Here is a 65,897-nt window from a genome sequence, read left to right as displayed (position 1 = left end):
CTGTGTCCTCCGCTTCAGATTCGACAAAAAAGTTGTCGTCGTAGGGCTTACGTGGAAGTCTTTTAGCCGGTTGTACTTTTATAAGCCGTTTTATGCAATCCAGCAACCGTGGTGCACATTCCTTGCCTGTTGAGGATTTATGCACAAAAATATATACAATTCCCTTTCACAAAAATATATCTATAATATTATTTAATATAAATAAAATTAGTAGATAACCGTCTGATGCATGTAAATTTATTTTTAAAATAAAAAATTAATTTTGAGTCTTAATATTTTAATTAAATCATTTATTTATTTTGATAATTTTAATTCTATTGTTCTATAGAAATGTAATTATTATATAATGATTTTATATGATATATATTAAATTATAAAATTACATATTAAAATAATAGTTAAATTAGAAAGATAATTAATAATATAAAACTAAAAGTAATTCTAATTATTTAATTTAAATATTATTGTTATATTTATTTAGAAAATAAAAATATGTAGAAATAGAACTGCACAAAATTTATTTAAAAGATTAAATATAAATATGTTGTGATTGGATTAAGAAGAAAATATATAAATTAAATATGTAGAGTATTGATTTTTTTCCTTAATAATCTTTTTGAATTATTCATACATATTGTGGTATATAAAATTTATATTAAATCTAAATATTTGATAATAAATAATTTCATGTTAAATTAAAAAAATTAAATATAAATTAATATTAAGACATCAATAAGATAGAAAAAAATAAAAAATATAAAAGAAAATTAATTTGATCTTTGCAATGCGCATAATTAAGCACATTCTGTCTTATTTATTTATTTATTTATTTGTATATTGAGATATTTTTTTTAAATATGATAATAATTAAATTAAAATATCAACAATATAAAAGAAATTCGACAACGACAAAACTAAACACACAATGAAAAATATATGAAAATAATTTTTTCTCAAATAGAGTCCGTATAAAATTAGTTATTATAATTGAAGTTGAATTTGTATAGAATTTTATATGTAAATAGAAAAAGCATGCTGATATAATTTTTTTTTATAAAAAAAGTAAGTTTTTAAAATGTGTCACATAAGAAAAAGAAAAACACTAATTATATATATATATATATATATATATATATGATGTTGTGACTTCTTTAAAGCTTGAAATCTCAATCTATTTTTTTTTTAACTTTAAAAAATATAAAAATATACATATCAATGAACTATTCGTTTGTGATGATACAATATGGTAGTATAGTATCATTGACATTTAAACTTAATATTCACTAATTAAGATATTAAAAGTTTGTGAAACTATTAAGATAGTTAAGATATTCATTAGCAAGGCACATGTGAGTTGTTCCCTAAAACTTTTATTTGTTGTAATGATATATATATATATATATATATATATCTCCAACTAATTCAACAATGTAACAAATCCATAATGCAAATTAAAATTATTTATTAAATAATCATTCCATCACATGATATAACTGTTACACTTTTTTTTTTTTTTTTGATCGGCAAATGCTAGTTATTAGATTAGCACCTATGGGAGAAAATCTCCCCGTCTTTAGCAAAACACTTAAGTGTTTGCACCCCCTTAATTCAACTCCCTAAGGGGAATTGAACCTATGACCTCATTGGGACTAATCCCTAAGGAAGGCATGGTGGCCAACTAGGCTAGGCCTAGTTGGTTATATAATTGTTACGAATATTGCATTAATTTATTGCCACTACAACAAAAAGCAGTTTTACCGACCAAAAATGTAAATTTCGTCGCTGAAAGTAGGACAATTGGCGACTAAAAATCAGTTTAATCGCTGATTATATGGGTTTTAGCGACTAAAACAATTTTAGTAGCCAAAAGTGAAGGTTTTTGGCGACTAAAAGAAATTAGTAGCCAAAAGCATAGGTTTTGGCGACTAAAAAATGGTTTGGTCGCCGATTGTAGGTGTTTTACGGACAAAAAAATTTTTTGTAGCCAAAAGTAAAGGTTTTTGGCTACTAAAAAAAATTTAGTAGCTAAAAGCGGACAATTGGTGACTAAAATTGAGTTTAGTCGGCAAAAGTGGTGGCTTTGGCGACTGAAAATCAGTTTAGTCGCCGAAAGTGGTTATTTTTAGGCGGAAATTAATTTTTTTAGCGACTAAATTATTGGTAGTAGCCAAAACTAAGGTTTTTGGCGACTAAAAAAAAATTTAGTCGCCAAAAGTGACTCCTTTTTTTTAAATAAATAATTTATTTTTTACACAAATTATATTGAATAAAAATAATTATGTTTATATATATATGTTAATATTAATCCGGGCCAATATACTATATAAATAATAGATTTTGCATATATATTCATGTGGTATAGTGGAGAGAGTGTGTTGGTAGAGGTTTAGAAGGTGGAAGGTTGGTGGTTCAAAACTTGGGAAGAGTAGAGGGTAATTTTTTTTTTTTTTCCCCTGAATTAAGCTTTTGGCGACTAAAACGGGTGGTCGCCAAAAGCTTCAGTATTGGCGACGAAAAAAATAGTCGGCAAATATATAAATTTAAAAAAAAAATAATTCACTATTGGCGACCAAATTTTTAGTCGCCAAATGTATAATTTAAAAAATATAAATGAGCTTTGGCGACGAAAATTTTAGTCGCTACAGACTTGGTTTTTGGACGACTAAAAGTTTGTTTGTCGCCAATACCTTTCGCGAAAGTTTTCCAGCAACCAAGCCAGCGACTAAAAAATTTAGTCCGAAAAACTTAAAACCTGACTTTTGGCGACTAAAAATTTAGTCGCCAAATGTGTTTTTTCTTGCATGCATTAATTTATTATTTTCGATACAACTACATAAAATTATTCTCAAACATATTATTAACTTTTAGAAATGGTAAGAGTTGGGCTTCTCTCATGTTTCAATTTGAACTTAAATGTCACGTTAGGATCCCCCGAGTATATCATTTATTAAAAAAAATTAATTCTATCTCATAATTGTAACATTTTTATTTTATTATGTTTGTCCAAAAAAAAGTGCACGATAAATGTGTTTTTTAACACAAAATATTAATTTTTGTCTAAAATAAAATGTCTACAATTATTGAATTAACTTAATTTTTTCACGAATAATATGCACGAGAACTGTATAAACTAAATGGTTAAGATAATCAAAATGGAATCCGTAATTAGTCCCATGAGTCCAAACTATTTTTTGAACAGTAAACTCAAACATAACAATCAAATTCAAATTTGAATTTAAGATAAATAAACCAAAAACCAATTTGTAAACGCATAGAAAGAAAATATACCAATATGGTCTCAAAGACCGAATTCCAAGGCTACAATCCATCACCATGGTTTATTTTGAAAAGTAGGTTAAAAATTAAATTTTTGATTTTTTTTGAATTCTTTAAAAAAAATGTATAAAAAAATAAAAAGATGATATAACTTAAAAGAAAAAAAATCAAAAAGTCAATAAACTACTTTTTAACTGCCAAAATATCATATGAGGCACTCAATGCCAGCGGAGAAGATTGAAAAATCCTCTACACCATTTGTCTTCATTTGGGAAGGCAAAATTGAGGCTTTTTAAGTTATTTTAGCTACAAAAAATAAAATAAACTTTTTAGCTTAATAAGACAAAATATCATATCTAACTCATAATCATTACATTCTTTCTCTTATAAAAAAAATCAAAAAAGTCAAAAATCCTTCCAAAACTAAGTTTTTTTGCCCTAGGCTAAAATAGCTGAAAAAACCAAACAGCCAAAAAGTCAATCTACTTCTCAAACGAAGGTTTAAAAGCTAATAGAGAACTCAAAACGATTAAAGAAAAGTACATCTCTTGGATTGAATGGAATTCGGATTATTTACATGAAGATTTTCTTAATTATTAGTGAATATAATTTTATTTTTTTATTTATAAATTTGTACATTTTGACTTTTCAACTATACAAAAAAATCACTTTTACCATTTACGACTCGTCAACTGTAAAGAAAAATCACTTTCACTTTTTACAAACCCCACGGAAAGGATTAGAGTATATTTATACAAAATAGTTGAAGGAATCAATATAAACAAATTCATAAAAATAGTAAAACAATACTTAGGCCTCGTTTAGTAAGTAGCTATTTTAGTTTAAAAATTAAAAAATTATTAAAAAAATCAAAAAGTCAACAATTTATATTAAAAAGTCAAAGATTCTCTTTTTTCTCTACTTTTTACATACCTTTTCGTAAAAAGTTAATAAGTTATTCCAAATATACTAATTTTTTTAGCTTATATTTTAATCAAAAAAATTAAAAAATTACTAAAATAATTTATTCTGAAACAAGGCCTAAGGTACATTTGTTAGTTTAAGTAACCCAATGAAATTCTATGGTGCCTTGGAAAGAAAATTCTTACCTGCTACAACTGGAATGCGAGTTTTTGGTGGCCACAATTTAGCACACATGGTGTTCGGGAAGTGGATTTTTATGTAAGTTTTTTTAGTTATAGGTTTTTATTAGATAAAAAATTTTTGGTGTTTGGGAAGATCGTTGGGTTTCTATGTGGTTGGATGTGATGTTTGTGAGAGAAAAAGTGAAATAATTATGGAGTTGGATGTGATATTTTGTTTGGATGTGTTTTTTTAATTTTGTAAAAAATTTATTTTTTAGTGAAAAAAAATGAGAAAAAAATCCGGAACCTAGGTTCCCAAACACCACCCAGACATTGGCTTGTAAGTTGTAACTAAAGTTTCGTTGCTCGGTTGTCTTATATACACAGATGTCCTCTGTCTAGATCAATTTATGGGCAACAGTGCTGACCCCAGCACCCCACCTTCACGTGAGAGTCTGTAAGAGCAAGATTAAAAAAAAAATATAATATTTTGAATTAATCAAAAAAACAGTGAAGGTGATAGACGTCATTCCCACTGAGTGTCTAAGTCTTTTTCTATTTATGGACACATGTAATTAGGGGCAACATCCCATGTAAGCATGTGACGTCCGCAACTGTTTTAAATTATTAAAAAAAATTTTAAAATATTATTAACCATGGTAAAAATAAAATAAAAATAATAATTGGATCAAAATTTGACCCATTGTTAAAAGGAAAAAACACACTCTATCAATAACAAATGTTGTTAATTATCAATTTTAGCAACAAATTTAGGAAATTATAACAAAAAGTTTGTTTCAGCGATTATTCTGTTAGGACTAACTTTCAGCAACGAATTGATAGAACTTGATGAAGATTAAGGGATTGTTTGGGGTGTTCTAAATAAGTACATTTTTTTGTCTTTTAGGACTAAAAAATTGAGAAAAAAAATATGGATGTTTGGGTTAACTTTTTGACTTTTTATAAAAAAATGTGTATTAAAAAATTGTATAAATTAGTGTGTAAGGAAAAATTAGGATTAGAAATTGTGCAGCCGTAATTTTTGACTTTTGGTGAATAATGATAACTTTTTAACTTTTTGAGTAACTTTTTGACAACTTACCAAACTTAACCTAAGTCTAATTATTAAAATCTATTGATAATCTATTCATTTTTATAAAAATAACCCTAATTATCACAAGATCAATTGTGGAAACATATATTCATAGTTGACTTATAATACTTAACAACATTCTCTTTTATATCTTTTCTAATAATTAATTAATTATTTTTTTATATATAATTAAATTTAGAAAGCACATCTAAAAAAATAATTTTAAAACACCCGTTTCTCAATGTGAAAAATCAACCCATCAACTTGAAAGTCCAGTTATTTCGTTCAACCACCAAGTTTTGTCGCCTATTGTTAAAAGCCAAGTCCTTTCACTCAGCTACCAAAGTTCGGAAAAGGTAAATGCTATTTCAAGTTATTTCGTTCAACCACCAAAATTTTGTCGCCTATTGTTAAAAGCCAAGTCCTTTCACTCAACCACCAAAGGTTGGCAGAGGGTAATGCTAAACAATTAAGGCGTTGTTTTGAATGTTTTAAAATGAGTGTATTTTTTGATTTTTTAAATTAAAAAATAGAAGAAAAAAGATAGTGATTTGAGATAATTTTTTAATTTTTTATGAAAAAAGTGTATTAAAATATTGTATAAAATTACAAAATTAAGAAATTACCCTCGCTGACACAAGCAGTTATTTCGTTCAACCACCAAGTTTTTGAATTTTTTTTTTATCTTTTATTTTATTGGAATGTGTGGCTACAAGTGTGCCACGTTTTCTTTTCGAATTACGAAGTTGTGACTGCACGATTTTGTGCAGCACTGTTTTTTTTTTTTTTTTTTAATTGACAGATTTTCCACAAAAAAAGAGGTAAATAGTATGGACTTTTTTATTTTTTTAATGACTTTTTGACCTTTTAAATTATTTAGGTTATGCCAAACCAGCCCTAAATATCCGTCCTTTTGTGACGGTTTCAAACATCACAAAAAGTTTACTTGCCGTTGCAAATTATTATTATTATTTTATTTTTTTTTTATAATAGAGTAGCAACGAAAAATGAGGGGTACTGGAAGGGGGCTGTAGCTGGTTTTTTGTACTTTTCAGAGGGGTTTAGTCTTCTCGGATTCGATCGCCTTATAGTTCGGACTCTCGTGGTTTTGAATATAGTTTTACAAATGCAATCTGAAGTAGAAAAATACAAACGAGAGTCAAAATCCAATAAATCTTAGAAAATTGATTAATCATCAGAGATGCCAAAAATGGATTGCATTGCCAGATTTTAGAGTTGCCACCTAAATATTTTCAGAAATTTAAGAAACTCACGACTCTTGCCAAAGGCTACTTGTCTGTCATAACCAAAGTGTCTTGGCTCGGGGACTTAGATATAAGAGCAGAAGGTCATGAATTGAACACCCCACTCATCCGATCAAAAATCGGCCTCTACTAATCATGATGTGATTTTTATGTACATTATGTACTCATGTTCTGATTATTATACTAACATTACTATGTGAGGCACACAAGTATAGACCACGTCACTTACTTTGGAATGCTTTGATTTCATGTTTGTTTGAAAAGAGTTTTGAATATATGCTACTTGAATGAACAATAAGCTCATATGTACATTAATCAAAATCATTCCAATCTAAACGAAATAGCCTTCATCCACAGGTATTCAAAGAGAAATTTCAAATAAACACTTAGCCGTAGTATGCTTGATAAGACAACACAAACACACATGTAATATGCTAAAACAAAAATGCTCACCTAGTACTCAACCGAGGCAAGCCAAAGAAAATAAAATAATTAGAAAAATGTATGGTTCTAAATATGCAAGGTAACTAATGCAACACATACAAAATGTAACTACTAAGTTCGGATTTTTTAACATGTCATATGGATCAACTCAAAGCATGCGCAACGCACGTATTCAAGCAAGTAGGAAATGATAATAATATTAGAATGATGAACCAAACTTAATGCATGCAAAAATGGATACAACGCATGGCAATGATATGAAACAAAAACATGATACTACCACGGCAAACATTTAAGTGAAAGGTAGAAAGAAATGGGAGTTATAAGACATACAAATATTACAAATTTGCCCTCAAGAGGGTCCGAATGAATGTCCTAATTAACTAATTATTACAACACAATTGAATAAACTAAATTAATTAATTATTACAATTCCAAACGAAAGCAAAGCAACTAATTAAATTACAACATACGAATTTAAAAGTTATTAATCTAATGGATTCAAATGGGAGGCAAGGAACCGCATGCATACAACCAAGAACATCCTCCGGAAACCTCTCTGTTTGCTGCCAGAATATGCTCTATTTGCAATCAGAAAATTATTCTATTTTGGCCTCAAATTCTACTCTGTTTTGTTATAAAAATGTCATTGTATGTACAAAATAGGTGGCCGGCCGGCCTAAGAGAGTGATCGGTTGTACATAATGATGGCCGATCGGCCACTACTTCTGGGGAATACCTTGCTACAACAAAGTTGAAACAGAACAAAAACAAAGTGTTTTCAAGAATGTTTGTCCTCTCTGCCCTTCCCTATCATGAAGATGATCAAGAGAGGAATAGATTCGATTATCAAATCATCAATTATCGCAAATTTTTTGCGTGATGATCTTAGAAATGATAGGACAAGAGCTCAATAAAATGGAACCAAAGATAGAGAATACCTCCTCCCTATCATGGAGTTACCTCAAGGGAGGAGGTAGACTTGCTTCATGAATCATTAAACATCATTGAAATAGTATGCGATGATTCAAGATGCAATAGGTTTAGTATAACGTCCGACTAAACCTAACCAAATTTTATTATCTTTTACCTCTTTTACTTCAATTTTTTAAGATTTTTTACTTTACCTTTCCATTTTTCTTATATTTTCTTCCTTTTTGTCCAAAGGTGATGATTATTTCCACTAAGTCCAAAGCAATAAAGAATAACAAGCATGACTTGACCCGAGAAATGAGCTTTTCTAGCCCTTTTCTATGGGGGAAACTACAAAGGAGGAATCAAACTTATTTACAAGCGATAATGAATTTGGAGTCAATCCCGAAACTGGCGATAAGGATTCCAAATCCAAGCCCAATAATGAGCTATAATGACTGTCACGACCCAAACCCGGCCCTATGGGTTTAGCACCGTAACCGGCCAGTAATCCGAGATTACCGAAGGCCTGCTGAACAGTAATACAGTGAAACAGAGTACAGGGCCTGGCGGAAGCCAATACAGTAAATAAATAGTGTCCATTGAGCTGTGACAGTCTGTATGCAAAAAGGCTTTTCATACATTATACAAAAACAGTACAGAACAGTATACACAATATTCACATCCACTTAACTAGGGACTCAACCCCACATAACAGTACAGAAAACATTCCGTCTGTACAACACAGTATACAAAATTAACAGTCACACAGTACAGGGACCTAATCCCTGTATAACAGTACAGTAAACAGTCAGTCTATACAAAACAGTGAAACAGTACAAAAAAGGGGGAAATTCTAAAACACCCCTAAGCCTTAACAGTAGGCTCGGAACCTCGCAGTGAGGCACAAAGGCTGGCTTGACAAAACTGGAGTAACCCTGACGCCTCTAGCTGCGGTCTGGTGCCTGTACACCTACATATATATATGAGCAGTGAGCTAAAGCCCAGTGAATAACATAAAGCGTAAAGGGGTTTAGAATGAATGTCCTTACAGTAATGAAAACAGTTCATTTCAATCAGTAATTCAGTTGCTCAGTACAGTAAACAGTCATATGTGGTACATCCATTAGCATAACAGTAACAGTAGGTCTTAAAAGACCGAACAGTAATGATGGCCATCAGTCAGTAAACAGTAGTGGTTCCACAAGGAAACCGACAGAGATCTCTGTGACAGTAACAGTAACAGTAAACCGTAGATACTAAGGATGCCACAGTACAGTTCAGAAATAAAGGACATACATTCATTCAGTAAATAATACCAGTTCAGTAAACAGTTCAGTTCAGTATTCAGAAGATAATCAGTTGAACATATCTTTACACAATTGTTACTCACAGAGTTCTGGGCTACAGTATGCTAGAGCGTGTCTCCCCAGTTGCCAACCCTACACAGTTCACAGGTTGAACACACTAAGCTACACAGTTGGGAAATCTCATAACTTAATCCCTAATTTGCCTTGGTGTGTTCTACAATGATATCCTCATCAAGGTGCCTTAAACTAGGCCTAAGAATGCCTAGGATGGGATGAGGATGCAAAAATACACTTAGAAAACATTTCGCAAAGTTTGCTGAAAATAGGAGCCTCGCTCGAGCGAGACTTTCTACGCTCGAGCGTAAGTCCAAAATCAAAGGCTTCGCTCGAGCGAGGAATCCTTCGCTCGAGCGGTCTGCAAAACAGTAAAAGTACTGGATGCTGAAATTTTACGCGCGATGGTCGCTCGATGGTCGCTCGAGCGGAGCCCTGGACAAAGGTGCTCGCTCGAGCGGGGAATCCTTCGCTCGAGCGAGGAAGCCAAATCTGGAATTTCCAAATTTGCCTCCCAAGCTCAAACCAAGCATTCAACCACTCCAAACTCGACCTCTTGGGCCCAAATTCTGGAAAACATCATTAAATTCAATGTATAACAAGTTTCAAAGCTCCATTTATGAATTCAAGCCCCAAAGGTGAGTCAATTAGAACCATATTCAAACCCATTTTCAAGAATATGAAGAACATGCAAACATGCAAGGATTTAAACCAAATCAAAGCTTCAAAGCTTGTTCAAATGAGCTCATTCTTTTCAAAACAAGATGAAAACATGGTCTACTCTTACAACATGGACATGCATGTAACCATTTACCATGAATTCAACTCAAAACTCATTAATTCAACCATGCATGCAAGAAATGAGCTTCAATTCACCATTAATGACCCAAATCATGACTTAGTTCTACAATGAAGCATGAACCATGCAAGAACTAGTTCAATAGCATCAATAAGAAGATAAGATCCTTACCTAGAGCTTGAATTAGAAGACTAGGAGCTCAAATATGCAATCTATACTTCAATTCCTTCAATTCTCCAAGCAAAACCCAAGGTAGAATTCAATTCCTCTCACTCTCTCTCCTCTCTTCCCTCTTGGTCGGCAATGAGAAGGAAAATGGCTGAGGAAATGTTGTTCTTGGCTCAAGTATGTGTGTGAGATAGTGGCCCACTCAATGGCAAAACGGTAATTAAGTCCAACTCTTCAATTGGCTTATTTTAATCTAATTTAATCATACCTAATCAATTTTCAGATACTTATACCATAAAATCACATTAAATATGAGGGTCACGTAACATCAATCGGTTTCTAGTTCGGCTGCCGATAAGGCCTTCAAATAGCAGTTTAAACATATAAACATGAACAGATAATCAGACAATCAAACAGATAGAATGCAATTAACTAACATATACTCAGTCAATTCAGTTTCAACTTCAGTCAGTCGGTTCAGTATTTCATTCAGTTCGATTATCAGTTAGTTATCAGTCATTATCAGCTTCGTTTAACAGTAATCGGTGATTAACGGTAATCAATCGGTCATAAATCAGTAAACAGTACGAGGGTTGTTACAGTCTCCCCTCCTTATAAAGAGTTTAGTCCTCTAAACTCGAGTTACCTTCATTCTGGAAGAAAACAGGATTCAGTGGAAACAGTTCAGGATATCGTTTAGCCATGTCATCTTCCCTTTCCCAAGTGGCATACACGCCACCATGGTTCTGCCAGTCAACTTTCACTAACAGGATCTCTTTGTTCCTCAGTTTCTTGATCCGTCGGTTTACAATCTGTATAGGCCGTTCCTCGTAAGTGTAGTCATCACTCAACACTACGTGGGTAGGCTCTATTACATGGAAGGGATCCCGGAGATAGTCTCTCAACATAGAAATGTGGAAGACGTTATGCATGTGTTCCATTTCAGGAGGGAGCGCAACTTGATACGCCACCGGATTAATTTTCTCAATAATCTCATAAGGTCCGACGTATCTCGGTGCTAACTTGCCTTTGACTCCAAAACGAGTCTGGCCTTTCATTGGTGTCACTTTCACAAAAACGTGATCACCCACTTCATACTCTCTGTCCCGTCTTCTGACATCTGCATAACTTTTCTGTCTACTCTGTGCAGTTTTCAATCTTTGCTGTATCAGTTTCACTTTTTCAGTTGTTTCATATACAATCTCGGGCCCAAGCAAAGGCCCATCTCCAACTTCTGCCCAGCAAATTGGAGATCTACATTTTCTGCCATACAATGCCTCAAAAGGCGCCATACCAATACTCGAATGGTAGCTGTTGTTGTAGGCGAATTCAGCTAAGGGCAAATGGCTTTCCCAGTCTCCCTGAAAATCAAGGACACACATTCTCAGTAGATCCTCCAGAGTTTGGATGGTCCTTTCAGACTGGCCATCTGTCTGAGGATGATAGGCACTACTCAGCCTCAATTCAGTACCCAATGCAGTCTGTAGGCTTTGCCAAAACCTCGATGTAAACTTCGAATCCCTGTCAGAAACAATAGACACAGGCACTCCATGCAGTCTAACGATTTCATCAATATAGATAACAGCCAATTTGTCAGCATTATAAATCGTCTTGACAGGTAAGAAGTGAGCAGATTTGGTTAGTCTATCAACAATAACCCAAATTGAATCCATACCTTTTCTGGAGCGAGGTAACCCAACGATAAAATCCATCGTGATATGCTCCCATTTCCATTCTGGTATGGGTAGGGGTTGCAATAATCCGGCAGGTCGTTGATGTTCAGCTTTGACCTGTTGGCAATGAAGGCATTTGGACACAAAATCGGCAATTTCTTTCTTCATTCCCGGCCACCAGAAATTCTGTTTCAGATCTTGGTACATTTTCGTATTCCCCGGATGGATAGACAATTTCGAATTGTGGCCTTCTTGCAGAACTCTTCTTTTCAGTTCAGTATCATTCGGTACACACAGTCTTTCTTGAAATTTCAGTACATTATTCTCAAATTTGAATCCCGGTCTCGGTTTAGATTCTCTTTCCTCGATGATCTTCTTCAAGAAATCGTCCAGTTGCTGTTTCTCTTTAATTTCCTCAATCAGTGCCGGTTGAGCAGAAATAGCAGCTAAGGTTCCACCTTGTTCCCGTAAAACAATTTCAATTTCAGATTTTTCAAGGTCACAAAGCAACTCTTTCTGTCCTGTAAGCAAACATGCTAAGTTTCCAATCGATTTCCGGCTCAATGCATCGGCAACGGTATTGGCTTTTCCTGGGTGGTACAAGATCTGTAGGTCGTAATCCTTTATCAGTTCTAGCCATCTCCGCTGTCTCATATTCAGTTCTTTCTGTGTGAAGAAATACTTCAAGCTCTTGTGGTCGGTATATACTTCACATGTTACCCCGTACAGGTAGTGACGCCAAATTTTCAGTGCAAATACTACTGCAGCAAGTTCCAGATCATGGGTCGGGTAATTCTTTTCATGTGGTCTCAGTTGTCGGGAAGCATAAGCTATAACCTTCCCATTCTGCATTAAAACACATCCCAAACCCTTATTAGAAGCATCACTAAATACAGTATAGCCATCCGTACCTGAGGGTAAAGTCAAAACTGGTGCAGTCACAAGTCGAGTTTTCAACTCCTGGAAAGCAGATTCTCTTTGGTCGGTCCAGTCAAATGATGTCCCCTTTTGAGTTAACTGAGTCAATGGTAGGGCAATTTTGGAGAAATCTTTGACAAATCTTCTGTAATATCCAGCCAATCCCAAAAAGCTTCGGACTTCAGTCACATTTGTTGGTCTAGGCCAGTTCACCACAGCTTCAATTTTCTGCGGATCAACAGAAATTCCATCTTTGCTAACAACATGCCCCAAAAACATAACATGGTCAAGCCAAAATTCACATTTAGACAGTTTAGCATACAGTTTCTGTTCCCTTAAGGTTTGTAGGGCAAGTCTCAGATGATGTTCATGCTGTTCTATACTTTTGGAGTAAATCAATATGTCATCGATAAATACAACAATAAAGTCATCAAGGTACGGTTTAAAAACTCTGTTCATGAGGTCCATAAAAGCAGCTGGTGCGTTCGTGACTCCAAAAGGCATAACTAGAAATTCATAATGTCCATACCTTGTTCTAAAAGCAGTTTTATCAATGTCTTCCGGTTTAACCTTCAGTTGATGATACCCCGATCTGAGATCAATCTTAGAAAACACTTGTGCACCCTGTAACTGATCAAATAAATCATCAATGCGTGGCAAAGGGTATTTGTTCTTTACAGTTACCTTATTCAGTTCACGGTAGTCAATGCACAGTCTCAGTGAGCCATCTTTCTTCTTGACAAACAAAACAGGAGCACCCCATGGCGAAGTGCTAGGTCTGATGAACTTTTTATCTAACAGTTCTTGCAATTGCACTTTCAGTTCCTTCAGTTCAGTTGGAGCCATTCTGTAAGGAGCTTTAGAAACTGGTTGTGTTCCGGGAACCACATCAACGGTAAATTCAATCTCCCTATCAGTCAAATCTCCTGGAAGATTATCTGGAAAAACATCTGGAAATTCCCTGACTATAGGAATACAATTCACATCAGTTTTAACACTATCATCAGTAGACACAGTCAGTACAGAACACAGATATCCTTTACACCCCTTTCTAATTAATTTAACAGCTTTCACTGACGAAATCAAATACGGAGGAGGTACTACTCCACTCCCATTAAACACAAATTCAGGCAAACCAGGTGGACGGAAAACAACTTGCTTGGTCATACAGTCAATAGTGGCATGATATTTTTGTAACCAATCCATCCCCAATATTACGTCAAAATGATCAATGTTCAATGGCAGTAAATCAATAAACAGATGCATATCCCCAACAATAATTTCACATGCGGGGTACATATAAGCACATGTCATGGATCCCCCTACGGGTGATGATACGGCTAGCAGATAGTTCATGGGTTCTAAGGGTCTATCCAATTTCCGTGAAAAAGCATATGATACATAAGAATGCGTAGACCCCGAATCAATCAGTACATATGCATTTTGAGTACAGATAGAGAGAATACCTGACACAACGGTCTCGGTATTCTGCACATCTCCCGGTACTAGTGCGAACACTCGGCCTTGCCTCATAGGCTCTTTCCCGGTAGCTTTAGGGTTAGGCTTTGGTGGAGCATTTGATACTGCTGCGCTTGGTGCAGCTTTACCACTGGCTTGTGGAGCAGAGGGGCAGTCTTTAACCATGTGGCCCACCTTGCCACACCTGTAACAGGCTCCAGATATTCTGTAGCAAACCCCTTTGTGCTTCTTGCCACATTCAGAACAGGGTGGTATGAAACCACTCCCTTGGCTGGGGCTAGTTGTCAACCCCGTATTCTGTTTCTTGTTGGCTGGGTTGTGCTTGCCTTTCTTAAATTTGAAACTCTGCCTTTTTCCATGCCATTCAGTCGTTGGTGTTTCAGATTGTTTCACTGCTGCAATGTTCGACTCGGCCATCAATGCCCGGTCGAGAACACCCACAAAAGTCGGTAATTTCAAAACATTTATCCGGTCAAGTATTGCCACATTAAGGCCACCTTCAAATTTTCTGGCCTTCTTATATTCAGTATCCACCATGTGCGGTGCATAACGGGCAAGTTCAGTAAATTTGGTTTCATATTCTGCAACGGACATTGTGCCCTGCTTCAGCTGTTCAAATTCGGTCACTTTTCTATCCCTGACACACTGAGGGAAGTACTTTTCAAAGAAGGACTCCTTGAACTGAGCCCAAGTCATAACAGTGTTTGTTTCACGGATTAACATCCACCACCTTCTAGCTTCTTCTTGTAAGGTGAAGGTAGCTAACAGTACTTTATTCGCTTCAGAGCACGGGAACACCTCAAATAATTTCTCTGTCTCAAGCACCCACGCTTCAGCTTTTAACGGTTCAAGGCCTCCCTGGAAGGATGGCGGTTTCATCTTACTGAATTTATGGGTGAGAGCAATAATATCCCCATCATCCGCATTCGCATTAGGTTCCGGCTGTACCGGAGGAGGAGGAGGAGGAGGGGGCTGTTGGTCCTGTTGTTGTTCCAGTCTAGCAGTTATCAGTTCTATCATTCTTTCCATTCTTTCCATTCTTGCCTCAGTAGATGAGGACTCAGGTTCATTTGCATTGTCCATTTCACTATAAGCAGTTATAACAGTTTTAAACATAAGCAATCATTTGTTTCATAGTTTAACACATTAACAGATATTCAGTCATAACATAGCCACACACTTTTCAAGTTCATGAGATGTCCTAATTACTTTTTCTAGGACCCCCTATAGCTCATTTGGACACGTGTGTGCGGTATAACTCGTGATAAGTATCGCTCTGATACCACTCTGTCACGACCCAAACCCGGCCCTATGGGTTTAGCACCGTAACCGGCCAGTAATCCGAGATTACCGAAGGCCTGCTGAACAGTAATACAGTGAAACAGAGTACAGGGCCTGGCGGAAGCCAATACAGTAAATAAATAGTGTCCATTGAGCTGTGACAGTCTGTATGCAAAAAGGCTTTTCATACATTATACAAAAACAGTACAGAATAGTATACACAATATTCACATCCACTTAACTAGGGACTCAACCCCACATAACAGTACAGAAAACATTCCGTCTGTACAACACAGTATACAAAATTAACAGTCACACAGTACAGGGACCTAATCCCTGTATAACAGTACAGTAAACAGTCAGTCTATACAAAACAGTGAAACAGTACAAAAAAGGGGGAAATTCTAAAACACCCCTAAGCCTTAACAGTAGGCTCGGAACCTCGCAGTGAGGCACAAAGGCTGGCTTGACAAAACTGGAGTAACCCTGACGCCTCTAGCTGCGGTCTGGTGCCTGTACACCTACATATATATATGAGCAGTGAGCTAAAGCCCAGTGAATAACATAAAGCGTAAAGGGGTTTAGAATGAATGTCCTTACAGTAATGAAAACAGTTCATTTCAATCAGTAATTCAGTTGCTCAGTACAGTAAACAGTCATATGTGGTACATCCATTAGCATAACAGTAACAGTAGGTCTTAAAAGACCGAACAGTAATGATGGCCATCAGTCAGTAAACAGTAGTGGTTCCACAAGGAAACCGACAGAGATCTCTGTGACAGTAACAGTAACAGTAAACCGTAGATACTAAGGATGCCACAGTACAGTTCAGAAATAAAGGACATACATTCATTCAGTAAATAATACCAGTTCAGTAAACAGTTCAGTTCAGTATTCAGAAGATAATCAGTTGAACATATCTTTACACAATTGTTACTCACAGAGTTCTGGGCTACAGTATGCTAGAGCGTGTCTCCCCAGTTGCCAACCCTACACAGTTCACAGGTTGAACACACTAAGCTACACAGTTGGGAAATCTCATAACTTAATCCCTAATTTGCCTTGGTGTGTTCTACAATGATATCCTCATCAAGGTGCCTTAAACTAGGCCTAAGAATGCCTAGGATGGGATGAGGATGCAAAAATACACTTAGAAAACATTTCGCAAAGTTTGCTGAAAATAGGAGCCTCGCTCGAGCGAGACTTTCTACGCTCGAGCGTAAGTCCAAAATCAAAGGCTTCGCTCGAGCGAGGAATCCTTCGCTCGAGCGGTCTGCAAAACAGTAAAAGTACTGGATGCTGAAATTTTACGCGCGATGGTCGCTCGATGGTCGCTCGAGCGGAGCCCTGGACAAAGGTGCTCGCTCGAGCGGGGAATCCTTCGCTCGAGCGAGGAAGCCAAATCTGGAATTTCCAGATTTGCCTCCCAAGCTCAAACCAAGCATTCAACCACTCCAAACTCGACCTCTTGGGCCCAAATTCTGGAAAACATCATTAAATTCAATGTATAACAAGTTTCAAAGCTCCATTTATGAATTCAAGCCCCAAAGGTGAGTCAATTAGAACCATATTCAAACCCATTTTCAAGAATATGAAGAACATGCAAACATGCAAGGATTTAAACCAAATCAAAGCTTCAAAGCTTGTTCAAATGAGCTCATTCTTTTCAAAACAAGATGAAAACATGGTCTACTCTTACAACATGGACATGCATGTAACCATTTACCATGAATTCAACTCAAAACTCATTAATTCAACCATGCATGCAAGAAATGAGCTTCAATTCACCATTAATGACCCAAATCATGACTTAGTTCTACAATGAAGCATGAACCATGCAAGAAATAGTTCAATAGCATCAATAAGAAGATAAGATCCTTACCTAGAGCTTGAATTAGAAGACTAGGAGCTCAAATATGCAATCTATACTTCAATTCCTTCAATTCTCCAAGCAAAACCCAAGGTAGAATTCAATTCCTCTCACTCTCTCTCATCTCTTCCCTCTTGGTCGGCAATGAGAAGGAAAATGGCTGAGGAAATGTTGTTCTTGGCTCAAGTATGTGTGTGAGATAGTGGCCCACTCAATGGCAAAACGGTAATTAAGTCCAACTCTTCAATTGGCTTATTTTAATCTAATTTAATCATACCTAATCAATTTTCAGATACTTATACCATAAAATCACATTAAATATGAGGGTCACGTAACATCAATCGGTTTCTAGTTCGGCCGCCGATAAGGCTTTCAAATAGCAGTTTAAACATATAAACATGAACAGATAATCAGACAATCAAACAGATAGAATGCAATTAACTAACATATACTCAGTCAATTCAGTTTCAACTTCAGTCAGTCGGTTCAGTATTTCATTCAGTTCGATTATCAGTTAGTTATCAGTCATTATCAGCTTCGTTTAACAGTAATCGGTGATTAACGGTAATCAATCGGTCATAAATCAGTAAACAGTACGAGGGTTGTTACAATGACTCTTTCCTTTGTGATTTCCAAGGGTCTAACTAGAAAATTAGTCCCTTAGAAGTAATGCATCGGCAATTAAGGGAGGTGTCAAACAAGAGATCATGCATAGCATAAGAGATATGTAATGCCCTGGTAATGAACCTCCGAAGAGATTAAACTATTTACCATGAGGGGTCTCTTTCTTATGCCTTGAGTGGCAATCTTTTGTTTGACACAACTTTTAATCAAAAGAAACAAAGAAATGAGGAAGGTTGCAGAGTGCTAATGAAAATGTGGATGATTACAATGGTGTGAATATATACATGAAAGCTATATAAAAAGAAAGAAAGAAAAGACTATCAACTCAAATGGATTGGAAGCTATGGCCTATACACCAAATCCATGAGGACTTACAACAACAAAAGTATAATATTCAAAGCATAATTTAACACATTAAAAAGCATTGAAACAACACAAAAATAGTGTAGAAAATCAAGTTTCAGAGGTGGAAAAAGTGAGCAAAAGTGGAACAAAACCAAGGGGTTTCAACCAACCAACAAGCCTAAGGAATGGTGGCTAACCCCTCCTCTTTTTTGTGACTTTAAATCACATATTTAAGGTCTCAAAGAACTTTGAAAACATCAGGTAAACACAAGGAAAAGAGAGAGAAAAAATGGTGCAAAAGCTCAAAGATTACAACAGTGATTGCCAGCGTCCTCACATGTTTTTTCAAAATAGAACCTTCCCATGACAACTTCCTTGCAGATGTTGTTGAAGAGATCTGAGACGTCTTGGCTGGTATCCAAATGGTTATGTAGGATTTTAGCCTTTTCAAGCAATTCAACATTGTCAGCAGAGTTGATGAATGTATGCATAAAGAAGGGATACGAAGAGATGTGACGTGGAACATTAGGGCAACATTGCTCGAAAGCAATGAGGTTTCGTAATAATGGCTCAGTGTCGTCGTAAATTGACAAAGTAGGTATTTCAAAATGAGCTCTACGACAACACCCTAAAAGGCCTGGAGGTTTAACGAAATCAACGTCGAATAGGTCTTCTCCAGCACGTTTCAAGAATTGTACTCCTGCCAAGTCAAGGTCTGATGCAGACGGGAATCTGGATCTGGTTTTCTCTTTTTCCTCTTCGGGTGAAGCATAAACAGGAAGGTAGCACTTGTGTAAAACATTGAGGATATGATAATCATGGGGTTCACCCTTCTTTTCAAGTGTATCATCTCCGTGTCTCAAAATATTGCCAAAGAATGAAAGCACATACCGAATAAGATAACGTTTGTTTAAAGAAGGATTTGGGATACCTGGCATAACAAACTTGAACAATTCTTCAAGAACAAAGAAGGGAATTTGGTTCTTTAGCAGTAGCAAGTCATGTCGGACGGCACAAAACCTCACAGGGTTGCCGAAAATTGGGTCACCATTGTTTTTCTTTTTTTTTTTTTCTCTTTTTTTTTTCTTTTGCATATTTTTTTTTGGCAAAGTAGGACCTGAATAGAAGTTCAATTATGAAGCAACCATCATCAAACATCATCTGAGCTAGGTTTTTTGGAGAAGAATCATTCTGCTGGTTTTCTTTTATTGTGAGTTCAATTTTGTTTACATAGCAATTTTTTACTCTGGCTTCAAATTCAAGTTGTTCCGTGGAAGTCAAACAACTTTGCTTTTGTGTTTCGGACATGTACTTGGAACAAAATGAATCTTTTTAACTCAATTTGATCTGCTCCATTGCATCAAGACGTTTGTCATTGTTGTGAATTGGTCCGATAGAAACAACACGCGGTTTGTACGCACTCTCTTTTAGTGTACGAAGCTCATCAGGGACCTTATAAATACAAGTTATCGCTTGCTCAGAAGACGCTTGGTCACGACCTGTGTGAATGGTTTGTTATTATCCAAAGCATGTTATATACCGCTTAATTTTCTTTACTACCGTTTTATATCACTATATATCATGAGTAAAAATTCAAAGCAATAGTGATACCGATAATATAATATCATCAATAAATAAACAATAAACTATATATAGAAGGGATGAATCCCTGCTTTTTAGCTAAAACTAACTTGTCACATATGCAAGGAAGGTAAATGATGAAAAATTATTGGATGGTGATACCAATAACGTGGTATCACCGTTGTATTGAATTTATTTTTATTTTATTTTATTTTTTTTCGTGCATCACATTATTTTATTTGTGCTTGTTAAACAAGCAATTTAAAGTGGGTGTTTGGGTTTTATTATAAGGGTTTTTAGTTTAAAGTTGATAATAATAAGATTATATAAGATAAATGACATGTAATATTTTCATAATGATATCGTATTAATGAATAAGATTAGAGAATGAGTTAACACTAAGTTGGAGACTTGGAGAAAGACACTTAAATGTAAAAGGATTTAGGATAAGCAAAACTAAGACATATTATATGGAGTGTAATTTTAATAACAGTTACAATGGGAACAGAGGATAAGTGAAGATTGAGAACCAAAAATTACTTAAGAGTGAACATTTTCGTTACTTAAGAGTAAACATTCTCACAACGACTGGAGAGATTAGAGTGGATGTGGTCCATAGAATTAAGGCGGGGTGACTTAGGTGGAGGAGTGCATCTAAAGTATTGTACGATAAACGAGTACCTACTAGACTAAAAAATAAAGTTCTATAGAATGGCTATTAGACCAACGATGTTGTATGGGACAGAATGTTAGGCAACTAAGAAATAACATGTAGATAAGATGAGTATTGCTGAGATGTTAATGCTAAGGTGGATGTATGACAAGACTAGAAAAGACAGAGTTATGAATGAGTATATTCGAGAATGAGTAGGAGTAGTATCGATAAAAGATAAGTTGAGAGAGAATATATTGAGATGGTTTGGTCATGTATAACGGAGACCAACTGAGATAGTAGTGAAGAGATACGATACAATAATGTAGATGGTAGTGCTAGGGGAAGGGGTAGGCCTAAATTGACGTGGACTAGTATAATAAATAGAGATATAAATCTTCTTAATTTGACTAACGAAATAGCCTTAAATAGAGTCGAGTGGAGAAAAATGATTTATGCAACTGATCCCATTTGATGAGACTTAAGGTTTAGTTTGGTTTAATTGGTGTCCCTCAACATTTTCATAGAAAAATTTGAAATTTTTTCTTTAACAAATCAAAATTTCTCTAGTAATATTATTGAGTGATCTTAATTAATAAGAAAATATATATTGAACTTCTCCTACTATCAAAAGTTGAAGAGAGATGTTTAATTAAGTTTTCCTTTTTTAGTTGGTTTTTTTTTTTTTTAAGGTGCTTATTTTCATTTTTAATAAAGTTTTATTTTTTAATTTTTCAAAAAAATTTAGACTTTTACATAAAAATCGATGAGACAAATCAAAAAAAATTAAAACTTAAACTCTTGATGTCACAGTAGGAATGGCAACGGGCCGGGGCGGGGCCGGGGACTACACTCCTGTCCCCGATCCCCGAAGATTAAAAAATCCCCACCCTCGCCCTCGATTCCCAGCGGGGGAACCCATCACTCTTCCGTCCACATTCCCTAACGGGGATTGGGTTTTCCCGACCTCGAAATATCCCCGAGCTTTTTTTTGTTTGTTTGTTTTTTTTTGAATTTTGTTCAACAAATCACTGATTAATCAATATATATCACAAATCAACAAATCAATTTTGTTCAATATATAACAGATCTAACAGATCAATATATAACAGATCTAATTAACACAGATTAAATATAATTAACACATTAAAAAAAATTAATCTGAACAATACAGATCAATATATAACACATCTAACAGATCAATTTTGTTCAATATATAACAGATCAATATATAATTAACACAAATTAAAAAAAATTATTCTGAACAATACAGATAAACAACAATACAGATCTGAGTACAGATCAACAACATCAGATCAGAGAGAGAGAGAGAGAGAGATAACAGATCTGAGTACACCTCCATCGTCTGGCACAAATCTGAGCGACGCCAATGACCAGGCTCTATGGCGAGATCGACGGTGGCTGTGGCGGTGGGTTCGGTGATGGTGAGAGAGAGACGGACCTTTTGCTCAAGAATAAAGAGAGACAAAGTGGAGAGAGAGAAAAAGAGAAACCAAGACGAGTAGAAGAGAGAGAGAGAGAAGGGGGTCGGGGCCAGCGGTGGTGGTGGTGATGTTGCCGTGTCGGTGACTGTGAGAGAGTTGAGAGAGAGAGAGAGTGAGAGAGTGAAGAGAGTGAGAGAGTTGAGAGAGAGCAGATAAGAGTTAGAGAGTGAGAGAGTTGAGAGTCAGTGAGAGAGTTGAGAGAGAGAAGATAAGATCAAAGAGTGAAAGAGATATTTATATAATACAACTAAGAGGTATAGAGGCGCGGGATGCATCGGGAAAATTTCGGGGTGGGGCCGGGGTCGAAGAGTCTATCCCTATTCCCGGCCCGAAAATCATCAGAGATATATTTTTCAATGTCAGTCCCGGCCCTAAAAGAAATAATTTTTGAGAAAATTTCTATTTATCGGGATGAAGCAATCCGAGTTTCTATTGAGCCGAGTTCATATTGTGATCCCTATATCACAGTCATATGCATGAACACTCTAACAATAGAATAGCCCTCCTACACAGTTTAGAATGACCATTAAAAAGAAATAAAAAATAAAAACTTTAAATTATTAGTCTTACCCAAATCGGTGTTGTTTCTGGCATCAACACTGATGTCCTCCGCTTCAGATTCGACAAAAAAAAGTTGTCGTCGTTAGGCTTATGTGGAACCAGTTGTCCTTTTACAAGCCGTTTTATGCAATCCAGCAACTGTGGTGCACATGCCTCGTCTGTTGGGGATTTATGCACAAAAATATATACAATTCCCTTTCACAAAAATATATCTATACTATTATTTAATATAAGTAAAATGAGTAGATAACTCATGTACATGTATGAAAATTTTCGTTGAGCAGATAACTAATATAAGCAATATAAGTAAATAAGTAGATAACTAATATAAGTAATATAAGTAAATTTTCATTTTCGTTGAGTAAATGAGTAGATAACTAATATAAGTAAAATAAATTTTCATACATGCATGAAAATTTATTTTTAAAATAAAAAATTAATTTTGAGTCTTAATATTTTAGTTAAATTATTTGTTTATTTTGATAGTTTTAATTTTATTGTGCTATAAAAGTGTAATTATTATATAATAATTTTATATGATATATATTAAATTATAAAATCATAAAATAAACACTTATTTTGATATTAAAAATAATAGTTAAATTAGAAGGAGAATTAGTAAATAAAACTAAAAGTAATTTTAATTATTTAATTTAATTTTTATTTTTATTTTTATATTTATTTGAAAGATAAAAATATGTAGAAATAGAACTGCACAAAATTTATTTAAAAGATTAAATATAAATATGTTGTGATTAGATTAAGAAGAAAATATATAAATTAAGTATTAATTTTTTTCTTTAATATTCTTTTTGAATTACTTATACATATTGTATATAGGTATATAAAATTTAAATTAAATATAAATGTTTTGTAATAAATAATTTCATGTTAAATAAAAAAATTAAATATAAATTAATATTAAGACATCAATAAGACAGAAAAAATAAAAAAATATAAAAGAAAATTAATTTGATCTTTGCAATGCACATAATTAAGTATATTCTGTCTTATTTATTTATTTGTATATCGAGATAATTTTTTTTTTCAAATATCATAATAATTAAATTAAAATATCAACTATATAAAAGAAATTTGACAACGACAAAACTAAATACACAATGAAAAATATATGAAAATAAGTATTTCTCAAATAGAGTCCGTATAAAATTAGTTATTATAATTGGAATTGAATTTGTATAGAACTTTATATGTAAATAAAAAAAGCATGTTGATATAATTTTTTTTATTTAAAAAGTAAGTTTTTAGAATGTGCCACGTAACAAAGAGGAAATCACTAATTATATATATGATGTTGTGACTTCTTTAAAGCTTGAAATCTCAATCTATTTTTGTTTTTAATTTTAAAAAATATTAAATTACACATATCAATGAACTATTCGTTTGTGATGATACAATATGGTAGTATGGTAGCATGGTAGAATCATTGACATTTAAACTTAATATTCACTAATTAAAGATATTAAAAGCTTGTGAAACTATTAAGATAGTTAAGATATTCATTAACAAAACACATACCATTGTTCCCTAAAACTTTTATATGTTGTAATGATATATATATCCTACTAATTCAACAATGTAACAATCCATAATGCAAATTAAAATTATTTATTAAATAATCATTCCATCACATGATATAACTGTTACACTTTTTTTTTTTTAGATCAGCGAAGAAAAAATTCATTAATAACATGAAATTAAAAGTACATAAAGTTGGCGTGCATCGAGAGAGATTTGGAAAACTGTTACACTTAATATTCACTAATTAAGATATTAAATTTTTAGTCAAGTCTTTTAAGGAATGGAATGGTTTTAATTTAAGGATTAGTTTCATTGAAACTTTGTGCTTTGTTTTCCTTTTGCTTTGGGCTTGTTGACTGGTCCTTTAGATTTTTTTTTTTCCATGTAATGTTATATTGTTATTAATAAAATATCATTTTAAAATTAATAATGAAAGCTATAAAAATAAATAAATAAAAACAATATCTAATTAGTACATATTAATGTGTGTTCGGGATAGAAAAGATTAGGTACATACCTAACCTTTGGTATAGTACACAAAGTGGTTGACTTGATACTTAAACCCATAACCTCAAGGTTATTAGGTTAAGATTTTACTATTAAATCAATGATCACTCCTATGAAAATAAATAAATAAATAAATAAAATTGGAAAGGATAAAGAATTTGTTGTTCTTTTTAATTTTCCCTCAAGAGCAAGCTGCAAAAAGAACCTACGGCTTTTTAGTAATGTTACCTGTAATCTTAATTTTATGTCATTTTCTGATTCTAGACACGAGGCAAATTCTATTTGTAGCATAATTTTTTACTAAAAAAAACTATATATTTTAATTTGATCAAGTTCTTTAATAATTGATTATCAATTAATGTTATAAATTTAAAACTTTGATAATTTTTTAAGCTTTCAAATAATATAAAGTACAATTACTTTTGTATTAAGTTGGAGTTTAATTTTATCATTCTTCGTTAACATTATGAAGTTTGTTATAATTCATTACAGAAGATTCGAAATAATGCAACATTCATGCATTACTTCCAAACCCGGTGAGTTACTAAATGTTATGAGGAGACATTTCTAGCAAACTTATAGTGATTGATTTGATTTACATGGATAGGCCATAGTACTCACGGTATGCTTTAAATTGTTAAATTTTTTGAATTTTATTTTTTGGGTCACATGAAAAATTGACTTTTGAATTTTAAGAGCACAATTTGATTAGGGAACTTAATTATAGTACTATAGAATGGTTCATAAGACGATACATCTATTAATAAAGAGTTCACAAGCCAAAAAAAAAGTATAATTTAATCTAAACATCTTGTATAACCTTTATTATGTATAATTAGCAAAACAGAGGGGGAAAAATTGATAATTCTAAACGTATAAAATTTAATATGAAATCTAAAATAGTCTCTTTATTTGAAAAGGATATTAGTGATTGTAAATATGATAAAATATTAAATTTAATTTTTAAAATTTATTTTAATCACTCTGAGTTACGCCAACGTGTTAAGAAAAAAATTAAATTAAATTAATTTGCAAATTGCAATGTTATGGCTATATAGAAAATTAAGATTGATTTACTTACTAATATAATATTTTCATAGTTTAAAGCTAATTTCAACTAATCTATTTATAAATTGCAATGCTAGGGTTAACTTACCACAAAATGATATGTACGATACAAATTGCAATGCTGGGGTTTAATTTGTATGAAATCAAGATTCGAACACAACCTATGCATAGCACATATAGAAAACTAGTACATATATAATTAAGCCTCCGTTTGAGAAGTAGGTTGACTTTTTAGCTTTTTAACTTTTTTGGCTATTTGAGTCTGGGCTCAAAAGCTTGGTTTGGGAAGAGCTTTTTAGCTTTTTGACTTTTTTTGTGAGAGAAGAGTGTAATGATTATGAGTTAGATGTGATGTTTTGTTTGTTGTGACTCAAATAGCCTATTCTGTCTTTATAACTCAAAGAGCTAAAAGAGTCCAAATGAACTCTTCCAAACGGCACCTAAATAGGAGTCTTTTTTTTTTTAAGGAAGTTTTAGAAATGTGCCATGAGTCACTTTTAACCTCTTAAAATTTTGCCAAGTGTCAATCCTATAATTAAAAGAAGGGCTTTATATCTTTTAAGCCTTTCCTCATCCTCTTGCATTTTTTTTTTCTCATCTCTTTCTCTTCCCTTCTATTTTTCTTATGATTTTTTTTATTTCCTTTATAAATGCATTATTTTGTATCTATGTTTTTTTTAATTATTCCACTATATAAATTTATGTTTATTAATTTTAATAATATGTAGAAGAAAATTGCGAATTTGAAATACTTTGCAAAAATATGATAAAGACAAAAAAAAAAAGAAAAGAAAAAGAAAAAGAGGATGGGGGGTGGAATTGCCAGTCTTCCTATACAAGTACATGAATAAACTTAACAAATAAATATAATCAAAAAAATTTCTTTACAAAATTATATTTTGTAACTCATTTTGTTTTTTGCTGGGATTTTGTAAGTAATTTTACGAGATACTACATTTTCTTTTGACTAATTTAAAAGTATTTTCTAATAAATATTCTTATGTTAGATTGTTTTCATTACTACTAAACAATAACTTAATAATAAGACATTCTTCTTAAATCAATATTATTGAAGTTTTATCTTATTTTAAATGGGATATTTTTGTTATATTTAAATTTATGAACTTTTTATGGCATCTAAAAGGTTCTTAATTGAAAAACATAATGTATAATGATTGCAATTAAAATAATTTTTTTATTTATATTAAAATGATTTTAATTTATCAAATCTATCTTAAAATCACTATGAGTTAGAACAAATTATTGAATTCCACTCATAAAATACAATATTATGATTATTTTGGGAGCACAAAAAGTTGAATCACCTGCTAATAAAATATTTTATGTTTGACATATAATTTTTAAGGAAATTCAAAAAAAAAACAAAAAAAAACAAAAAAAACTTGATATGCTAAAAGGTATTGAATAATTTAAATTATTTATTTAAATATGTAAAGTATTAAAGTTGTAATTTATTTCATAATTTTTATTTGAGATAATAAAAAAGTGTAATTTAAACTATTTTTATAATTTTTATTTTTTGACATGTAATTTTTTTTATTTAAAGAAAAAATTAAAAATACCTATATACTTCAACTACATATGTACTTAGTATCTACATTCATATTTATTATTTAAAAATATTTTTCTTTTTAAATATGAAAATATGATGTTTAATTATAAATTTAAAATTTTTAAATAAAAACAATGCATAGTAAGAGTTGAAACTAGTTCACTTGTATTTATGTAACAATTTCTTTATTTCTTTACTTTTGTACATTGGATGCTGTGACATGGGAAGATGGGAGTTTGGCGATAATTATTGGGTGATCCCCTCATCTTGTGACTTTATTGACATCATGCTCTAACTAATGATGTAACAAAAAAAAAATTTAGGGGTAGAATAATATTAATTTGGATAAATTATCAATAATTCATAGTAGTTAGATTTAATTTTCATCAAGTCCTATTGAAAATAAATCTTAATAAAATTGTCGCTAAAAATTTTTGTAATTTTTTTTGCATGTCGCTAAAAATTGACAATTAATGAATTTTTTGTCACAATTTTTATAAATTGTCTCTAAATCTTACAAGTAGTAATTTTTTTTTGTAATGAATTTTTTAAACTGTCGCTAAAACTTATAATTAGTGATATTTTTTGTGACAATTTTTAAACTGTCGCTAAAATTAATAATTAGTAACATTTTTTAATAATTTTTGATAAAAAAAGTCATTAATTATCATATGACCTATTGGATAATAAGTCTACATATTAAGGCCTACAAGTAAGTTTCCGTATTAACTATCCTTGTTATCTAGTTATGAGACAAAAAATGACACACTTAATTTGCATTGCAATTTTTTATTAATCAAAAGTATTACATAAATAATGTCACATGATACTTTAAAATTTTTTGGTAAATTTTCAAAATGTTATCAATAGTAAAACTTAAACCCTGGTGCATCAATAGTAGCCAACTCTACTAGCTGTAAATTTCGGATGACCACATTTTTATAGTTGAAAAATTTGTCACAAATCCGATCATGTAAATTTTTCTTATTTTTTTTTCTTCTAATTTTATTCATAATGATATGACAGGTTACGTGTCGATTTGTGATTTGTCATAAATTCAACCTTGTCATATTATTGGGATTGTTTGTTGCAACTTATTTGAACTATTTATACTATTTATATAGCTTATTTTATTTGGAGTCTATGCTAAACTATTTAGTATAGTATCTGTTTACAGCTTATTAAATATAAATAATTTAAGTAAGTCGATTATTTGAGAGTTAGCTAAGGGAATGTTTTACTTTTTATTGTCTTAGTATCGATTTTTAATTTATAATAAGTTACACTAAACCTGTCATTATGATTGATTTATGAATTTTAAATTGTGAGTCTCTAACATATATTCTTCTTTTTCTTTTTTTTGGGATGGCGGACAAATTATATCGGTAGTTCTTGTATTTGTCTATTGTATAATTTTGATTCTTATAATTTTAATTAGCTTGATTTTTACCTTTAATTTTAAATTTTTGAAGGAAAATTATTAATGAGTTGAACAAATTTATCATTTTCCTAATGAAAAGCATAACACATGCCCTTATGTGCTCATTTTCCATTAAAAAATACTATCAATTGTAGTCATGAACTAAATTGTGACAAAATTATAAATTTATTATCAAAATTTAATAAATTAAAATTATAGAGATCAAAACAACATAATGGTCAAAATATAAGTATTACTAATGTAATTTATTTTTATATTTTTATTTCGAAAGTTCTATCATCAGCCTTTTAAGTCAGGAACACGAGAGAGAAGAGAGTTAAGCGAAGCCATACCGAAGTCGGAGTTGGTTCTGGTACGATGCCCCATTCTCCAATTTTCCCATGGGAATTTAAGCTCTAGTGCACACGACGTGGATTCGATTTTAAGCTGGTGTGCACACGACACCATCATGTCTTCCGTGTCTTCGACTTTAAGAAATTCATCTAGGCCCGTTTGTTTCCAGAGATGGAATGGAGGGGATTGATAGTGAAGGGATTAATAGTGAGGGGATTGTTAGTGAGGGTCGTTTGTTTTCAGAGATAGAATGGAGGGGATTGATAGTGAGGGGATTAATAATGAGGGGATTGTTAGTAAGGGGATTGATAGTGAGGGGATTAGTAGTGAGGGGATTGATAGTGAGGGGATTAGTAGTGAGGAATTGTTAAATTATTTTTATATAAAATAATAAAATAAATAAAAAAATATAAAAAATTAAAAATTATATTTTAAAAAAAATTTCCAATATATAAAAAATAAAAAAAATAAAAAAATTTCTAATCCCCTCACTATTTTTCTAATACCATCTCTACCTCCTCACTATGAATCCCCTCCCCAAGGGTATTAGTAATATCAGGTCATGTTTGTTTGGATGGACATGAGCTTGGGATTGGACTAATAGTCCAATAAAATTACTAATCCGATGTTTGATTAAATAATTGAAGTACGGACTAATTATTTTAAATTTGACTATTAGTTAAGATAGGATACATAATCCAACGAATTCGTAATCCTAAGACTATTAGTCATGGGAATGCTAATCCAGTCCGCCCAAACAAACATGGCCTCAAGGTATTAATAATACCCTCCCTATCTCTCAAAACAAACAAGGTATTAGTTAGTCCCAAGGTATTAATAGTCCCAAGGCTATCTCTCAAAACAAATACCCCATATACTAATCTCAAGGTACTAGTAATCCTAATCCCCTTACTATAACCCAAAACAAACGGGCCCTAGAGAGATTCCGAGGCTTTCATGTGGTAATAACACTGGGAGTAATGCTATGGACACCAAATTTTCTACCAAACAAATGACCAAATGTGTCACATGGGTGTGGGGTCCGCAATTTTGTAGGCCCCACACCCATGTGAGACATTTAGTCATTTATTTGGAAGAAAATTTGAGACCTCTAGCATTTTCCTAACACTGGTCCTTCAGGCATGAGATCCGGCAACTGTGAGGACAAACCTCCTTAATATCCTTTGTTTTAGCCTCCCCCCATTCCTTAAAATTACCAAGAAAAAATACCAAAAAATACTAACAACATTGTAGTCAGTTGAACTAATTGTGACTACAATTGAATTTTTGAAGGAAAATTATTAATGAATTAATTAAATTTATAATTTTACTTATGAAAACATGACACGTGTCCATATTTGTAGTGACGACTCTAGAAATTTTATAGATGGGTCATCTTACAAGCTTAAAAACTACAAATTCTAAATAAAACAAAAAAATTATACTAAATAACATTCACTCTGTTTGGTTTTGAATTTTTAAAAATAATTTTTGAGATTTTTTATTTTTTATTTTTTGCGTTTTATTGTCTTTTAGTGAATTTTTTTAATAATATTTTAGTCATTTTTTAAGATGCACCTACAAAGTAAAATATTTGTGAAAATGTACTAAATTTTTAAATTTTTTACATTTAGTAATTTTTTTAAAATAAAAATTTCACAAATGTCTTGTTTTTAAAATGTATATAGATTAAATGAATCTAAAATAAAAAATAAAAAAAAAACTTAAGACATTTAAAAACTTTACCAAAGACAAAAGAAACACATAAAATTCAAAATATATTTGAAAAATGTTAACCAAACTCTTGTGTCATTTTAAGTTTCGTTTGGGAAGTGTGTTGACTTTTCAATTTTTTTGATTATTTTAGCCTGAGGTTAAAAAGCCTGGTTTGGAAAAGGCTTTTGGCTCTTTTGACTTTTTTGTGAGAGAAAAAATATAATGATTATAGATTGGATGTGATGTTTTGTCTTATTGGACTAAAAAACATATTTTGTTTTTTGTGGCTATTTTAGCAAAAAAAAAAGCCTTAAAAACCACTTTCCAAACATAGGCTATAATTTCAATTGACCCAATTTTGATTTTAAATTTTTTATTTGGTCTCAAATTAATCCAATTGATTCCAATTGTTAGTATTTTTTATGAAAAATATGTACATAAATAGCACGTGTCATGTTTTTAGGGATAAAATTATAAATTTGATCAATTCATAACTTAACCTAAACTAACTTAGTGATCGCTTTTCGTCAAAAATCCTAACGGTATTATTAATTGGATCAAATTGAGATAAAATTTAAAATTAAGAATTAAAATTGAATCAATTAAAATTATAAAAATTAAAATGATACAAATAACCAAATATAAGAACTACTTATATAATTTACTTGTGTGAGTGATTTTTCGACCACACTGCCCACCTAGTAATCAGTTGGAGAGTACTGGCAGAATAGATGGCTTCAGCGAACCTGCAACAGAAAGAAAAGGCTCCGGCGGTGGCTCTTCCACCCGGGGACACTCCGACGATCAAGTCAGTATGTCTCTCAAAGATAATCAAATGTTAAATTCACAAGCTTGAGTATAAAACTGCGTACCTTAGACCCATGGGGGTGCCTCTCTTTTATAGTTTACTTAATTCAAGTCCTACTAGAAGCCTGACTTCTATGGACTCCAATTTAGTACTTACTTTGGATTCCTCAAGAGATAAAGATAAACTCCCTAAGAGCTTTATCCTTATCTTAGCAAAGTCTTCTCTTTTATCTAGGACTTTTGTCCCTTATCCGCTTATCTCGGATTCCGATATCTTCGGAGATAACCTCGGCATCGCCAAAATAACCTCGGCACAGCTACCACGACACGTGGCACCTCGGCTAATACGTCGGCGTCATCATGCCATGTGTTGGTACTCAGAAAATATATCCCCACAACTGCCCCCTAGCTTCAATTACCTTGTCATTCTGAGGTGATGGAACCTATATCTGTATTTTCTTCTATTACCTCGGCGTAAGAGCTCTTTGGCCAAGATCATTCATGTTAGGCCCACATGTCTTCATCGGAGAATAAGAACTTCAAATGAACCCCTTTATGCGTATGAGCTGTCATACATCACTTTTCAACCGTTTTATTCACGCGTTACATCCTTATTGGCCCGTGTCCGCGACGCGCCTGTAAGCTGTCTTTCATCCGTCTGCGCCGTTTGACGCACGCGTTCCCCCAAGCGCAATAAATGCCGTTTTTTGCCGCCGTTTCAAGTTTTTTACAAAACTTTTCCTTTCCTCTTCCTTTTTCCACTTTTTGCATTCTGATTTCTTGCTTTTTCTTTCTCTAAAAGCTCTAGCATTCTTCGAATCTGCCATTGCTCTAAGCCTCAAATTCTGCAACCGTCTTTATTCTTTCATTCCCGTGAAGCTTTTACCACTGTTACAACTGTCGTTTGATCTCAGCGAATATCGCTCCGGCTTCATTTTATCCGGTAAGCAACTGGCCCCCTTACCCTCTTTTTCTAATTCTTGATTGTTTCTGAAGTTTCTTGCTATTACTGTTCTTCTTAAGCATCATTTGTGAATCATTCACCTGAATGCGTCTTATTTCATGATTTTTCACATGCCATGAACACTTGTACTGTTTCACCACTGTTCTTGGCCCTTAACCCTTTGTATTCTTTGTGTTCTTGATAGCCCATCCCTGTTCTTGTTTCTGAAACTTCGCCTTTGTTCTCTCTTTTTTTTTTTTTTTTTTTTTTCCAGATTTGTGCCCTCGACCTTTGTCTTTATAGTTTTAGGTTTGGGATTTGTCTGTAGAACCTTAAATCTTTAGGAAAAACTGAAACAAACCTTACCAGTCCTTACCCAGATTTGAAACCGAGGTTCTAGCTACCCTTCTGAAACACCTATCTTTTGAAACGGCCTTCTTTGTTTAGGCCGACGTAATGGGTATGTGGAGACACCGGGTAAACACCCCAACTAAACTTGAATTCTTTAGGCAAGAATTCTCCATTCCTGCCGATGTCCATCTAAGGCTGGCTGAAGATAATGACTCTATCATGTCCATGGATGATTCAATGCCCTTTCCTATAGTAGCTTTTACTGAGTGCGGACTCTGGCTTCCACTCAATCCTTTTTTCGCGAGGTTCTCCACTTCTATAAGTTGAACCCCATGCAATTTACCATCAACTCCTATCGAGTGATTAATGGTATCATAGCCCTAACTAGGCAAGAAAATGTTAGGATCACCCTTGCCGATGTACAATATTGTTATACCATGTGCCCCCTTAACCTGAAGGAAAGAGGTTACGTCTACTACCTCAAGCCGAGGTCTACTGAATTCAAAATTGTAGCCGACCTCCCGGACTCCAATAAGGGAGCCGGGGATGACTTTGTCATTGCTTCGGGAAATTGGGAATTTGGTCCAAACGAAGATGTTCACCTCTACCCTCTTCCTCGAACAGTTAAAGAGGGCAAGGGTAAGAGCCCAGCATCAATACTTAGTTATTTCTTTTCCAAGTCTTCAAAACTTTGTTTGTTTCTAATGTCTATTTGTTTGTCCTGCAGATCTTCATCAGCCACCAAAAAACTTTCGCCAATCGTACTTCCCAGGAAAAGATTTAAAGAAGCTCCTTGATCTTCCAATCCACAAGCGCAAAGCTCCATTATTACTAAACTTTATTCCGACATACAAATCCACATTGCCCGACGTCCCGAAGAAAAAGAAGAAGAGCCTCTCTCCACCTACTGCCACAACTATAACCGCTTCTTCATCCCGAACAGATCAAGAGTCCACATCTAACCCAACCAATCAACCATCCACTTCGGCCCCATACTTGATCCCAATACCAGAAAGAAAACGTCGGCGACACCTTGTCAAAACTGCCGAAATGGGTCGCGCAAAGCCAATTGCCCAAAATCTCCCGAAGCCAAGAAGAATCAAGAAGGCCCAGCCTAAGGCCAAGGCTACTGAGGTTGAGGCTGAGGATACTTTGCCTATCTTAAAACTGGCTGAGAATAAGAAGACTTCTTCTGCTCCTTCAAAAAGATCTGCCGAGACCCAACCCTCTGAGTCCACCCAATCAAAGAAGCCGAGGTCTGCCTCAGCTACTACTTCAGGGTCTAAGAAACCCGATGTCCCCTAGGCCCCAAAGTTGACTTTGGAGGATAGGCCAATTATGTCAACTGAGAGTGCCGACGATATTAATGTCGGTGTCGCCCTCAGTACTGCTCTTCTTCTTCGAAGCGATCTGGAGCGAAATGCTGGGTATAGCGAGTATGAGAACTATGCGCTAATGCTCTAGCACTTCGTTCAAGTAAGTGTTTCCTGTTTTGTCTTTTCTTTCTGCTTCATACTTAGAAGTTTTTCTAACACTTCTGTTTTCTTTCAGGCCATCCAGCATGCTCATTCGTTTTCAATGCAGGCTTTTGAAAACAGAGAAAAGTTGGTTGACCTGAAGAGAGAGGTTTCTTCCCTTAAAAAGGAAAACAAATCTCTTCAGTTAAGGATGAAAAAACTGGAAGACTAGGCTGAGGCTGCCACTAAGGCCCAACAGATGGCCGAAGAAAAAACGGAGTCTGCTGAAGCCATCAAAAAAGTTACCGGGGCCGAGAAGAGAGATGCCGAGGTAAAAAAGGCTCAAGCCGAAAAAGAGCTCGAGGAGGCCCTGGCCACTAAAAATGCCGAAATTACTGAAGCCGATGAAAAAGCTTACGCCCAAGGAATGGCCGATGTTGCTGAGGACTACAAACTGCAAGTTAGGCAGGCATGCAACAGGGGTTTTTCCCTTGGTTGGATGTCCCTGGCCAAAAAGCTCAATGTTCCTGAAGATTCTCCTTTGCACAAGGCTGAAGCTATTCCTCTCCCATTCCCTCCTCCTGCTCCATCTTCAAGTCAAGCTGAAGATGAGTCAGATTCTGAGGCTGAGGATGAAGATAACAATGAAGATGAGGCCTTGGTGAGGAAATCTAAGGATGTTACTGAGGCCAAGTCCCCTCGTCCAACTGAGCAAGTTATGGACTTAACCTTGGATGAAGAGGGTGATGAGGTTGGGGAGGTGCCAAGCTGTTACGGGGCAATTATCATCCGACCTTCTCCTAGCTGAAAGAAGTCTTAACAAAACGCTTGCAGAGATTGATGCCGAGCTGGCTGCAGAGAAGGCTGCCGAAGTAGTTTCCCAGGAATCTGTCGAGGTCCAAGAACAAATCGCTCCTGAAACTGAAGAATCATAACTTTGGATGTCTTCCGTACTCTTTTTGTTTCTTCGGATAATATAAGTTTTTTTGTATTTTTGGTTTTAAAGCAATGTAAGCTCTTTAGCTGATGTATTTTCTGCTTCTGTTAAATACAACTTTATTTCTGGTTGGCCGTAATGCCTTCTTTGTATACAATTGCAACTGTTTTTGTCTGGATGCTTTAATTTTTAATTTCTCTCAATTGCGTCTGTATGACTCTATACTTGGAATATTTTGCATGCTTTTCCCTTTTGCCTCCTTTGTGCAATCTTCTCCGGGTTACTTACCTCGGGTACAATAACGTTTTACTTCGGCAAGATACAGACCTGTAAACTTTTCATAAATTCCAACAAGTGTTTTAAACAGTGATCTCGGTCTAACCTACTTGTAAATTGCTACGAATTTCAACAAGTCTTATATACTATAAATTTTTCTTAAGTTATAACAATGATCAATCTTGTAAATTGTTACAAATTTCAACAAGTGTTTAAACAATATACTTAGCTTTTATTTCAACTGGTAAATTGCTGTAAATTTCAACAGATGATCACATGTCGGTTTAACATTATCTTGTAAATTGCTACAAATTTCAACAAGTGTTATGCATCTTCTTTGGTTGGATCAGCCTGTAGATTGCTATAAGTTGCAAACTATAACCTCGGCTTCACTTCGACTTTGTAAATTGCTGCAAATTTCAACAAGTGAAGAGAAACAGTAATCTCGGCTTATCTCCAACTTGTAAATTGCTACAAATTTCAACAAGTGAAGATAAGGAATCAGCTTGACTCCAACTTGTAAATTGCTACAAATTTCAACAAGTGAAGACAAGGAATCAGCTTGACTCCAACTTGTAAATTGCTACAAATTTCAACAAGTGAAGACAAGGAATCAGCTTGACTCCAACTTGTAAATTGCTACAAATTTCAACAAGTGGTAAACGCATTCTTCTTCTTCCTGCCCCCAATGTGAACCTGAGTTCTACTTGGGTTCTCATTATTCATGTCTCCAAAAACATAAGTATGTAATTTTATCAGTCATATGTGTTGAAAGAACTCTGAAAAAACTTTATTAAAGACATCGGCAAAAAATACTATACATCTAATGATAGAAGAATTTCAAATTACAAGTGTTCCAAGGTCTTGGCAGTGCGTTGCCCTCGTTATCTTCAAGTCAATAAGCTCCATTGCCTAATACCGAAGTAATTCTATAGGGTCCTTCCCAGTTTGGGCCAAGCTTGCCCTCTCTGAGATCCTTTTTGTTACCGACGACTTTTCTCAGGACTAGGTCGCCGACTTGAAAATCTCTTGGATTGACCTTTTTGTTGTAAGTTCTAACAAGCTGTTGCTGGTATACTGCTAGTTGAATTGCAGCTTTTTCTCTTCGTTCTTCCAGAAGATCCAGATCTCGGGCTAAGAGTATGTCATTGGTGCCATTCTCTACTCCCTGGGTCCTGATCCCTGGGATGCCGATCTCTAATGGGATGACTGCTTCTGTGCCATAAGCCATGGCAAAAGGAGATTCTCCTGTTGATCTTCTCGGCGTAGTCCGATATGCCCAAAGTACGTTGGGCAATTCGTCTACCCACTTTCCTTTTGCTGCATGCAGCCTCTTCTTTATTCCATCCAAAATTACTTTGTTGGATGCTTCTGCTTGACCATTACTTTGGGGAAAACTTGGTGTTGAAAAGTAGTTCTTGATCTTAAATTTGGCACAAAAGTTCTTGATGAGTTTGCTATCAAACTGTGTTCCGTTGTCGGCAACTATTGCCCTTGGAATGCCAAATCTGGTGATGATGTTTTTCCATATAAAGTTCTTGACGTCCACATCTCGAATTTTGGCAAGAGGTTCTGCCTCTATCCATTTGGTAAAGTAATCTGTTGCCACCAGCAGGCATTTTCTCTGCCTAGTTGCCTGGGGAAGTTGCCTAACAAGATCCATGCCCCATTGGACAAACGGCTAAGGGCTGGATACTGGGTTCAGGTCAGCGGCTGGCTGATGTATTAAAGCTGCAAACCTTTGGCATTGTTCACACTTCTTCACGTAGGCTTCAGCATCCTTTTGCATGTAGGGCCACCAATACCCCTGGGTATTGGCCCTGTGGGCTAGTGATCTGCCCCCAGCGTGGCTTCCACAAATTCCTTCATGAATTTCATATAGGAAATCTTCAACCTGCAAAGGGTGTGCGCACCTTAAAAGGGGTCCAGTGAAGGATCTTCTGTAAAGATGTCCATCTTCTGTTAGACAGAATCTTGCAGATTTCAATCTGACTTTGTGTGCCTCCTTACGATCTTCTGGCAACTTTCCTTCTTTCAGGAATGCAATAATTGCATCCATCCAGCTTGGCCCCATGTCCACACACATTGCTTGCTGCTTTGTGCTCCCTGGTTCTATGCTCGGGCCCGACATGTAGTCAATCATAATTGTTCTTGTTTTTCCAGTCTGTATTGAACTTGCCAGGTAAGCCAACGCGTCGGCGTGGGTGTTGTCATCTCGGCTGACTTGCTGTAATCGACAGTTCTGAAATAGGGCTGACAATCTGATGACCTCTTTTACATATGCCGACATCCTTTCGTCCCTGGCTGCAAATTATCCTGTTGACTGGTTAACAATAAGTTGTGAATCACAAAAAATAATTACCTCATCTACTTCTGCTGCTGCTGCCATTTTTAGCCCTGCAATTAATGCTTCGTACTCCGCTTCGTTGTTTGAGGCCTTGAACCCTAAACGGATGGACTGTTCTATTATTTCTCCATTTGGAGATATCAGCAGTACTCCTGCCCCCGCTCCTTGACGGTTTGAACTTCCATCGACGAACAGTCTGAATGAATCGCCGATGTAGATGCTGCAGGGTCTGAGCTTTTCCTTCCTTTGCTCTTTTGCCTTTGGCTGGGCTTCTCCTTGCTTGCTGGGATACTGCTCATCTCGGCTCAACGGAGCCCGATGTTCGATGGTTTCCGGTGTGAATTCTGCCACGATGTCGGCCAAAACTTGGCCCTTTATTGCTGTTCTTGGCCTGAACTCCAGGTCATACTGACCCAGGGCCACTGCCCATCTTGCTATCCTTCTTGTTAAGTCTCCTTGTTGCAACAAGGACTTCAGTGGGTGCTCTATTAGGACCACAATCTTGTGCGCCTGAAAATAATGGTTCAACTTCTTTGAAGCCATTACTAAGGCCAGCATTAATTTCTCCAGTAGTAGATACCTTGTTTCTGCGCTGGCCAAGGTTTTGCTTACATAGTAAACTGCCTTTTGCTCCCCTTTTTCTTCTCGGATTAGTACTGCACTTACTGCGTGTTCTGAAACTGCCAAGTACGAAAACAGTTCTTCCCCTGGTTCTGGATTGGAAAGAACTGGAGTTGTGGTCAAGTACTTCTTTAGGTTGGTTAGAGCGGCTTCGCATTCTTCTGTCCATAGAAAGTCTGTGGCTTTTTTCACCAGGTTGAAGAAGGGTCTGCATTTATCTGAGCTTCTGCTGATGAATCTGTTTAGGGCTGCGGCCCTTCTAGTAAGCATCTGAACCTGTTTTGCCGACGTCGGGCTCTGCAACTCTAAGATGGCCTTGATTTGGTCTGGGCTGGCCTCAATGCCCTTTCTCGTTACCAGATACCCTAAAAACTTACCTGATCCAACTCCAAACGCGCACTTTGATGCGTTGAGTCGGAGCCGGTATGTTTTGAGTATATCAAAGACCTCTTTTAGGTCGGCAAGATGACCCTTAGATTCCTTGGTCTTCACGACCATGTCATCGATGTAGACGTCTACCATTTTGCCAATCAGGTGCTTGAACATTTTTGTTACTAACCTTTGGTAAGTTGCTCATGCGTTTTTCAACCCAAAAGGCATTACCTTGTAACAGTACAGGCCTTTAGGGGTAATGAACGCAGTTCTCTCCTCATCTGGTGGGTACATGGCAATCTGGTGGTACCCCCTGTATGCATCCAAAAAACTCATCCTTTCGTGCCCTGAAGTTGCATCTACTAGTTTGTCTACTTCTTCTTCTACTACTTCGACGTGTATCAACGTCGGTCTTCTGGCTCGTTGAATCACAGGTTTTGCCGACCTGTCGACATTCAGTCTGTGGCAAGTGACCTCGGGGTCAATGCCAGGCATTTCATAAGGTGTCCAGGCGAACACCTCAATGTTGGCTCTCAAAAAATCTTCCAGTTCTCTTTCCTCTTTTTCGGCTAAGCCTGAACCGAAAAGAAAGAAACGTTCTTCGTCGCCCTCCTGGACTAGGATTTTCTTTAGTGTTTCTTCACTCTTTTCGGTTGGCTCCTTGCCGACATCATCTAGGACCTCCATGTCCTGGTCTTCAATCTCTGCCTCTTTTGGCTCTCGAATGTTGCAAGTGGACTTTGTTGCTGCCATGGAGCAACTTTTTGCCAGCAGTTGATCTCCTCTGACTTCTTCAATTCCATGCTCTGTGGGGAACCGTAGTAGTTGATGCAATGTTGAGGGAACTGCCCTCATTGCATGCAACCATGGTCTTCCCAAGATGATGTTATATGGTGAGGGTGTGTCAATCACCATAAATTCTGTTTTGATCTTCTTAGTACCAGCTTGTACTTCCACGCTTGCTGCGCCCAATGGCCATGTCGGCGTTCCATTGAAGCCGACCATAGGGTTGCTAGATTGTTCCAGGTCGTCAGGATGAAGGCCCAGCTCCTTGTAACATCTGACGTACATGATGTCACAAGAGCTGCCTTGATCTATTAGGATGCGTTTTACTTGGCATTCCCCAACCTGGAGGGATACTACCAAGGCATCATTATGCGGATGCTGGACCATATCTAGGTCGGCTTCAGTGAAGGTTATCATTGGTCCTTGGCTTTCTTCAGGCCGAGGTCTTTTTTCCCCGATTTGGTAGATATGCTGTAAATGCCTTACCCTCTGGGTCTCTCCTCTGACTTCGTTCTCGTTGACCCTTGAGTGGATCACATTAACCACCCTTGGTCCTCCTGCCTGTGGTTGCTGTGCTGGAGGTGGTGGAGCTGCTGGTGCTTGAGGCAATCTTGCCTGTTCTTTTCTGGTCCTGGCCTCATCAACAAGGTCCCTCAGATGGCCTTGCCTTACTAAGTCTTCTAAGTGTACTTTTAAGGCTCTGCAACCCTGGGTTGGGTGTCCTTCTTCATTGTGGTACGCACAACGCCTACCCATGTTTCTTCCCATGAATTCCCCTGGTGCTCTTGCTGGAGGTCTGAAATAGGGTTGGTTTCGTATTTGATCCAGGACTTTATGGATGGGGATTCGGAACACCGTCTTCACTGCCTGTTTGCCCTTCAATTCTGTTTCTTGTTTGGATGGTCCGTTGTTACCTCGACCTCGCTTCGCCGAGCCGTTTGCTTTCTCCTGCTTTATCTCTTTGTTTCCCGATGTATCTTCCTCGGTTCTGGCGTACTTCTCAATTCTTGCCATGAGTTCTTCCATGCTTTTTGGCAGTGTTTTTGCCAAAGACTTTCATAGTGGGCAGTCATCTTTGAGGCCGTTCTTGAAAGATACGACCGCCACTTCTTGGTTGCATTCGGGTATTCGATTGAACACCTCGTAGTATCTCTTCGCGTAGGCCCTAAGGCCTTCTTCCTTGGTGATTCTTAAAGCCATCAGGGCGTCGACCCTCAGGGGTTGTAGTTTGTTCGTCACAAACCTGGCCACAAACATCTCGGCCAGGCCTTCCCATGTCTTTACGCTTCCCTTCGGTAGTTTATGGAACCAATCGGATGCAATTTCCCCAAAGGATGAGGGAAATACTTTGCAGAGCAACGGCTCGTTCCCACTGTATAACGCCATTGAGTTCAGGTATAGTCCAACATGAAAGTTGGGGTTTGACTTACCATCATAAATTTGGAACCTCGGCATATTGAATCTCTTTGGTGCTTTAAATTTGTCTAGTTCCACCGAGAATGGTGTTCTCGGCTTAACTGCGGAAGTTACCTCGGCTTCAACATTCTGCTGCCTCCTTTTGAAGTAGTCCCTCAAGTCTTCCTTACTCCTCCCTGGAGCTCGGCTATCTCTAGACTTCAATCTTTTTGGCACACTACTTTCGGCCTCGTGGTGAGCCCGTTTCGATCTTTCTTCATGGGTTGTGTCAAAGCAGAGTGCTTGGCCTTGAACATTCCGATGTTCTTTGGGCCTTGGGTCCTTTATGTGATATGTCCTTCGGGACTCTTCTTGCCTTGGCTCCTCTCGTCCGACTTCCCTGGAAGGTCGGTGAGAGTGGCTTCCACTCCTGGTGTGCTGAGGGGCTTCGGGGATTGCTTTTCTTCCTCCCTTCTGGGTATTAATCACTGGCATCGGCGTATCTTGCAACGGGTATGGTGGCTGCATAACATTGTTTTGCATCATGAAGTTGACCACTGACTGTAGGTCTGCCAACTTGTTTGCCAAGTCTTTTACTTCCTCATCCCTCCGTAGGCACCTATCCCTCCATACCTGAAGGTTATCTTCGTTATAGTACTGGCCTTGGTCTGTTTTCTTTGAAGTGTTGCCCTCCTGGCCGACGTCTCTTTCTCCGTGGCCCTGGTCATGATTTTCTGTATTGTGGTTGTCTTCTTCAATGTCAAGGTCAATTGGTCTGCCACTCATAGCAAGAGTGTCGCCCCCAATGTTTTCCCTCTGTCCGTTACTGGCCATCTATTCTTCTAAGATTCCCACAGACGGCGCCAAATTGTGTGAGTGATTTTTCGACCACACTGTCCGCCTAGTAATCAGCTGGAGAGTACTGGCATAATAGATGGCTTCAGCGAACCTGCAACAGAAAGAAAAGGCTCCGGCGGTGGCTCTTCCACCCGGGGGCACTCCGACAATCAAGGCAGTATATCTCTCAAAGATAATCAAGTACTAAACTTACAAGCTTGAGTATAAAACTGCGTACCTTAGACCCATGGGGGTGCCTCTCTTTTATAGTTTACTTAATCCAAGTCCTACTAGAAGCTTGACTTTTATGGACTCCAATTTAGTACTTACTTTAGATTCCTCAAGAGATAAAGATAAACTCCCTAAGAGCTTTATCCTTATCTTAACAAAGTTTTCTCTTTTATTTAGGACTTTTGTCCCTAATCCGCTTATCTCGGATTCCGATATCTTCGGAGATAACCTCGGCATCGCCAAGATAACCTCGGGACAGCTACCACGACACGTGACACCTCGGATGACACGTCGGCGTCATCATACCACGTGTTGGTACTCAAAAAATATATCCCCACATTACTTATTAAACTTTTCAAACAATAATAAATCACTAATGGGTGTATATTTAGTGGGATCCTTTAAATTTTCACAAGAATCAAACTACACTAAATAAAATGTTAATAATATAAATAAAATTTTCTTTTAGAGTTTTTGTTTGGTTGATGGGCACTGGGACCCATCAGCAACATGTGCCGTCGCCCCTGTTTACGTGCTCATTTCTCATTAAAAAGAAATATAATTATGATACGTTCTTTTAAAATTAAAACTCTAACTGAGTTCTAGTGATGTGAAAAAAAATATAAGATCAAAATATTACATTAGATGAAATCCACACACACATTAAAGTTATTATAGCTCTTTTTTAGAGTTTTCAAATATTTTTCAAAAACATATTAATAATTGTAGTCAGTTGAATTAAATTATGATAAAATTATAAATTTAATGTCAAAATTTAATTAATAAAATTATAAGAATCAAAACGATATAATAGTCAAAATTTAAGGATTATTGGTATAATTTATTTTTGTATTTTTATTTTCAAAGTTCTATCATTAGCTATGAAGCACGGGTACTAGTATGAGTACTGATACTGGTACGATATGGGTACGTCGATACGGTAAAATTCAAAAAAAGTAAGATACGGTTACAGCTTTGGTACATTTATAAAAAAAATATTTATTTTTAATTTGGGGTAATGTAAAAATTAATTAAATGAATTAATTTGTTAAGATCCAACCTACAATTAACATTTAATACCAAAAGTAAAGGTATAAATCAAAATTAAATGTTATTATATTAAATAACTTACAAATCATATCTTAATTTTATAATCATACTAGACATAAAATTAAAAAAAAAAAAAAAAAAATTAGTGAAAGGAATTTTACCTCTATAGTTTAAGAAAATATTATTTTGACTGAAATATGATAAGGTTTGCATATATACTACGTACGTCTGAATACGTTAAAAATTAAGGAGAAAAAAATTTAAATACGTATTTTGTGTACTCGGTGTATATATAAAAATACTATATGAGATACTATATATTGATAAATATTCGATACAGCATGATATATTTGTTGAAATATCCATGTCCATAAATCATCAGCCTTTTAAGACAGGAGCACGAGAGAGAGTTAAACAGAGCCATAGCTAAGTTGGAGATGGTCATGGTATGATCTGCCATGCTCCAATTTTCGCTCGATATTCCAAGCTCACATCCACATGTTACTATTGGTGGTTCTTCCATGGACGGATCTATGATTTCGACTTTGAAGGGACAAAAACACATTTACAACCGAAAAAAAAAAAAATACTATATAATTTTAAATTTTGATTTATATTAGCATAAAAAATGAATAATATTATTATTAATTAGATATTCTTTGTCAACATAATTGAGAATACAAATATAATTTGACATATTTTTTTATATGCATTAACTTAACAAAATATTAATTATTATTGTATCTCCTTCTACTAAAATTAACTATTTGAAAATGTTGTAATTGCTACAATTTATAATATATATAAAAACATTTATGATAAGCTCAACATCAGAATCTTAATTAATATATTTCTCAATAAATGTGATTAAGCAACGGTTGGAAGTGGTTGAAAATTTTCATAATTCAAGAGATTTGACTGATTCATAATTCAAAAGTTTGATCAAACCTTAATTTATTCTTACCTTGGACTTGGGTGCTTGTGTTTGTAATTAACTTTAATTAATGAATTAACTAATCCTTTCATAATTCAATGGTTTGGTCAAACCTTGATTTATTCTTACCTTACCTTCACACTTGGAATTATATATACATATTCTTAGTAGTTTAGAAAAAAAAGTACTCTCTTCTCTGGTTTTCTATACAGTTTCTTAGTTTTTTTTGGACTATTTCTTAGACGAGTTCAAGTTTTGCTTGGTGAGTGCACACCATCAAGACTTGCCATTGTATCCTGGAGAACGACTACCAACAGCCATTTGCACCAAGTGGAGACGAAATCATTTCTTAAGGAGAACGGATTGACTTCTGCGCCTCGATTCCATTCTTGCTATATTTTTATGTTGCTTTTATCTTCTCGTATCTATTTCAATTTGTTAATTAAGCAGAGTTTTTAAATATTTTTCAAAAATCTTAAGAAGTGATTTTGCTTGATTAATAAACATGAATTCTGTTTTTGTGGTTTCTGATATGACCAAACTAGAACCCTTTGATGGAAATCACTACAAACATTGGTTTGAAAAAATCTTATTTTTCCTCGAGTCTCTCAATGTTGATTACGTTCTGTTTAATGATCAAATTCCTAATGATGTTTTCGAATCAGCTCATAGTGAATCCATTCGTTTGTATGACAAAGACAACAAAATCTGCCGTGGTCATGTTTTGAATTTTCTTTCCAATTCTCTCTTTGATATATATTGTGGTTACAAATCTGCTAAAGAGATTTGGGAATTTTTGAAAACAAAATATTCAACAGAAGATGCAGATACAAAGAAGTACGTGGTGAGCAGACTTTTAGACTTCAAGATGAATGATGAAAAAATCTGTCATGGAGCAAATTCATGAATACCAGAATATAGTTCATGACATTTTGGTTGAAGGAATAAAGTTAGATGACTCCTCTCAAGCTGCGTCATTTATTGAAAAATTGCCACCATCTTGGAAGAATTACAAAAATTCTCTCAAGCACAAGAAAAAGGACCTTAGTTTGGAAGAAGTTATTGTTCACATTCGCATTGAAGAATCTAATTGGATGAAAGATAGAAACGAATATGCTCATGAATTCACATCAAAAGCAAATGTGGTGGAGGTAAAAGCCCCATTTGTGTGCTTTTACAGTTAAAGAGTTAATCTAATATTTATCAATAAATTAAGATATCTCCCTGTAAATAACTCAAAAATTTATAGATGAAGGATCCTTGATATCCTAAATAAGACCATGCCTTTTACATTTATAAAAGCTTAAACTCAGTCCAGTTTGATAACTTAACTTTTTGGTTATAAAAATAAATAAATAAACATTTAAAAGTCATAAAATACAGTAAAAAAAAGCCAAATATTGCATTAATTTATTATTTTCAATACAACTATATAAAGTTATTCTCAAACATATTATTAACTTTTAGAAATTGTAAGAGTTGGGTTTCTCTCATGTTTCAAATTGAACTTAAATGTCACGTTAGGATCCTCCGAGTATATCATTTATTAAAAAAAATTAATTCTATCTGATGATCGTAACATTTTCATTTTATTGTGTTTGTCAAAAAAAAAAAGTGAACGATAAATGTGTTTTTTAACACAAAAGATTAATTTTTGTCTAAAATAAAATGTCTACAATTATCGAATTAACTTAATTTTTTCATGAATGATGTGCATGAGAACTATATAAAATAAATGGTTAAGATAATCAAAATGGGTTCCGCAATTAGTCCCATGAGTCCAAACTATTTTTTGAACAGTAAACTCAAACATAACAATCAAATTTAAATTTGAATTTAAGATAAATAAACCAAAACCAAATTTGTAAAAGCATAGAAAGAAAATATACCAATCTGGTCTCAAAGACCGAATTCCAGAGCTACAATCCATCGTCATGATTTATTTTAAAAAGTAGGTTAAAAGCTAAATATTTGATTTCATTTGAATTCTTTTGGAAAAACGTGTAAAAAAATAAAAATGTGATATGACTTAAAAAAAAATTAAAAAGTCAATAAATCAATTTTTAACCGTGTTGCCAAAATATCATATGAGGCACTCAATGCCACCGCAAAGAAGAGTGAAAAATCCTCAACACTATTTAAAAGCTAATAGAGAACTCAAAAAAATTAAAGAAAAGTATATCTCTTGGATTGAATGGAATTCAGGTTATTTACATGAAGATTTTCTTAATTATTAGTGAATATTATTTTATTTTTATTTTTTTTTGAATTTGTACATTTTGACCCTTCAACTGTAAAGAAAAATCACTTTCACCTTTTACAAACCCCACTGAAAGGATTAGAGTATATTTATACAAGATAGTTGAAGGATCAATATAAACAAATTCATAAAAAGAGTAAAGCAATATTTACTAATAGCTACAGTTAGTTAGTTTAATTAACCCAATGAAATTCTATGGTGTCTTGGAAAGAAAATTCTTACCTGTTACAACTGGTATGCGAGTTTTTGGTGGCAACAATTTAGCACACATGGGTTTCTATTTCTGGATATGTATCTGACATTGGTTTGTAAGTTGTAACTGAAGTTTCGTTGCTCGGTTGTCTTATATACACAGATGTGCTCTGTCTTGATCAATTTATGGGCACATGTAATCAGGGGCGACACCCCATGTAAGCATGTGACGTCGGCAACAGTTTTAAATTATTAAAAAAATTTAAAATATTATTAACCATGGTAAAAATAAAATAAAAATAATAATTGGATCAAAATTTGACCCCATTATTAAAAGGAAAAAACACACTCTATCAGTAATTTGTCATAGAAAAATGTTGTTAATTATCAATTTTAGCAACAAATTTAAGAAATTATAACGAAAAGTTTGTTTCAGCCATTATTCTGTTAGGACTAACTTTTAGCAACAAATTGATAGAACTTAATGATAATTAAGTCTAACTATTAAAATTTATTGATAATTTATCCCTTTTTATAAAAATAATACTAATTATCACATAATCAATTAAATAATAAATCTACCTATTAAGATTTATACGTAAATTCTCATATACTTAACAATTTCATAGTTATTTTCCATAGTTTGATATTGTGGAAACATATATTCATAGTTGATTTATAATACTTAACAACTTTCTTTCTTATATTTTTTTAATAATTAATTAGTTATTATTTTTATATATAATTAAATTTTGAAAGCACATCTAAAAAAATAATTTTAAAACACCAGTTTCTCAATGCGAAAAATCAACCCATCAACGTGAAAGTCCAGTTATTTCGTTCAACCACCAAAGTTTTGTCGCCTATTGTTAAAAGCCAAGTCTTTTCATTCAACCACCAAAGTTTGGAAAATGGTGATACTAAGGTGTCGTTTGATAATGTTTATATTTTTAATTTTTTATTTATATTTATAAAAATTTTAAAAATTTAAATAAAAATTTGTTTGCTAAATTTTTGATTTATAAATCAATGGTCTCAGTTTATAAATTTGGCCAAAAAATGTAAACTCAAAAAATATGTTTCCGTTTTGAATTTTGAGTTTTTTGAGTTTTTTTTTTACCACCCAACACTAGCTACTACCCGCCACCATTTTCCACCACCGTTTTCCGTCACCACCACCATTCACCACCCACCTGCTACCACCACCCACCACCCACCACCCACCTGCTACCACCACCCACTACCCGTCACCACTACCCACCTGCCACCCACCACCTACCACCAGCCACCACCCACCCACTCGCCACCACCAGCCACCACCCACCCACTCGCCACCCACCACCACCAGCCACCAGCCACCTGCCACCCATTCGCCGCAACCACCACTCACCACCCAACAACACAACCACCACCATCACCATCACCTACCCGCCACCTACCTGCCACCACCATCTACTCGCTACCACCCGCCACCGTCACCCACCCACCCACCACCACCACCCACCACCACTCACTACCACCCACCACCCGTCACCGTCACCCACCCTCCCACTATCACCACCCATCACCTAGCCGCCGCCACCACCACCCACCCGTCACCACCCGCCATCTGCCACCACCACCACCACCCACTCGGTACCACCCACCATCCGCCACCGTCACCCACCCACCACCACCACCCGCCATCTGCCACCCACCTGCCACCCCCACAACCACCACCCACTTGCTACCACCCACCACCCGCCACCGCCACCTACCCACCCGCCACCACCCGCTACCCACCACCCACCGTCACCATTTTCCACCATCGTTTTTCGTCGCCACTTGCCGCCACTTACTATTTCTCACTCTTTTTTTGTATTTTAAATTTTTTTTAAACATTTTGTCAATTACCAAACGCATTTGTAATTTATGTTTTTCTAAAAATAAACAAAAAATAAACAAAAGCCAGTTTATAAAATTTTTGTAAATATAAACTGAAAACGTAAACGTTACCTAAACAACTAAAAATCTGTCCTTTTGTGGCGGTTTCAAACATCACAAAAAGTTTCAAACATCACTAAAAATTTGTCCTTTTGTGGCCGTTGCAAGTTTTTTTATTTTTTATTTTTTATAATAGAGTAGTGACGAAAAATGAGGGGTGATGAAAGGGGCTATAGCTTGTTTTTTATACTTTTCAGAGGAGTTTAGTCTCCTTGGATACGATAGCCTACAGTTTGGACTCTCGTCACTCTGAATCTAGTTTCACAAATATGCAATATGAAACAAAAAAATACAAATGAGAGTCCAAATTTGGTAAACCTTTAAAAATCCATTAATCATCAGAGATGTCAAAAATGGACTGCATTGCCAGATTTTAGAGTCGCCACCTAAATATTTTGAAAAATTTAAGAAACCCGCGACTCGGGCCAAAAGCTACTTATCCGCCATAACCAAAGTGTCTTGGCTAGGGAACTTAGATATGAGAGCAGAAGGTTATGAATTGAGCACCCCACTCATCCAATCAAAGATCGGCCTCTACTAATCATGATGTGATTTTTATGTACATTATATGCTCATATTCTGATTATTATACTAACATTACTATGTGAGGGGCACAAGTATAGACCATGTCACTTACTTTTGAATGCTTTAATTTTATATTTGTTTGAAAAAAGTTTTGAATATATACAGTAAGCTCATATGTACATTAATCAAAATAATTTCAACTTAAGCAAAATAGCCTTCACCCACAGGTATTCAAAGAGATATTTCAAATAAACACTTAGCCTCATGGTAGTATGCTTGATATGACAACACGAACACACATGTAATATGTGCTAAAGCAAAAACGCTCACCTAGTACTCAACCGAGGCAAGCCAAAGAAAAGAAAATAATTAGAAAAATGCATGTTCCTAAATATGCAAGGTAACTAATGCAACACATACAAACTGTAACTACTAAGTTTGGATTTTTTAACATGTCATATGGATCAACTCAAAACATGCGCAATGCACGTATTCAAGCAAGTAGGAAATGACAATAATATTATAATGATGAACCGAACTTAATGCATGCAAAAATGGATACAGTGCATGGCAATGATATGAAACAAAAACATAATACTACCACAGTAAGCATATAAGTAAAAGGGAGAAAGAAATAGGGGTTGAAAGACATACAAATATTACAAATTTCCCCTCGCACAAGAGGGTCCGACTGAATGTCCTAATTTACTAATTATTACAATACAATTGAATAAACTAAATTAATTAATTATTACAAGTGGGAACGAGAGTAAAGCAACTAATTAATTACAACATACGAATCTAAAAGCTATTAATCCAAAGGATTTGAACGGGAGGCGAGGAACCGCATGTGTACAACCAAGAACATCCTCTAGAAACCTTTTTGTTTGCTGCCAGAATATGCTCTGTTTGTAGTAAAAAAATTATTATGTTTTAGCCTCAAATTCTACTCTATTCTGTTATAAAAATGCCACGGCTTATACAAAATAGGTGGCCGACCCGCCTAAGAGAGTGGTCGGTCATACATAATGATGGCCGGCCGGCCGGCCACTACTTCTAGGGAATATCCTGCTGTAACAGAGTTGAAACAGAACAAAAACAGAGTGTTTTCAGGAGATGTTTATCCTCTCTACACTTCTCTATCATGAAGATGATCAAGGAAGGAGTAGATACGATTATTAAATCATCAATTATCGCAAATTTGTTGTGTGATGATCTTAGAAACGATAGGACAAGAACTCAATAAAATGGAACCAAAGATAAAGAATACCTTCTCCCTATCATAGAGTTACCTCAAGGGAGGGGGTAGACTTGCTTCATGAATCATCAAACATCACTGAAATAGTATGCAATGATTCAAGACGTAATAGGTTTAGTATAACGTCTGATTGAACCTAACCAAATTTTATTATCTTTTACCTATTTTACTCCAATTTTATTAGCCTTTTTACTTTACTTTTCAATTTTTCTTATATTTTCTTTCTTTTTGTCCAAAGGTGATGATTATTTCCACTAAGTCCAAAGCAATAAAGAATAGCAAGCATGGCTTGACCCGAGAAATAAGCTTTTCAAGCCTTTTTCTATGGGGGGAAACTACAAAGGAGGAATCAAACTCATTTACAAGCGATAATGAATTTGGAACGGGCGATAAAAACTCCAAATCCAAACCCAATAATGAGCTATAATGACTCTTTCCTTTGTGATTTTCAAGGGTCTAATTAGAAAATCAGTCCCTTAAAAGTAATTCACCGGCAATTAAGGGAGGTGTCAAACAAGAGATCATGCTTAGCATAAGAGATATGTAATGCCATGGCAATGAACCTCCGAAGAGATTAAACCATTTAGCATGAGGGGTCTCTTTCTTATGCCTTGAGTGGCAATCTTTTGTTTGATACAACTCTTAATCAAAAGAAACAAAGAAATGAGGGAGGTCGTAGAGTGCTAATGAAAAGGTGGATGATTACAATGGTGTGAATATATACATGAAAGCTATATAAAAAAGAAAGAAAAAAAAGACTATCAACTCAAATGGATTGGAAGCTATGGCCTATACACCAAATCTATGAGGACTTACAACAACACAAGTATAATATTCAAAGCATAATTCAACACATTAAAAAGCATTGAAAAAGCACAAAAATAGTGTTGAAAATCAAGTTTCAAAGGTGGAAAAAGTGAGCAAAAGTGGAACAAAACCAAGGGGTTTCAACCAACCAACAAGCCTAAGGAAGGGTGGCTAACCCTTCTCTTTTTTGTGACTTTAAATCACATATTTTAGGCCTCAAAGCACTCTAAAAACATCAAGTAAACACAAGGAAAAGAGAGAGAAAAGATGGTGCAGAAGCTCAAAGATTACCCCTTTAAAGAGAGGATGCCCTTCATAGTTGACAAATCACAAGCTAAGCACTCTCAAGGGTCTGAAGTTATCTTCAAGAACTTCAGAAAAAGCCTCAAGTTTAAGCCTAGAAGGTGTATATATAGTGTATGTATATTGCAAGAGAAGAGGAAAGTGTGTTGAACAATTCTTGGGAAAATTTTCTAACCCCAAACCATGAGGGGAGGTCTTGTATTTATAAAAAAACACCATCTCACATTGGAAATATCAAGAAAGAGACAGCTGGTGCAAGGCATGCACATGGGGACAACTGGATATTACAAAATATCTACTGTCGGGAAACATGGCTAACCGGCCATGAGGCGGTACGACTGGCCATCTAAGAATGGCTTGTCAGCTACTTGTTACCTAACTTTTCCTTGAGTGGTTAGGCTAGAAAAAAAAAAGGTTTTGGTTCAAAGAGGGTGCAAGGTTTAGGTTTTAAAGCTTGAAACTGAAGCCTTTTGCTGAATGAATTGAACGATTGCACAGCGTAACATTTCATCATTGAGTATTCAGAGTAAGGCGCCCAAGTTTTAAGGACGGTCAAAATGGGGTGTCCACAATTGCCTCTCTTTGACAGAGTTTGAAGTCATAAAATGATGTAAGTAAATGTCAAAACCCAAAGACAACCCATTTGACAAGGCCGTAAGATTTGGGCAAACAAACAAAATGTAAATGTAATTGGTTGACCTTGAAAGTTGCCTACGGATCCCTTTGCAAGGAATTAAACCATGCACTGTAAATGATAAGCACTGTATAATGATATGCACAAGGCTTCAGATCAAGGGCAAGATGTAAATGATATGCACTGTATAATGATATGCACTAAGCACTGTATAAAAGTTATAGCTGTAACAGATCATAAGCAAGCGCTAGAAGAAAAATGGAATATCCACAACTCCATGCCAAAAGCCATCTACAAAAATATATATAATGAGTTTATGGTTTCAGTCATTTAGTTTTGATGTGCAATGATGTACTTATCTAAAGGGTCTAACTTCTGATGGATTCCAATTTTCTTTGATTTACAATGTAGATGAACATATCCACAAAAAAATGTCTTAGGCTAGAGGTAGATGAACATACCCACAAAGGGTGTGATGCTTACATGGAAGCAGGACTACACTAATCTCTCATTCAACGTTAAGCCGGCATAAAACTTTTTCCTGACAAGTCCACAAGATAATTTGTGTTAATGTGGAATCAACTTTATAACAAAAGTTTACTTGAGATTAGAAGGAAACTTTGGAGTGTCACAATTCAAATAAATTGATATGCAATCACAAATCTTACACATCAAATCAACACAAAGAATTTAAGGGATTCATGTGAGTGCAACTGTTTAATGACTAACTCGGTTTGACACGAGTACATATACCATGCACATCAAAATATGTAAATTTCTTGTGAACTTAATGGTTGAAAAACTGTATTCGAACATCTAATAAGCACAAGGTGTAATAAAAAATAATGTGGAATAGTAAAGCATGTAATTTGATTAGTATAAAATTAGTATAAAGTTCTATAACAAATTTATATTGAATGGGAAAAAAATACTAAAGCCATAATCTTAAGAATATTACATTTTGAAGTCTTTCATACCCCTACTGGCTAAAGTTTGTGATTTTTGTTTGCTCACCAAGAGCTGCTTGAAGTCTCCAAACCTGATATGCAAGAGAATCAAGTGCAAAATAGGAAAGAAATACAATCAAACGCGAGCACTATGTAATACAATAATTATAATGAGCAAAGAGACTTAATCATTTGAGAGACCCCAAAAAAAAAAAATTTATAACGAAAACCAAGAAAATAATGACTTAAAACAGGTAAAATGTTAAAAGTTAAGAGTACAAATCAAAAGAGGTATGAAGTAAGCTCAGGAAAAAAAAATTCTTAGAATTTATTTATTTTTAAATATGTGAAAGGATAGTAAATAGCAACTCCATCAGAAAAACATAGATATACTGCTGATGAACAAACTCAATTCAGGGGAAGGTCAACAGCAAGAAGTTTTACAATCTCTCTCTCTCCTTTTCTTTTCAATGTATCTGAAAATATGGGTTCCCCTCATTACTTGGACTTTATTGGATTATCCGATGAAAGCTCCGATGATACCATAGTTCCAGACTTGGAAATAATATGCTTGAGAACTCCCTCTAGTGGTTAAGGAAGTACAAGAAGGCTTGTTCATAGGAGAGAGGAACTATGGACGGTCCCGAGGGAGTCCACCGTTGACAATGGAAGAAGAGCTCGCGGCTATGGCAGAATTAACAGCTGATCCTTGAACCATGCACGTGCGTGTGACCACTTTCATGGACTTGGTTTCGCAGTGCCTCATGGGCTCAATCAAAGCTCCTTGCCCATAAGGTCCTTGTTCCCTCATCCCACCAACTTTTTGGAGGTAAATACACTCTGACCTTGCAACTCATTTCCTTCTTAATGATGTCGGCCTTTACTTATTTCCTCAATAACATGGCTCCCTTGGTTTTAGGATGCCAACTTGGAATCACTCCGACCGCCCACTCTAGATTCTCCGATGGTGAGTATCAACAAAGAAGACCACATGGGAACTGGATTCAGTGTCGAAGAAAACTGTAATGATCATGATGATTCCGACGATGCACAACCTTTCATACTCCTTACAGCACTAGAGCTTCTTTTTTTTTCCGCAACTTAGTCTACCTCCAGATGTATTATTTTCCCATTTTTCCCCTCGAAGGACAACGGTCACATTTTTATGCTCATAAAGAACTCGGCATATAGAAAGAAGCATGTTTTGGACTTGCATGTCCTAGCACTTTCCCTTGTGAAATACAACTGCTCTTATAATGACTAGAACTCCCTTTTTAGCTTTGAAAAACTCTTGTAATTGTCTTGTGTTTAATGGAAATCCTTTTACGCATTAATCGGTTTTCTTTGTTCGCATGGCTCGGTCTTCTGGGCATATACTTAACATGTTAACTCTTCGCTAAGTCTGATTGGCACCAATTCTCCTTTTTAAGAATAAACACAGCTCATTTGGACAAAAGCATAACTCTGCTCGTATAAAACGCCCATGTCGGCTACACACTTAGGTCGCTGGCTACAAAATTGGTCGGCTGAACAAATGATGGATCGGCCAGCTGTTTCGAGCTTTCCAAGGACAGTTTTGTCTTTTCGCCTCCCGAAAGATTTTATAAAAGCATACCAATGGTTCATTCGAACTCTACACCACCCGAAAACATTGTCTCTCTTTTTTCCACTCTCTCTCTTTATCTCTAGATTTTCTTCTTTTCTCACATTACCCAACATCCTACGCCCTTTCATCTTTCCAGAGGTTGATATGCCTCTGCCGAGCCTCAAAGCCGATATGCATATGCTTGCCAAGGATGTGGGTGCCTAGGTGGATGATCTAGACATGGTGGCAGAGGACATCCTTTCTCCTATGTTTGGTTTTAAGTTACCACCCCTGCATTTCAGGCCATTTGATTTGGCTACATACCGGCCTGATGTTCACTGCATTATTCTTGGTAACATGCTTACATTCACTTAGTTTTGGCCAGGGTTGCTCCAGACTTGTCTTATGGTACCTGACTGTTAAGCCTTGATTCCAAACCCACATGTTTATTTGCATTTTACTCACATCTACATTGTAATGACCAAACTTTCTTACAACAGGATGATGATTGCCAGGCGAAGGGCTATAGGATCACCCAAATACAAGTTACCCGGTCGGCTGTTGCAGCCCTTATGGAGAGGTGGTGGGATACCACCAACTCCTTACATTTCTTTTCTATTGGGGAGATGACGATGACCCCCTATGACTTCTCTATGATCGCTGGTCTCCTAGTAGAGGGTGATCCAATTCCTTTTGACTCGAGTATGGGATCCTAAGATGCCGTATAGTTTCATTTACTCAAAGCCATTCCCTCGAAGCATAGCCCGAGCTTATTCACTATAGTTGGCTACATCAAAGGTTTCATGACACATATCCTGACACGCCAAAGGCCACTACTCAGGACATCCATAGATTTTTTCTGTATGTCCTCGGTACTACAATATTTGCGAATAGGGAGAATACCGTTGGATTGTACTTTCTGAGTACGATGGTGGACATCCCTCGGATGAGGGATTATGATTAGAGAGGCACCAGCCTCGCCACATTATGCAATTATTCGAGCTCATCCTCATGCCGGAAGGAAAGACTACTTGGGAGGTATTGGGACGCATGGGAGATCTCTCTATCCGTTTTTGTTAACTTTACTACATTTTTTTCTTTGTACATTCACGACTTTATTTCTACCTATTGTTTGATGTCATTTCTCTTTCTTGTGGAAATATGGGCATACTCTTACTTTCCTAAACTCACCCCAGTTCTCGTGTGTAAGATTGACTAGGCGGTGACTCGGTCTTTATATTTTGACGTGGCTCTCCGACCGCGCGACCTCCAGTCTCGCAGCTTTACTCATTTTTACTATTTCTTCGACACTGTGACCCTTGCTTGAGTACACATTTCGAACTCATAACTCATTATGTTTCATTCTTTTATCTTTCCTTACTTGGGTTTCTGATTCCAACTCATTCTTCCAAAGGCCCTTTTTGCCGGGTTTGGTACTCGGGGGAGCACTTTCTTCAGTAGACCCTAAATCATGGTGTTCTGCACATTCCATCTCCTTCGCCTGCTTGTATGAGGACTGCTGATTTGATCACTGACCTGGTGGAGCTTCAGGTCATGCTGGATAAACAAGATGCCGACCTATTCCATGTGCCTGGGGATTACACTGCATTCTTGCAGTCCCATATCATGCCTTCTATTACTCTTGATACAACCCGAATATTAGAAGATGTCGCGGCTACTACTTCTATTCCTATCGATGTTTCTTTCCCTGGAGGTACTACTGTTCCTCCAATTAATCCGGCCATTTGCTTTCTAGCACTTCCTTTTTTAGTTACATATATGAGGTCGAGTGGTGCTCTTAGAGAGTTTCTCTAGAGCTTCCGAAGGATCGAGTTCTCACTCTTGCTCCAGAGATGAGACAAGTTTATCTTGTTCCTTTCATAGCTTTCTCAGATGCCCCTATACTGTTTTGCTTTACTTTCTTCATACTTTACACTGCTTTACTTTATTAATACTCTCATTTCTACTTCCAGTCTCCTGCGACATATATTGAGCGGTGTTTAGAGGTGATCAAGTCACTGGTTCATATGGTGCGAAGGAGAGAGCATGTTATTTTACGCAATTGGTGTTCAGGTATCCTATTCTAGTTCATTTTGTATTGTCTGTCCTCGTACTTCTACTCTAATATACTCTGATAGACTATCTTTATTTCAGTACCCTTCTTATCTGACATTTTGTTTCTTGCCAACCCTTCATTTTAGTTTTTTGTGGTACCGGTGATGCCTTCTCCGGCAGCCAAGAGATGAATGGGTAATCCTCTAACACGGGGGAGAGGTCACGACAGAGGTGACCATGGCAAAAGTAGAGGCAAAGGGGACTAGTAGAGGGCTTTTTCTCTTCAGAGAGGACTCGCATGGCTTCCAGGGAGGAGGACCTTGCCACTGACGAGACCTTCGAGGATAGTGACGGGGATGCTAGTATTGACATCGAGCACTTGGAGGGCAGTGACACTATGGTGATGATGATGATAAGGAGGGCAGTGAGAGTGGTTCTGGTGGTGAGACCGGCAGCGGCTCTGATGAAGATGGTGAAAATGAGGCTGGTGGCAAAGCGGTTGTCGAGGTTGAGGGCAGTGTCACTGATGGGGACGATACTAGGGCTTGTAGACACCCCATTTTTTACAGCCCTTAAGACTTGGGCGCTACTGATGGTTTACTTGGTGATGAAAGGTGTGCAGTGCAAAGGTTTGATTCCTTCGGTAAGAGGAGAGTCAAATCCCAACCTTACACCTCATTTTGGACCAAAGCTATTTTGAATGGTTTTTAGACCTCAAAACCCTCTCTTTCAAAATATTTTTGAAATAAAGTTCCTACAATGTTCCGAGGCTCGCATTTCGTTAAATGTTGTGCTTTTCGGTAAACCGAGCAAGGACAAAGTGGAAATAAATGAAAAAGAGATGAAATCTTTGAAAAATCTTTCAAAACACCTTGTTTAGAGGTTTGGAGTTGAAGAAAAGAGGAGAAGAGGGAAGAAACCAAGCTGGAGAAGAAGATGGGCATGAATCGTTAAGAGAGAGTCGAGCAGCCCTCGCTAAATCAAGCCTATCCATTTGCACACTTGGATTTAAGCTATGAGGCCACCACTGTTGGAAACAAGGTTTCTGGGGCTTCATTTTGCACTCAATAATCCCCTAAAGCCGAGCCCGGGTGGGGGAGATATGATTGGTTGAAGTAGGGCATCAATCCGGTTGGATCGAAAACTGAGCAGTCTTCACTAAAAGTGGGATATCTCTTAGCACAATTGGAATTTTGATATGAGACTGCCACCATTGGAAAGCTTACTTCAGGGGATTCAATTTGCACACAAGAATGGCCCAAAAAGGCATCCAGATGAAGGAGTTAGGCTTGCTTAAGTCGAGGACTAGGACTGATTTTTGCTGCAGACCACTAAGGGAGTGTGCCGACCACTAATGGAGCATGCTGACCATATGCCGACCAGAAATGATCCTTGACGACCAAAAAAAGTAGCTGACCGACCAGTTGAGGTGGTCGGTCGACCACTTATGCCCAGAAAGCCCAGAATCTGCAGATATTTCTTCTCCAGCTGTTGCACACTGCTTCAGATATTTGCAAATTAGATATTTTGACCAAATGCTCATATATTTCTATATATGAAGCCATATCTCATATATGGCAAAGGTTGGCAATTGTGGGACTCTCTCTCTCTCTCTCTCTCTAAAATCCCTCTCTCTCTACAAGATTTTGTGAGCAAAATCTGAGCCTCTTTCCCTAGAAGCTCATCTCTCTTCTTGTTTTGAGCCTTAAGCTTAGAATCCTTTACATTTTTTGCGAAGAGACCCTTAACCAAACTTGACCACCATTGGGATGAGATTCTTTGGGACTTTATTTGAGCTCTAAAAGGTGATTTGAGCTCAGATTTGTGCCTGTTTTGCAGCTGTGCATCAAGGGTAAGAACTTTTTCCATTTTAGCTTATTTTGCATGCTTGCTTGGCCATCTTTTCACACAACTTTGGGGCTATTTTTGGGGTGGTGTTGAACTATAAAAACCTCTATTTTTTCCTCTGTTTTTCAGTCCTAATAGTGTTGGTTTGTGCCTTATTTGACTAGGGGGTTTTCCTCCCTTTTGCTCATTGGCTTGTAAAGCCTCTTGAGCCATATTTCACCACCATTCAAACCAACTTTTTTTGGCCTTTAAACCATGAATTCTAGAGGAATTTCAGTGGTGAAAAGGGGGTTTTGAGGTCCCAAATGGGTGGGGGTTGTCCCCCCTCCTCTTCTCTTGTTTACTTGTGTTGATGGCCCATCAAAAAGCATGTATTTCTATCTTCTTGAGGCTTTGTTTGAGCACTTTTTTGTGACTTTTTAGACCTTCCATGACTCTGTTTTGGGCGGTCTTGGTCACCTCCTGCATGCTTCTTATACTTGTAGTGTAAACCTACTTGTAGCCTTGCAAAGTAGCATGTCTTTCTAGCATGTATTGGCTCCATTTCAGCAGGTTTTTGGCCATCTTTTGACATGTCATAACTCTTATTTGGGTTGGTTTGGTTGCCTCTTGCATGCTCCTTGCACTTGTAGTGCAATTTTGGTTCATTAGCCTAGCATATCTGTTGTTTTAGCCTTTTAATCTAGCATGTGTATGCTCTACTCCAGTACATTTTTGGCTTTGATTTAACATGCTTGAGGTCTGATTTAAGTGATTTTGGTCATGCATGTTTGGTTTTGCATAGCTATAGTGCATTTGGCTTTGCTAGCCTTGCACTATGGGACCCTAGCATGTCATATCTGAGCCTATTACATGGCATGGAATCATTTGGTAGGTAATTTCAGATCATAAACTTCTGCCATGCTCCCATGTTTATCACTCTTTCATTGTGTTTAAGAGTTATGCCCTTATGCCTTGTTTGTGAGCTAATTCGGGAGCCTATCTTTCTTGTCATCTTTGTTGCGAGTCTAGCATGTTTTTACGACCATTTTGACCTGCCTTAGGTCTGTGTTGAGTGCTTTAGGTCATTTGAGCATTTCTTGGTATGGTTGTAGTGTAAAGCCCTTGACTAGCTTTGTATTTCAAGTCTCTTGGCATGCTTTATTTGAGCTATTTGCATGATATGGCTTCACTTTGCATGTAATTTCAGAGTTTATGTCTTTGCTATACTCCCATGTTTATCACTCTTTCATTGCCCTTGAGAATTGTGCCCTTATGCCTTGTTGATGAGCCATTGCATAAGCATGTGTTCTTTGCCTTTTTGTGCCTAAGTTTTGGTGTGAATTGGCCACTGTTTTGGAGCATCTTAGGTCTGTCCATATGTGGTTTGACCATTTGAGCATTGTAGCGTATGCTTCATGTGTGATACACTTCACTTGCCTTGAGGCCTTAGCTTCTAAACTTGCCTTGCATGCATCGTTCATATGTTAGAACTTTGTGCATGCCACATTAACATTGATAGATAAGCATGATTGTTTGCATGTTGTGTTGCATTGCATTGTGTTTGGATCGGTTGTTAATCCAAACACAAGAAACGAGGGGCGTTTCATACTTGAAGTGATGAAACGCGCCTCATTTCTCGGTCGCCAACCTTCTTGATCAAGCATGATAGAGGTGGAGGCCCTTATGTGTTATTTGTGCATTCATTGACATTGACTTGTGCAAACTTGGCTTCTCGGCCATCGTGCATTGTGATGCTCGATTGGTGGCCCGAGAGTCGATTACCACACTCCCTTGAGCTTGAGAAATGATAGGGAGGGTGGTTGTGTACACATATCTTGCAAATACATTGTTGTACCCCTTCTTGTTCTCTATTGCAGCAAATTGGAGCTTGGCAGAAATTTCTGGTCGGCAGACCAGAAAAAGTAGCTGACCGACCACTTTTTCTGGTCTACAGCAAACTTAAGTGGTCTACAGGTGGTCTACAACACCATTTTCTGGTCGGCAGCCTTCCAGGAGGTCCCTGTGTTGGATTAGAAGCAATTTGAAAGTTTGTGCAGTGTTCTGAAATCAAATGCAAACAGAGGCAATTTGGGACATAGTGATGGATTTCCGAGCGAGGCGATCAAGAGCATGCATCCTTCATTATTCAAGGCAGAGCTGTGGTAGCCTAGTTCACATACTTCACATGCTTAGTCAATTAGCATGTTTATGTAATTTAATTAATTTGTTAATTAGTTAAAGTGATGTAACAATTAGTTGTAGCTAGTTATTCAATTTGTGTTGTGTAATAATTACTCTAATTAGATTATTAGATTAGTTAAGTAGCTTAGCTTAGTGTAGCTAGCTTGTATTATTTATTCGGACCCTCCGTCGAGAGGGCAAATTTTGTGATAAGTGTGCGTGTGTGTGATGCATGTCTTCCAATCCCATTTCTTTCTCCTTTTTACTTATTAGCTTTTGATGGTTAGTTTAGGGCACATTTTCAATTAGCATCCTTATGCTTGCATGTTTGCATCCATTCATCTGTCTTGCATGCACCGGGCTCGGCGTATCATTCAAACTGCATTGTATTTCAATACACTTCTTTGAATACATGTATCAAATGTCGCATTCATATGCCATCTTAGATAGCCGAGCCTACTTAGTTGCATTTTGCATGTGTTGCATTAGGCATCTTAACATAGCTAGGATCATGCATTGATTACTAACTAGCTTTTATTTTGGCTCGGAGTACACTGTGAGTGTTTATGCTTTAGCATCCTTGCATGTGTGTAAGTGACTGCCATGATAGCATGCTTGCCATGAGGCTAACTGCTTAAGTGTTTAACTGCATGAATGCCTGTGGATGGAGGCTTCATTGCTTGAATTGGAACAATCCATCAAAATGTGCGTTTTAAGCCCACTTGAAGTGGCAAAATCATGTTCTAAGCCCACTTGAGGGTGGCAAATCCGCGTCTTAGCCTACTTGAGGGTAGCATCTTTCAAACCATTTTCGAAAAACAAAATTAGATGTTTTGTTCCAAATCGAGCGATTTAGTCTATACTTGTGTGCTGTGCGCATCACTTAGTAAGCTAGCTAATAAATCAGAATAAGAACGCATGTGTTTTCAAAAACAACATATCATGTTAGTAGAGGCCGATCTTTGATTAGGCGAGCGGGGGTGCTCATTTCAGGACCTTTCCCTCTCGTACCCAAGTTCCCGAGCCGAGGCAACTTTGGTGATGACGAACACGTGGTCTTAGGCACGAGTCAGGGTTTCCTAAATTTTTCAAAAAAAAACATTTAGGTGGTGACTCTGAAATCTAGCAAAGCAGTCCATGTTTGGCGCTTTTTGATTAAAATCGATTTTCCAAAATGATTTGCCGGATTTGGACTCTTTGGTGATTTATCAGTCTTACATTGCACTTTGTGAGATTAGATTCAGAACCGTGACATGAGTCCGAACTATAGTAGCTAGAACTACAATTCGTGCCCTCACGCACGGAGCGAAGTTCGGGTGGTCTACAGGGCTCCTCCGGCGAAGAGGGCGAGCCGACCTTAATTTTCTTCTTTTGTATTTCTTTTTTTTTTTGTTTATTTCTTTTACTTTGTAGTTTAGAACATCATGTATATCCTCAGATAGGTTTTCGTAAAAACTTTTGTAGCAATTTTGATCAGGAAGTAATGAAAGAAATATTTTTATTTTTTGCACCATCTCAGATGTCTAAACATGCACGGCACTGCACTTGAGCACATAAGAGGTTTATTTTTGATTTTGAAATTGAGAATGGTCGTACTTGAATGCATTCTAAATTTGATATTGAGAATGGTCGTACTTGAATGCATTCTAAATTTGATATTGAGGCCACGACTAACCAAAACACAAAATACAACTCGATAAACACATAACACAGCAAAAACAACCAAAACATCCATATTTACACCTATTGGAATGGAAAAGACTCAAAACAAGAGATGAAACAAAATCTATAAAAATAACTACAAAACTACACTGATTCTACAATCCTAAAGGTCGACCAATCAAAAATTTGGCCAGCTGAGCCAATTCTAGCCACCGACCAATCGAAGGTTCCGGCCAGGCAGTGAGATACAACTGTCGAGCACGCAACCTTATCTCTTTAAAAAGGTGGCTCGTGACTAATTCTTCACCCAGTAGTGGAAAAACTAAGTAGTTTCTCCTGCAAATTGAAGTTCCCACTATGGCTAGGCTCCAAGATTGGATGGCCTCTTTGGACGGTGCCGATAAAGTGAATTTTGTGGGATTCAGTGTAAATATCATGTTCCTCTGAGTCACACTTCACTCCATCTTCCTTTTCTTCAAGTAGCGTTTCGTTGCTAGGACCCAATTACCAATGTATTCCACTTTGGTATGTATGAGCTTTGTTTGACTGTTGAAGAATTTCAAACATTAATAGAGCTTTCTCGGGGCAAAAAATTCATGTCTCAGTCCAATTTTGGCCATGCTCACGCCTTCACCCAGATGTGTGGCCTGTCTCTAAATAAGGCTCAATTCTTGGCTTATGATGAGGGTTCATATGTGTTCAGATTGATTCACTGATTCTCTACTATTAGAGATAGGAGTGATCTTTTTTGGTGAGGACATCGTCAATATGCACTTTGCATATGTCTGCTCCCACACTATTTGCTTTCCCCTAGTGGTAATAGGACGAGCACCAAGGTTATCGATGTGGCTTAATGACTACGGGAGGGTCAGAGTTGCATGGGCTTAGCATTAGCTGAGACTTTGATGGGTTTGGACATATCTTGTAGGCAAGAGACCTACTAGTTTGCAGGGACTACTTCCCACATTTTCTTACTTTATATTCCTTTCATCCCTCTAGCCCTCTTCACTTGATCTTTTCTTTAAAACCCCTTTCTCACTTTTCCCACTCAATGCATAACTCTCTATTCTTTAATCTCTCTTGTTTTTCATCCTTCCCCAGGTGGTTAATGGATAAACTGAAAGTAGTAGACCCCTGTACTTGATACTTAACTAGGAATAACTTCAGAGAGCTTGTGGTATGACTGGATGTGCAGTAGCACTATAGCGGACATTGCTTGGCAATGCTCCTATCTAGACTTGCCTCTAATGACGTAAAGTATGTTTCGCCAACCGGGTGTGCAATTGATCGGCCTAACACACTGCGTCTTTTACTTCCTTTTCTGATTCAGGCTATAGTTTGGACATGATCAAACCTCCCCTGCTAATGAGATTAAATATCTAGCTTTATTTCCACTTTGGGCTAGACAACTTTTTCGGTACAAAATTGTTTGGAGGATGAGGGAGCTCTTGGCTTCTGCCGATGTTTTCAGTCATGCCCTTTCCTGTGAGTGCTTGCTTTGGCTTGAGGAGGAGGCTCAGATAGATGCATCTTTGGTGGCGAGATCTTCTAATAATAATGCAGGGAGAGGGTCACAGACTTGACTCAACTATGCCCCTAGTTTATTGCTTTGACCTTAGCTTTTATGATGTAAAATGCTTCAATTAATATGGGAGTTAGCTTAAGCATGTCTGTTCCACTTTTGTTTTGAAAATATACAAGAAAGATTGTGGGTATTGAAAAGCTTCCTCTCATGTCTGATGAAAGGTCCATTTTTCCAAAAGATATTTGAGAAAATCAGTTCATTTTGTTAAAAAAAACCAAACATATTTTTGCAAACAGCCACTACTTAACATACCCAAAATTAACCTTTAGGCCCTGTTTGTTTTGGGGTGTAATGGATGAAAGGGGATTAGGATGGAGGTGAGGTTATTTAGTGTTGTGTTTGTTTGTAGAGTTGGGGAAGAAATTAGAATGGAGGAGGGGATTAAGAAGGGGTTGGAAGGGGGATTGGGATGGAAGAAGAGGATGTGGTATTAGAAAAATAGTGAGGGGATTAGAAATTTTTTTATTTATTTTTTATTTTTTACATATTAGGAATTTCTTTTTAAATATTAATGTTTAATTTTTTATATTTGTTTTATTATTTTATATAAAAATAATTTAACAATTCCTACACTAACAACTATCATCAAAACAAACACAATTTTACTTATTCCCCTCACTATCAATCCCCTTATTAACAATCCTCACACTATTAATCCCCTCCATTCTACCTCTAAAAACAAACGGGGCCTTAATGTTTGCACAACCTCTAATCAATTCCTTGGACAGGATTCTCCGCACTTCTTCCACCCTTATGTCATCAATCGATACTACCTTGTAACCGTATTCACCACAAAAAAGTAGGCCTAGATAATCGGATCTAAATCAGAGTAAAAATGAATCGATCGACCATGGACAAGACAATTGAGTTGAAAATGGTCGGGGCCAAACTTCATAATGAAGTTGCCCACGTATCCCATTGGTGGGAATTAGGCCTTACATAGTTTACGGTTAGGGTTCGCTTGAGTATTTACTCTCTCCTTTTGCGCTCTAATTTTTTCCAAATGCGCCCTTTCGATTTTCAACCTTGCGAGCTCCACTTTATTTATTTATTTATTTATTTTGCTCTAACTTTTTCCTGGATCGTCCTTTTGGGTTTTCGACCTAGCAAGCCTCTCAAGGATAGTATTTCTTCAACTTGTCCACATTGATTGATTATGAAAACTCCAACCCATCCGATCCATCAGAATAACTGCACCTCCTGACCAGACCGCACCACCGTTGCCGCCAATACCATCACACACACACACACACACACACACACACACACACACACACACACACACACACACACACACACACTCTCTCTCTCTCTCTCTCTCTCTCTCTCTCATCACCTCCGTCTGTTGCCTCGTCTCTGTTGTCGACGATGGCGTAATGTCTCCGACGACTTCGTCTTTAACTTCGTTAAGCTTCAGATCTGAAGATCGTTCCTTTTCGTGGCTCCATAAAGCGCACAACCAGTACTCTGGCCTCCAGCAACCTCCACTGTTGGAGATTAGAGCTGGTGAAGCCTACACTGCTGGATTCTTGGCTTTGTTCACTTCCATTGGAGGTGGGCGTGATGTTGTAATGGCGGTGACTTTATTTAGAGGAGTGAATTCATCGATTGAAGAATCTTGAAAAAGTCCATCTGAACATAAGCGATCATCTCTGCTCTAGTTTAACTCTT

General features: G+C 36.2%; 1 protein-coding gene and 1 long non-coding RNA gene across 4 annotated transcripts in view; both read right to left on the bottom strand.

The window, feature by feature from the left end:
• LOC114299017 (UPF0481 protein At3g47200) overlaps window positions 1-4,719 on the bottom strand; it is an 8,910-nt gene extending 4,191 nt beyond the window's left edge. Inside the window, exons 1-2 of one of the 2 annotated variants that reach the window (XM_082873597.1) lie at window positions 4,386-4,719; window positions 1-126 (exon numbers count right to left, since the gene is read on the bottom strand). The exon at window positions 1-126 is cut by the window's left edge and continues 21 nt beyond it. In XM_082873597.1, the coding sequence (XP_082729723.1) occupies window positions 1-126; window positions 4,386-4,434 (175 nt within the window). In that variant the 5' untranslated portion in view covers window positions 4,435-4,719. The remainder of the gene's footprint in view (window positions 127-4,385) is intronic. The other variant, XM_082873598.1, reaches the window with a different exon arrangement.
• Window positions 4,720-18,495: 13,776 nt separating this feature from the next.
• Window positions 18,496-29,498, bottom strand: LOC145792608 (uncharacterized). Of its 2 annotated transcripts, none has more exons than XR_014332133.1 (3): window positions 29,359-29,498; window positions 22,905-23,053; window positions 18,496-22,839 (listed from the first exon to the last, which is right to left on the bottom strand). It is a non-coding gene; the product is annotated as an uncharacterized LOC145792608 (long non-coding RNA). The 2 variants fall into 2 exon arrangements; XR_014332132.1 differs by having other exon boundaries at window positions 18,496-20,095.
• Between the last annotated feature and the right edge of the window lie 36,399 nt (window positions 29,499-65,897).

This window comes from Camellia sinensis, chromosome 6, assembly GCF_055761805.1.
Source record: "Camellia sinensis isolate YWXY chromosome 6, ASM5576180v1, whole genome shotgun sequence".
In the NCBI taxonomy this organism is placed as follows: Eukaryota; Viridiplantae; Streptophyta; class Magnoliopsida; order Ericales; family Theaceae; genus Camellia; species Camellia sinensis.
Note: the sequence above shows the minus strand (reverse complement) of the source record. Positions and strands in the feature narration are given on the sequence as shown.